The sequence below is a fragment of the Cupressus sempervirens genome, chromosome 10 (assembly GCF_028749045.1).
Source record: "Cupressus sempervirens isolate cs-2001-9-10 chromosome 10, ASM2874904v1, whole genome shotgun sequence".
NCBI lineage: Eukaryota > Viridiplantae > Streptophyta > Pinopsida > Cupressales > Cupressaceae > Cupressus > Cupressus sempervirens.
The window spans coordinates 122,664,104-122,736,192 of NC_143127.1; the positions used below are offsets into that span (position 1 = coordinate 122,664,104).

The following is a 72,089-nucleotide window of genomic DNA, read 5'->3' on the forward strand; positions in this document are numbered from 1 at the left end:
GACCTTAGTGTGTTGAGTGGATGGGTTTTGTGGCTCCGCTTACTACCCATATCATTTGTGCTTGCAAGAAAAGATATGGGTGTCGAGTGAGGAGAGGCGAGGGTTTATGAAGGCGACACTGCAAAAGAGTGTAATAGCTCCAAACAACCCCTGTGACACCAACTTAAGAGGAGAGTTTAGAAGGATGCTAGAGATTCCATAGTGAAAGGAATGTAGCTAGACATTCCATTGATTGAAGAGATGGACACAAGGGAGGGCAGTAAGTGTCACCAAGGAACTAGTCCTCTCAGCATGCCAAGGTCAGTTCAGGATGACAAGACTATTCCAAATTTCACAAGGGAGGACGTGACACAATGGTTTAAGGATTAAGCACAGGTGGTTGGTGGAGGTGGACAGTGTCATCGCCTTGGGCATTTAAAATGTCTCTTTTTTGTGGTTTATGTGGGTTGGGATGCTTTTGTTTTTTGGATGGGGTGTTTTTTTTATAGGTAACATTTTTTTATTTTCATTCATAATAAAGAGGAAAATTACATCAGGAAGCCAAATGCAAAAGTTGGCCAAAAGTATTACAAACATATTTCATCCCTACCCCATAAGAAAATATAGTTGTAAAGTGTTAAAAGGGCATTAACACCCTATCAAAATACCCACGCAACCCAACCCACAAAAGATTACAAAAAAGAACATTTATTTGCCCAAGGCAATGCCACCATCCACCTCCACCATCCATCTGTGCTTAGTTGTTAAAACACTACATCGCTTCCTCCCTCATGAAGTTGGGTATGGTATGGTCGTCCTGCACTGACCTTAGTGTGCCGAGTGGACAGGTTTCGTTGCTCCGCTTACTGCCCATATCACTTGTGCTTGCCTCTTCAACCATGGAGATGTCCAACCACATACCAGGCACTGTGGATTCGTTAGCATTCTTCTACACTTTCCTCTTAATTTGGTGTTGCAACGGCTATCCTATAGTTGTCACACTCTTACGTGGTGTAGCCTTCATAAATTCCCATCTCTCCTCATGCAATACCCAAATCTTCCCCTGCAAGAAAACCACAACCTTCTTCCAACCTTGCTCTGCTTGCAGAATATGTTCACCTTGTGGATTCACTGATGACCAGACCACCAAGGGTTGAACCGAAGTATCCTCTCCCTTAGTTAGTCTCCATGGCTCTTGACCCATCTCCAACCCTTTACCCAAAATGATTCTGTTCACAATTTTGTCCAACCCTTGCAACCATTGTGGGTTGACACATGTCGTCACGACCCTTTGAACCTCCTCCTTGGTCTCTCCTACAATCAATGCCAGTGTAACAAAGAGCGAGACCACATAAAAGTTGGAGCATCTCCTCTAGTAGGAGTCCAAATACTCCACTCCATACATTCACTGAATGCTTGCCAAGAACTCTGCCTCATCAAACATGAAGATGTTATTTAGACATCATGTCATGATCTTTCCTTCATACACTTGCATCTGATTATTCGACTCAAGCACAAAATTGGCCTCTATTTCCTCCTTGCTGTAGAAAATCCTATGAAGTGCCATGCCTTTTCTCGTTGAAAACACATGCTTTGAACAATCTAGAAGCCTTTGCAATGTGAGGTGTCAATAAATAATTGCAAAATCTTGTCACTCATAAGGGATTGATATTCCTTGAGTGCCATTGGGAGTATTAATTCATAATTGTGTTGTAATCCCTTCATTAATCATCAACAATGCTTATTTTTTCCTCTTCATTGTGTTTTCCAATCTTTATTCCAAATCAAGAAGTCTAAGGTCTTCAAATATTTCATTATGAAATCCCAAAGCTGCATTCGCACCCATATTTGCCAGCTTGTTCGCCACCTTATTGGCTTCTCTGTAGACGTGTGAAGCCTTAAAATCCTCAAACTCTGTTAACAGGCTCCTAATCTGCTTAATGTGTTTGTCAAGATGCCATGCTTCCAACTTTCCTTTCTTTATTCCATTAGTGGTTATTTCTGAGTCACCTTCAAGGTACACTCTATGGATACCTAGTTTGACTCCTAAGACTAAAGCCTCTTTAGCCGCTACACATTATGCCACATTATTTATTCCATCCTTAAGTCGTTTGACCCCAAAAGTAAGAATATTGCCCTGATGATCTCTTGCTATACAACCACAGCTAGAGGCCCCAAGATTACCTCAAGTAGCCCCATCAAAGTTAATTTTCACCCATCCTTCCTCTGGTGGTTGCCAAAATACCTTCTCCATTTTTTAGTTAGGATTAACCCTTAAGAGCCCATTAACGAGCTTTTAAATTTGGGGTAATAGGCCATAGTGAATAATATTCTTTAACCCTTGGTTGTAAGAACTACAGGCAAAAAATCCACTATTTCACCAAGAGTTAAAGTCAACAACTCTAAATTAAGAACCACAATAGAAAGTGACCTCGTTGAGACTCGAACTTTGGTTGTAAGCACTATAGATAAGAAGCCCCACCGTTTCACCAAAGACACAAGCCTTTTTAGATGGGGTGCTAATGCCCTTTATTTTGTTGTTTAAACATCTATATATGTTTGTGGGGTAGGGAAGATATATGTTTGTAATGCTTTTGAACAACTTTTGCAAATGGCAAATTCGATGTAATTAACTTTTTAAAAATCAATGAAAAATAAAAATGTTACCTATAAAAAAAAGTTAATTATAATTTAGCTGATAGAGCATTTGTTCGAACTTTTTTCCCAGAAATTGATTTTTTTATGAAAAAGTTGTCAGTTTGGCCAAAAAATTTTAAATCCTTCTCGTTAATTATTTACCGGCTAGTTTTTTAAATCTTACTCCACTTTTACTCTTGTTTTGATTATTATTAATTGTTATCTCCACTTTTAGCTATTATTTTTATTTTTCTATTTATTTAAAAAACAAATTACTTGTGATCTCAAATTAGCTCATGCTTGATCTCCATTTATTTAACTTTTGATTTTTAAATTAATTTAGATTTTAGTTTTAAATTATTTTAATTTATTTTTTTTATATTAGTTTAGTTTTTTATAAATATTGTTTTTAAATTTCTAAAATATATTTAGTCGATAAAATATTTGTTAGAGATGTTGCTATTTTTTTCATATTATTATTTTTATTTTTCTTATTAATTTTTCATAATATATTTTTTATAAAATTTTTAAATTTTTTTTTTTCAAATTTGATAAATTGAATTGAAATAAATAATATTTATTAATCTATTTAAAAGATTTTAGCACATATTATGTTATTTAAATTATTAATAATCTAATTTGTTCACATAATATTATATTTAAAATCTTCACTTTTAACTATTATTTTTCTTTTCCTATTTATTTAAAAAATAATTAATTGTGATCTACCACATTAGCTCATGTTGTAGTTTTTTTTTTAACTTCTAATTTTAAAAATTGATTTAAGTTTTAGTTTTTAAATTATTTTAATTTTATTCTTATATTAGTTTTTTTTTATTTAAATATTAATTTTTAATTTTTATAATTAATTTAGTTAATAGAATATTTGTTAGTTATTTTTTCATATTTTTAATTTTTTTTTCTTATTAATTTTTCATAATAATTTTTTTAGATGATTTTATTTTCATATTTGATAAATTGAATTTAAATAAATAAGATTTATTAATCTATTTAAAAAAAATTATGTTATTTAAATTAAAAATTAGTGAATTAATTTTTTTAAAAATAATTTATTATCGAGCACCTTCTCTTATCGAGCACCTTCTTGTTGCAACTTAATTTACTTAAAAAATAATTCGTTCAACCCTTAAGTGCAAGTGCTAGCAAAAATATAATGTTATTTAAATTAAAAATTAGTTAATTTATTTTAAAAAAAATGTTATTATCGAGCACTTTCTTGTTGCAACTTAATTTACTTAAAAAAAATTTGTTTAACCCTTAAGTGCAAGTGCTAGCAATTAAATGGTCAAATGTAAATACCAGCATAAATTATCTCAATGCAATGTCCCCACATACCAGCTAGGAGTTTATTTAAGCCATTATTATGGCAGGAATACTTATGCATTCATGTAAGTGCTAATATCACATTAACACTAACCAATCAAATCAAAGAATTTAAAAGATTATATGAAATCTCAAATGTTTATATCTTTTTTTAATTTTTCATTATTTTATAAATCATATTTTTCATTCATTCTATCGGTCCATATTATTTTTGGTGGAGGAGAAAATTAATTTTCTTCAACAAAAATACAAAAATTTTCTAACCATTAATGTATGCATTAATTACAACTTTATCTTTTCCACATTTATGACAAGTTGATAAGATTTTTTTTGTTCAATCATTTTATCTTCCACCTCACACAATATGTCTAATCAATATTAATTCTCAATATGTTATATTTTGTATTTGAATTTCTAATTTTTTTAAAACTTTGATTTTTTAATAAAAGTAGTTAAATTATTACTATTATTTTACTTATATAAAAATAAATTAAAAAATATTATTTTTTAATTATATTTTATAATAGTGTTTGTAATATGTATAATTGATAAGTGTTGCAATTTATAAAAGATATCATTTATTATTAGTAATATTTTTTATTTAAACAATTTATCATTTAGTTTAAGTATATTTAAAACTTAGATATATATATATATATAAAATTAATAATTATATTTTACATCAAATAAATATACTAAAGAAAATAACCACAAAAAAGAAATAATTCAATTCTAAAAGGTATATAAATTATTATTAAGTTTTTATAAACTATGTATTAAAATTAAATAGTTATATTCTATTTCTTATTTATTACATCATATTTATTCATCAACATCAAATTTATATGTATTACATCTATTTATTATTTACAAATGTACATATTAAATTGTATAGATATTATTTCATAATTAAAAATTAATTAATTTTATGAAAATTTTGGAAATACAAAACATTAAATAGTGAACCTTTTTTAATTGTGTAAAATTAAACAATTAATTTTACTTATAAAATATTTTTATATTTCAATACATTTCATTTTTCCTTATACAAATGTGAGTTTTAATTCAAAAATTAAATTCTTAGTTTCATTAATTAAAATATAATATATTTTAGTTTTTTATTATAACCATGATTTTATTTTGACTATTTGTTTTATTAAGAAAAATAATTATATTTAAAACTCTTTCTCTCACACACACATGCACAACTTATGTTGGTATCACTCTATCTTACTATTTTATCTCTCTTCATCTTCTTCCTCTATATTATCTATCTTTTTTTCCCCTGCATATATGTTTATGTTGTTATTGTTCTATACTGCTATTTATCTCTATCTAATGATTAAAAATAGTGTGACTTCCATTTGATAGTCAAGATGAAAATAATACATAATTGGAAGAGTTTTTCCAACTACTCATGGTTCTCCAGTAGCATGCATAACATGCTTAAACATATAATGTGATACTCCAAATGCTTCATCACTTCTTCAAGTTCTATAATTCAAATATTGGTATGAATATCTTTTCTCATTGCACATATTTTAAGTTGTCAATGTAGAAGGTGCAAATTTGTCTAAAACATATGTATTAATTGTGGTATAATATTAAGTATTTAGTGCCATATTAGAAACTTTGGCCTCTTATTCTTGAGCTTAAATGCCCAAAGATATAATAATATAGCACGAGAACTATTTAACCTTTCTCTCACTCATCTACACCTCTACAACCATTATGCATTGGCATAAACTACGACGCATTGCGTCTCTTGCAATTAACGGCCATCGTATATAAACCTAGCCCAGAATACCGATTGTTTTGTCCAATAATTGGCGACCTGAATTAAAAATAGGAAGAACCTTTAATTCTTTTTTAACAGGTAGACTCCAAGGATCCCGTGGACAACTCCGACCGCGTCTGACTTAGACTGGGGAAGGGGCCATTTTTCACAATCGTGAAAGAAAGAGGAAGAAACACATAATTTGCGGAGAGATGCATTCTTTTGGATACAGGGCGAATGCCCTGTTAACGTTCGCGGTCACAATTCTGGCGATAATGTGCGTCATGGCCTCCCTTTCCGACAACCTTAACACGCCCAACCCACATGCGCAGATCGATGTATGCTTTCTAACCCTAACTTCCATTGTTTGGACAAAGCCAATCTTCATGTTTTTTTTTCTTTTTTTTCTGGGGTATTTAGTATGTTTTTGCATTGGATTTGAATTTAGATCTGGTAGTGTTGTGTGTGTTTATGGCGCTTTTGTGTTCTGGATTCAACGTTTTCTTTTCGATCTGTGAACTTGGGTGAATTTTAAGGGATGGGACGCAGACGGAGCTTTGCGGTTCAAGGATTTTCTGTTGAAATATAGATGTTCTGAAGAATCTGCCGGCTTTAAATATTCAGGTTTTTTTGGATGACCTGGACATTTTTTTCAATTCAGGTTCTTCAGTTGAGCTTTGCGGATATCTTTCATTTATGAATATTTGGTAATTGTCCAATACAATTTTAAAAATCGTTGCAAGAAATTAGCCAAGTATTGAGAAACCAAATAAAATTACCTTGCTTTGAACCCTTGTGTGAACATGAAAGCAGAACATGTTATAGGTGTGAACACCTTGGCTAAGCTGCAGTGTATTGCACTATTTTTTTTGTTCGAGATGATAGCAAGTTTTTTGATTGCTGTGAATAGGGTTAGAATTTTGTACTTAGGGAAGGATTGTAAATTTTATGATCCAATTTTATTGAGGAATCAAAAGAGAAAGGAAGAGATGAATCATTTTTTTCCCTTGTAATCTTTATCTAACAAATAAAATGTGCAAGAGGCCATGTAGAAAGATGCCAAAACCTTGAATCAAAGAAATATCAATTTACAAGAGAGGAGCCAAAGGATCTTAGTTGGGATCCTCCTTAGGCTTCACAATATAATTAATATTAGTAATATTTTGGCCATTATTCTCATGGCAAAGTCACGAGTGTGCTTGGTAAATCAAATTTCTCATGTCATGCACCAAAGAGTGTAAACAATGATGTATGCTCCCCGTACTACCCACATTGGCATTGATGGGGTTTAGAGTTTTGGCTTGGTCATTCATAGTTCTTTTGTGATGATTACCTTCTATTCACTTCATAAAAAAGCCACTTTTTCAAATATCTAATAAATTGTAATGGGAGAAGTAAGATTTTGCAGATTCATCAGCTCAATCAAAGTCTCTTGAATGTAGTTATTTGAAATTATAAGCGAGAGAGCCATGTTACATATTACTTGTTGATCCCACACTACGAGAACTAGGTCCAAAGGGCCAATTGTTCTATATTTCGTATTTGGTTTTTTGACATGCATGGAACAAGCATTCCTTTGCTTAGATGTTGATATAGATTGATAACTAGATCAAGCAAGATTTTTTTAGAACATCCATATCGTTGATATCTTTCGTATTCGTTATCCTCATGTTTTGGAAATCTCGTAGTTTGCCTTGAAGGAACCATCCAATCGTAAACCCTAAGCAAGAAGACAACCATGATTCAACTTGCTATTGATCTAGATTATTTATATGACCCACTCTTTCAATATTTGCTTCTACTTGATGTCCTTTGTTGAGAAGTGATCCTATAAACCAATGTGATGAGATTTTTACTTAATGACCACTATTAGGATTGTATTGAGTGTAGTTCCAAGTTCCAACCATTATTTTACTTGTGTATATATGCTTGAGTATATGCCAATTTTGCTTTAGACATGTATTAGTTGATGGGTTGGATGTTGCACATTTTCATCAATGAGCTTTAATTCTTAATCTAGCTTTTGTTTGTTAGTTTTGGTTCTAAATCTTTCCACCACAATATTGCTCACAAAATGTTATAAAAATTAAAAAATGTTATTAAATGATGGGTGGGGGCTCAATTTTAGAGAGTCAAAGAATCAATCATACTACAATTGTTTTGTTTGGAAATACAAAACTAAAGGTGCTTACTTTAGATGAAAGGTTCTCTAATTGAGGTTGGATTTTAAGATTGTTAACAACTACGGTGTAGTAGTTGCTCGACCACGATATTTTCTCCTATCTAATGCCCCTATATCCTACAATGGTATAATGAAACATTCTAATACAACCTTTCTCTACATGCACCTTGTCTTAATAATCGAAGTTACATAGTTGTTTAGTACTGGCATCACCCCACTATTCCGTGCATGCAACATGAAGGATAGGGGTGGTAGTTGTATCTTTAGATAGTGGGATGGGGTAATTCCTTGTATTCGTAGGCAACTTTCATTAGCTTAGGGATTTGGTATGATCTTTTCTCTTGGTGGGAAGGTTATGCAGAGCCCTAACTTTGCTATAGTGAGTTGGCACCATTTACGACTTGCTATCAATCATTAGACATTCAGTCCTTCCCTTCATGCTTTGAAATTGTGTCATTATATTATGTGTGTGATTGAAACCATGTGCTTTTTAATTCACGATCCATTCATTAGCATAATACATCTTATCCAAGATCTTGATTTGATCACATTTTGATTATGCTCCTTTCCATCCCACTCATCCCTTAGGCATACTCTTACATGGTTCATTCATTTTATTTTGAGCCTTCCCTAAGCTCTTAAGCACATCCTTATTTACTCTTTATAGGCCCTCCCTAGATGAACTTTTTGTTGAAAGCATTGTAGAGTATTTTTCTAAAGGATTTTCAACCCTTGGTGGTGGGAGAATACTTGGAAGGTATCTTGCACATAATTGAGTAGGGCATTGCTATATGAACAAATAGGTGGCCCTACTTTAACTACAATAATAGTTAGGAGTTAATATCGCATGAACTAGCATGAGATGAACCATGGATGCAATGAGCCTTGACATATTTTTTTTGTGATGACTCTTTTCTAAAATGATTTGCTTCCAAGCATCACTGAAGATGTAAAGAAAATGATGCCTTCGTGACATTTAAATTCTCATGGGGAATGAAGCCTTTACTAAGTAGGTTTGCTGTTAAACAATTCCAATTTAAATTCTCACAATGAATGAAGCCTTTACTAGTAGCTTTGAGGTTAAATAATTTTAATATTTTAGCTTATGGGTTTGTTAATCTTTCTAGATAGTGGAATAATTTGGATCTTGCTTGTTGGAGAATTTCTTTGTAGCCAAGTTTTGAACTTTGGCATTTGATATCCTAGCCCAACATTCGAGTCTCAAGCAATGAAAAGGCTTTGATTTAGAGACATCACTTTTTGTTTAGATGGTTATTTGTTGAGAGTGAATCCCAAATGGAGTATAAGACTTGGAGAACATTGTGGTCCAAACAATGCGCATATACGTCTAAGCTCATAGGCTAGATTGACACATGAATCTATTAGATATGTTGGGCCCAAATGTCGTTAATCGAGTTGCCTATTTAACATTGAGTAGCTAGCATCTGGCTAACCATTGGTTATATATTAATATTCACCATTGACGAGTTGCATTTGTTGTGATGGTTATTGAAAATGTTACATTTTTGTGCACGATTTGTTTTTTGTGTTGAAAAAGATACTTGTTCAACAAAAATTGGCATTATAGTTTTAGTTCCTCTGTTAGCCAATCATATGTATGTCCAAGTGTGTCTCTATTAAGTTAAATATAATGCTTGTTCAAGGTTATATTACATAATGTTTTACACTTGTACCTTTTGACTTATCCTTTAGTTTATGCTCCATTCATTTGTATTGGTTGAAAGTTTGTACTATATACAATTTTGGTATACAAAAATGTCTTTGGATTATAGTTTTAGTTTAATTGAGTCATTAATGGTAATTTACTTAGTTTATGCTTGGTTTTGATTGGTTGAGTTGCTGATTGTGGCTGTTGGTGTTGCAGGTTTTGAATGTGAATTGGTTTCAAAGGCACCCAAATGGGAATGATGAGGTATTGAGCTTATTTAGTTATAATGATCTTAGGTAGTTATAACTTCTTTACAATTCTCTAAAGTAAGTTGCCTCATTTGTGGTTGTAGTTAAATTGTTTGAGCAAGGTTTTAGTAAAATAGTTTGTTTTTTCATATTGTTCGATGTGAATTTCCCCCAATAGATGACATGTTGGATTCTTTGTATGAAAGTAAAAATGAATTTTTTGTTGAAATAAGATGTGTAGGAATGTTCAAATTATGTGGTTTGGTTTTTCCTATATCTACTATAGCATTTGAAGTATCAACCCTTATTCTTTGCATTATTAATACTTATTTTCATTAGCAAATTCCTTGTTCTTGCATTGCCTTTTTGTGTAGGTTTTGCAACTTTTTTGCCATCTTAATTACAACAATTATCTCATTAGGTTTTAGGTAGCCAACCATTAGAATTTATATATACTTGCCACTACTAATTTACATTCTTATTTTCTTCAACTTGATAATTGCTATCATTTGATGATAAACATGATGCTGACTAGGAGGTGGAAGAAATGGGACCTTTCATGTGTTGATGTCATTTGCTTTGCTACTCTAGAAGAGATTCAATAGGACAAATCTATGCTTGCCAATGAATGAAATTTGATTTCTAACTTTTTCTTTTATTAAAAAGGTCATATTAAAATGTTTTGCTTTTGCCTAGTGGTTCATGTTAATTGTTTGGGATATGTACTTGCTGATTCATGTTACAATGATAAAATTGATAGTATGTGGAATAAGATATGCAGTGATCCATAAAAGGATTAGAAATACTTTATGACAACAAGGGCACACCTTAAGATTAGACTTATGACGAGGATGAAGAGGCCCCAAGATAGAGTAAAATACTTGGATGTCAAAGAATAGTTAGATGTTATGGGGCATCTCAAAGTATGTTTTGACAATTGAGAAAATTCAGGAAAACCAATGTTTTTGGTTTTTATTCAAAATTGTTAATTTTACATGGGGATGTAGTGAAGTCATTAGTATGGTATCTCCAAAGAATAGTGTTTCCTTTGTATAGAAAGGAGGAGGTGACTTCTTTGACCTTTACTCTACCCCTAGCACCACTAAACAAGAAATACCTTGGGGTTTCTCCACAGTGAGGAGAGGTCCCTGCGACGTTCCCCCTTGATATGGATGTTGAGGGGATGCTAGAGCATTATAAGGCCCTCAAGAAATCAATGATTTCCTTTAACATCTGAAAAACTTACAATTGTCCTTAATAGTTGGCACTTAGTTAATTTTTTTTTTTTTTTTTTTGAAATTTTGGCCATCAACTCTTATCCTATTCTAACAAGTCTAACCCACATCCTAAACATTCAAAAGATGCTTTAAAAATTACAAACTTTATCATTAGTCTTGTTAGATTCATCAAGTTCATTGTCAGTTCCTTTAAAGAAGGAATATTTAGATAGAAATATTGAAAAAGTATAGACTCGGTTTAGAGAAAGCATAGTTATCACTATGAAAATGGCATGACAATTGAGGTTTTAGTTTGGATAGAAACTCCTACATCCATTTAGTGTGAATATGTGGAGAAGAGTTCAAGTAATTCGAGTTATTGTATTTTGTAGTTCACTTATAAGGGTTAAAGTGGACGTCTAGATAATCATTTAAACTTTAAACTTATCTATCATGTTTATCCTTATAAGTGATATTGATGCTTTATGTAAATAAAGCTAATTTTTGGAGCAAGATAGAAATAATAAAATATACTAATTTTTAGCTAAATTAGTATAAGGATAGGAGCAAGATAGAAATGATAAAACATACTAAATACAATGAATTTACATGCTATTGTGAGTTGTTTCAGTTATGAGGTTGCCTTGTAAGTTTTTTAAAGGAATGAAAGACTGATTTGTAGATGTAAGTATTTATGCGTGCTTTTACTTTTTGAAGGTTTGATTATTATCTAGTTTATGCAATGTTATTACATTAGGACATAATAATTGAGATTGTGAATTTTTACTTATGGTATTAGAGCTCAAGGTTTAAAAATTAGAAGTGCATATTTCTTGGGAATTGTGTAGGAGGGTTTTGTTAAAAATTTGTGTGGCTAGTTAGAGGAAGAAATTATGGTTTTTTCTGAAGTATATTGTGTCTAAGAACAAGGTAAAGTCATGGCCATGGCCATGAGAAATGTGAAATTGGAGTTTGGATGGGATAAAAATTGTGTAGAGTATTTTGGCCTAAAATTCATAATTTATTTTGGAAATTGTGAGACTAAGGAAAGAAAAAATTGCTTCTATTTTTTACTAATATTCTGTAGGATCTTTAAGGGAAATCATGCATTTTTTCTTGTTGTATTGGTTGGTGATGATTGTTAATAGTAAGGCTTTTATTAGATTCATGATGTCATTAGTTTGATAGGCTTAAAAGGTCCTTTGGTGTCATTATTTGTGATGGTTTTGAAGGATCTATTAAGTCATTTTTTGTGACGAGCTTGAAGGACCTATGAAGTCATTTTTTGTGACGAGCTTGAAGGACCTATGATTAGGTTCTAAGCTATTTTGTAGAAATGAAAATCCTGAATTAGGGGTTTGGTAAGCTATTTTATTTTTGTTATGTTGGCGGGCCATGATTGTTAATAGTAAGGTTTTTAGGAGATTCATGATGTCATTCTTTTGATAGGCTTGAAGGCATTCTAATGCCATTGTTAATGATGGGTTTGAAGGGCCTATGAAGTTATTTTTTGTGACGAGCTTGAAGGATCCGTGATTGGGTTTTAAGCTTATTTTGTAGAAATGAAAATCCACAGTTGGGGGTTTGGGAAGCTATGTTTCTTGCTAGATTAAACCTATTACTATGATTTTTGAAGTTGTGATTGGAAAGAAAGTGGTGGCTAGGGGTTTCATACTTGTGGGTAAGGTTTGAGTTAGCTAGGGTTTGCCAAGACAACAAACTAGGGCTCATAGTTTGTAAGATTTATTATGACTTTTTTGGAGCAATTTTTTAAAATTACCAAATATGTGAGTGTGTGAGGGGGAAAATAAATATTTTTAATGACATTATTTAAGGTGGATTGCATTTTGCATTAAATTTTCCGCTGTGAAAAGTCAAGGTGGCTTTGTTGTTGGCGAAATATGATGTTTGGGGTTTTGTATCTATTGAGGTTTCTCCACCTATAGATCCACAAGAAGAAAAAGAGGTTAAAGTCAGGGTGCGATGAAGGATCACAATCAACAAAGCAGACATTTGATGCTAGAGTCATCCTTTTTCAAAAAATGGTATAGAGATGATCAACTTAGATAGTGTTACTTGATTGTTTCATGAAGGTCGTACAACCTCATGTTCAATTTGTAATAATTTGAGAGAAGGTTGAAAATGTAGAGGTAGTCATCTTAGTGTTGAATGGGTTCTCATCTTCTTGACAAGCATTTTTTAAGGCATTTGTACTCAGGAAAATCTTTCTTTGAGAAATTGTGAGAACTCTATCTAGGAGGAATCTAGAATGAGTGAAAAGCTGATTAGAAAGGTGGCGATAGGAATTTAATGCTCAATGGATTGGGAAATAAAGGAAAAGGGAATAAGGGTAAGGAATCAATCCTAGTTATAGCGCTTATTATAGGGTTAATGAAGGCGATCTATGAAAATTAAGGGATCAACAAGTTTGTATTAGGCCAAAGGAATAATCCTAGTTATAACCCTTACTATAGGGTTAATGATGCAAATTAAGGGTGAACTAGTTTAAGCTTGAGTTCCATAAAAATGATAATTTGTATAGGCTATGACACAAGAGGATGGGATATTCATGCCACAAAGCATGATATATTTTGAGGGAGATTGCCCTATGACTTCCAGTGTAAAATATTGAACAACAAGGAACATGTAGAGGATTCACATCTAAATGCATGTCTAGAATCTACTTGATATGCTCTATAATATTGAAGGAGATTCTAGACTTAATGCATTTAGATGTGTATGGACCAATGTCAATAGTATCAATAGTAGACATTTATTATGTTTTCTTCCCCATGACATCTCTTACAAAATTAGGGTATACTTCTTAAATATTGAGGATGAGGTTTTGGTAAGTTGTAGGAGTGCAGTGTTCTAGTGGAAAATCAAATAGGAAAGAAGATCGAGGTTTTAAGATCGAGCAATAGGGTAGAGTATAATTGCAAGGAGTTCAATGGTTTTTGCAACAAAATATGGATAAAGAGGGAATCTACAGTTCTATACAACTCACATAGAATGAGATTGTAGAGTAGAATAAACAATCCGTAATAGGGGGTGCTAGGGCCATGTTTACGACTTGGACTTGCTAATGTTCCTTTATGTAGAAGCATGTCTTACAATATTGTATGTACAAAACAAGTGTCCTCACATGATGTAAAACAAGCATTCAGTGGTGTGAAGCTAGGGGTCGGTCATGTTTGTATCTTTGTGGGTTTCAATGAGACTTCAAAGCTCTACAAGGTATTTGTCCAAAGCAAAGGAAAGTAGTAGTCAAAAGAGATGTAAGATTTGAGGAGGACTTTGCATCTAGAAAAAATTATGAGATCTTTTTTGTTTTTTGTGAAAGAGGATAAGGAGTAGGAATCTTTGAAGGTGAGCTCTTGGGTCTTCGAAGGCACTGATGATTTTCGATTTAGGACTATGACCTTTAGGCGAGGATAGAGAGACATTATCCCTTCCAATTCTATTTGAAGACCGTTGTGGTTCATGCAAACATTGAGGGATGCTCAAGAGAATGTTGAGGCTCCTAAGAACTCATTCACAGAGAGCAAGCCTCTAAAGAAGTTTCCTATCTATGTACATCCTTCTAGTTTTTAAGAAGTAGTAAATTAGCAATTGGTTGTTAGATTGGTGGGAAGGTTGAAAATGTACTAACCATGAGGGCTAGTAGAGGAAGCAGCTTCAATATCTGTATTGAATTTGGGGGTTCTCAGACCTAGGCTCATGGTGTAGATCGTTATGAAGAGAAGGAATTGTGGCCAAATGACTTGCAGATTATGTCAAGTCTTCTATATAAAAGTTAGTAAAATGTTCATTAAGGGAGGGTATTAACATTTTCATATATAGCATAATGGTCATGTAAGTAACTTTATTTTAAGATAGTCAATCTATATTTAGTAACTTTTGGTTCTTTAAGTGGTTTAGTTACTCTAAACTTTCTATTTTGTGTCTAGTTCTTGACCGTCTCGGCTATGGAAATATCTTCTTGTAATTGCTTATTTAAGCTGTATTACTCTCCTTTGTTTATATTGAATATCAATCGATTATCATCTCATGGAATGCCTGCTTTTCTTACTTTTTCTACCTTTGGATATTGCTGAACAATCCTCAAGTATAATAACAAAACAGTTGCTGATATGCTTTTTGACTTTTCAAAGTCGATCTGTTTTTGTGTTCATATGGTTGAACACTTTTTAATGAGTTGCTAAATATCTATGTAGCAGAGATCTAAGTATGTTGCAATAGTAAAACACGTTGATTGAAAGTGGCATAGTTGCATCCTGTTCATATATGTTCTATAGTGTTGGTTCTTTCCGAGACATGCAATGGTCTTTCTACATGCAATACTTTTATTTGTGGTACAGTCGTTTTGTTAATTGTCATCACTGTCACGATCCTCATGAGTTGTTACACAAAACAGTTATCTAGCGTTTGTTACTTTTTCCTTAACATTAACAAGTGGTAATGAATTTACTGCATTGTGCTACTTCCAATGACAAAAGACTTGAGAAAGTGGCCAAAATGTAATGTAAGATGTGCTTTTTATTTAGCTGTTAGTAGTGTTGAGGATTAACTGCATTTTATTTTCCACAATCTATTAGTTGACTTGGAGATTTTTTCCGGCTTTGATTGTGTGTTCATTTTTGCATAAATGTTTCAGATAATACTCTATGATCCATTACCAGGATTAGATAGTGCTAAAAGAGTGATGCATACTCTATGATCCATCATTAGGATGAGAGAGTGCTAGAAGTGTGATACATTCTTCTAGCACTCTTTCATCCTGATGAAGGATCATAGATTATGATTCAAAATATTGATGCAAAATTGCACACACAATCGAAGCCGTAAACAATCTCTAATCAATGTTGAGGATATTGAAAAACTTGCAAGATAGTAAAATTAAATCTTGAATTTGCTAGGTGCTGGTATGTTAAAATCAGACTTCTAAAACTTGAATCAGAGCTCAGAAATAACAAATCTAGGTCTGTAATAGCATGAAATTCTGGCAATTCTGTACCTTACACATATACCATTCTTGATAACTCACTTTCACTTTGCTGTTCATGAGAAAAAGTGACTGATAAATGTGAATCACTGCCTGGTACAGAGCTGTATAGTTCTTAAAAATGATGTAGATTTATGACTCTAACAGAAAAAGCTTTGTAGAAAGGTAAAAATTCATGTCGTGTTGATCTTTGCAATTTTAGGCATTGAATTTGTTGGGAAATCAGAACTTTAGTTTCTGGTAAATGCTATTATCAGTCCTGCTTTGACACACAAACGTGAAGAAGATTGGTTTTTACTAGCACCTATATGCAGCACTGCATCAAAATTGATTAGGAAATCTTCCTCTCTCTGCCCTCTCACTGATTCAAACTGTTCTATAAAGAACCACAAATTAATATTATGAAGCGATAATTTCTAATTTTGGACATTTGACAAAACCTTCCTGCTTATATAGCTTTCTTGCCCAGATCAATTTTCCTCTTCTCTTTATGCTACAAAAAATAATTTGAACCATTAATCATTAAAGGTCTTGCTGATAATTGATGCCATCTGCATTTAATTTGTTGCTCTCTTATTGAGTTTGATGCCCTTGTACTTGAATTTTCAAAACAAGTCTTCTTTGGATGACATTTCCTCCTTAGGCATAGGTGGGTGTAATGTCTCATTCTCGAGCCTCTTATGTTTAAATTTGAAGCTTATTGGATCAAGCTTTATTGCCTTAATTTTGATATCTTGAATTCAATTTGGGGGGTATGATTTGATTTCACGCAGTCTTGTATTAAATCTTGACCCACTTTTGAGTCTCAGAGGCCTGGCATTTGATTTCAACCCATACACATTAATTGGGGTCTAATTTAGTGCCTTACAACATCGAATTGATGGGCTATATGCTTAAATGCAAACCCAGATTTGGGGCTCAAGTTTACATGTTTCCCATTCATAGCCTGATTCAGGCCTTAACCTATTCGGAGTTAGGTCTGATCTCACTAATTTAGCCCACATGTTTCATGAAGGGTCTGTCCTATTGCATATATGCCCAGATATAGGGCTGCATTCATCTATTTCTAGGCCTGGTTTGCGGATTTAGACCCACATGTTACTTCTAAGGGCCCATGCATTTGAAAGTTAGAGGTGCACACTTGATTATAGGTCAGATTTAGGTCCACTCTCATCGGAGCTATGCCTGATCTTAACAGATCAGGCCCACATGTTTCATTAAGGGACTGCATTTGGGCCTTAATTCATCAAATTTAAGATGTAGTTCATGATTTGAGACCCACCACATTACCTTATGGGGTTTGATCTAGATTTCTGGGTCTATACATTTGAATTAAAGGTCTGACCAGGCCTTGTCTTCATCAATTTTGGTCTCAGACTTGGAATTCAAATCCACATATTTGGATATAGAGATGGATTCAGCTAGTCAAAGCCCACACGTTTAGCCATACTGAGGCCACACGCTAAGTATGAAGCCAATTTGGACTCAAATGTTGTAATGAAAGACTGATAGCCTCACTTAAAGGTTACACGCTACAGATATGGGTCCTCTCTTAGGGCTTTGGGGCTGGATGTTCAAGTTTAGAGCCACATGTTTCCTTAATGAGACCACATGTTTCCTTAATATGGCCATACATTACTCTTTATAGGGCTTGATTCATCAAGTTTATGCCCAAATTTAATTAGTCAAAACCTACATATTTCATTGTAGGCCTACTCTTTTGAAACCTGGACCCATATGTTTGGCTTTGGACCCTGCTCACATGTTGATCTTTAAGGGGCAACAAACTCGAGGTTGGGCCAATACTTATGCAAAATAGGGGTCACGTGTTGCTTACCGAGGCTGCTTGAACCTTACAGAGGGGCGGAGGGGCCTCATTATTGGTTGTAAATCCTTCATACCTTTTTCTAACATTGCTTCTCACCTCATTGAATCAAAACCTTTCATTTAGATCGAACCCTTGGCCCCACTAGCCAATAAATGTAATTCACTCCATTAGCACTTAAGTAAATTGATTTCACCCTTTTATCTATCAAGTTGCCACTTAAGGGAGTGGACTCCACCTTTTTATCTTGCAAGTTGCCACTTAAGGGCGTGGATTCCATGTTTTTATTTGTCAGGTTACCACTTAAGGGAGTGGATTCCACCTTTTTATCTGTCAAGCTATGACTTTAGGTGGTGGATTCCACCTTTTTATTTGACAAACATAAATAAATAACACTTCAACCTTTGTTTTCCCTTATGGTGATTTAACATGGACAAATTTACAAGGCCAAATTATATATTAGTTTTGACATTTGAAGGTTGCTACTTAAGGAAGCAGATTCCACCTTTTTATTTGGCAGGCTGCCACTTAAGGTAGTGGATTCCACCTTTGTATCTGACAGGGCGGAATGACCTGGAACAACCTTCATATCTAATGAAGTGATTTAAAACAAAGTCCTGCTCCTTTTTCAACACAAATGCCAAGCTTGACTCAACATTTGACTCCTAACCTCTAGCTCTTACACTAGCCATTTTTTGCCATTTTTCAAATTTTAAATACTTCAGCTCAAGAGACTTGCAAAATTTCAAACTGCTGCCAATCTGCTCTACCAATAGAAGCAAAAACAGGGGGTTCCCATTTGCATTGGAGGGATGTTGTGAAAACCATACAGCACGTCTCTAACATAAATTGACCCACTTTAAAAACAGGGGTGTCCTGAAAACTCGGTAACTATGAAATGCGTACTCTGACTTTGCCATGTTAATGTTATGGTAGCTGTAGGAGATATCATATGTAATTTTGATGATGTCATCAATGTTTGATGCGTCAAATGCTCACACATCTGTTGGTAATTGAAAAGCCACTTGCATTCGTTACTGTTGAAGTCACCAAATGAAAAGAATTGGAGTCATTTTCTTGTGCAGTGGTTAATATACAAACAAAAAGATTGACAGTTGTTTGTGAAAGATGTATCACCAATTCTTGTAATTGTTTGTCCTATTGGTCTTTCTATAAAATTGTTATCTTTTCCCTTAGTGTATATGGAAGTTACAACAAGTTTAAGACTTATTTGTTCAAGGGAAATATAGTAGTGTTTCTGTGTATGTGGCCAAGTATATTGAGTGCTATTTATACGTGCTCGTTGAAAATGTGTTTTTGAGTGTGTAGTTAATGAGAATTTCTATGTTGTGACTGGTTTTTTCCTTGAGGAGGGTGGTTTTCCCAAGGTAAGTACCAAGTCTTATTGTTTCTTTTTTGATATTTTGGTGTTCATCTTCATTTCTGGTTAAAACATTAACATGTTATTAGAGCGGGGTGGATTACATCAAATAAGGGAGTTTCTCTTGTTTGTATGTGTTGGTTATCATGATGATATTCTTTTGTGTTTGGATATCATCGTCCGGGTAGAATAATACCATCTATGAATGATTGATGTTACATTTTGTTCAAGAAGGCTTGCTCAATTTCCACCCATTATTTTTGTTCTAATATTTTAGCTAATTTCACTAGAATCAGAAACTGTAGCTTTGAGAATCAAGAATTCAATCCAGTTATCGTACAACTCAAAAGAGAGAAAAAGAAGGGCATAGAAAGGCCGATAAAAATAGTAGAGGAGTGGCTATGATCTTCACAACTTAATCACATTCTATGTTGTGGAGGAGTAAATTGAAAAGTCTACACCGAGGGAGGATGGGACTGATTTGGAAACAACATTTTGTATGGACTACTGTGGTTTGATATAAGAGAGTGGCATTCTCTTTATCTATGGAGGATTCACTAGATTCTAAATGTCTTTCATCAAATTAAGTGTGAAAGGAAGACTTATTGCTTAAACTGCCCGACCCTCATTCTAGGTTGTACCGTTGCTACCAACATTTGTGTCACTTATTTTCTTCGCTTCATTAGGGAGATTTTAAAGAGGTAATAACACTCTCTGTAAATTGTCACCGACCATTGTAATAGTAGTTGGTGTTGAAGTGTTGTTTGGTTATTGGAAGCAATATTAACACTTGAGCCTTATTTTCGGAAGACAAAAGGATTGTGTATATGTTGGGGTATCTCTATTTTGGTTACAATGTATTTTTCTTCAGGGGGAGTTGGATGATCTCTTCTTGTATTCTTTGCGCTTTTAAGAGTTTCCCGTGCTTGGTGGCATAGATCTATCATTATTTTCAGATTTTATTGAAATTTGCCAAGTGTGGGAGTATAATGGTAACAACACAACTTTTAAGACAAAGTGTAGTAGTAACAACAAGAGGATCTGCCTTCAACTCTTGATGTGGTGTCGATTGTCTTGAGTTCAAGACAAGCGCATGTGGCAGGGCTGTGAGCGCTTCGGTGCAAAGGGAGATGATACTCGAGGTTTTCTTGGTCAAAGTTGAAGTTGTCAGGGAAGACTCTTTGCTCTCTAATTCTTGAGAGGACTTGCCCAATTTCAAGTATTACCTAGATGGTGTTATTCTTTTACTACAATAAGGAGATAAGTATTTTTTGATTATGAATTTTATGTAGTTAATTCATGCAATAATATAGGGAAGAGTGAATCATATATGCTTTCAGCCTTTAATTTGTATATTTCTCTCCCGGACATAGTTTAAGTTTATTACTAATCTCTCAAAAACACTTCCAGTGTAGATCATGAAGCAACAAGATGATGAGAGATGTTAAGATTATAGGTATAGTCGGATTGATTTAATCTTAAGATGCAATGCTGATATATATATATCATATTATATATAATATTATAATTATACTTTATATATATATATATATATATATATACAATATTATACATATATATTATATGTAATACATATGTTATATTGTGATTTATAAAGTTAATATATATTAACTAATTATGATTAATCATAAAGACATGTCTCTTCATGAGACATGTCTCCTACTCTTATATTTATAAGAGTTTGGGATCTGCATTTGGAAAATATCAATTATAACGCAATATTATTACATTTGTAGAGATCCAAACCTTTAACATGGTATCAGAGCCATGGTTCTTGCAGATTGCAAATGTTGTAGACTAGTGAGGAGCTCGTGTCAAGGTTTATAAATTACAGTGAGTTAAATCCGTATTCAGCAGGCAAAGATGGTCTATTGTGTAGGTTTGTTGTATACGATCTCCAAAATTAAAGAGTGAAACAATCGCCGTGATGATCTTGTGGTCTGTACTTGCGATATATGTCAACAGGTTAAATGGGCAATGGATATAGATAACTGTCCTTGTATGTCAGGGAGTTGCGTAGATCATTTGTGCCAAGTTGAATTGCTAGAAGTGGGAAACTCCTGCCGCAAGTGCATATGGCTTCTACGATGTGAGAGACTGCAGAAAAGATTTTAAACATAAAGTGACACTCCCATTCTTTGGACCCCAGTGAACAAGAAGAGGAATAAATAAATTACAGAGGACATGACAGAAGGTACACAGGAGCACATATCAATTGAAATAAGGAAGATGATAACAAATTATAAAGGGGTGATTAGTTGGATCAATGAAATAAAGGGTGACAGGTGATAACTTGATCGATAGGAGGAAGAAAGAGTAGACGTGATCTGCAAAAGAGGACTCATAGCTATATGTTCAATTTTATATATATTGATACACATGAAGATTATTTTAAGACCATATAATGGATTAGTGGGCAAGGAGAGCCAAATACCAAATAAAGATAGTTGGGATATATGATTGGCGTGAGAGGATATAGAAAGCGATGCAAACCTTATACACCATCAACATCCATCCTTCTATGAATAATTTCTCACCGAAGCCTTGTGGTTGGTTGTATGTCTTTTGCATAAGGAGAGTCCTACGCTCAGTGAGTCCACTTGATATATTTGATTGCATAGTGCAATTCATAACTGAGAGAAAAAAAGGATGTTAGCACTTGGAGAGAATCTACCCAGTGCCATATAAATCCTGTTAGTTCTCATATAACCAAGTCAGGAACTAATTAATTTGAACCAGTCCATTACATGGGAATTAACATCCAACGGGTTTGATGCAATTATTGTCTCATTTTGAGATTATGTGAGAATACCATAAATGCCGAGTTCACCCTCAACGCTATGGTGACAGGGAGCTACATACCTTCCATCAGTTATTATTATTTGAGACTCAAAACATATAACTGAATCTAATACAGATTTATATTTTTGAAAGTCGTCTACACAATGTTAATAGAGTTATGATATGTGAATATAAGTTCAACTTGAGATTCAAAAGAATTATATTACCTTGTGAAAATAATAAAATTGACGGTTGTTGGTGATTAATCATTGACAATAACTCTTCATTCTTTGGAAATGATTATTGAAGCCCGAGATAACTAGGAAGCATTATGACAATATTTGGTATTATTTTTTGGCCAAGTGTTGAAATTGATGGAGTTTTCATTACAAGGAAACGTCAACTTAAACTTCCCTTGCGAGTCTGATGGCAGCCAACTATCCTTAAAACTATTGTTCCTAGAAAATATTGTTTTGCTGGCTAAATCGGCCTTTACAAGTAGAAATCCTGCTTTTGGTCAACAAGTACGGCCTTCATAAATCAGCTCTCCACCCACAACTCACAGGCCTTCACAGTACTCACAATAATTTTTTGAGAATTGGCAGAGAGGTCATCTACCCGTGAAATGAGTCTCAACACAACCATATTTGGTTGGGGCATCATCGGATTTATTGATTAAACAACAATTTTGATAAACGAAACAATCAAAGAGAAAGGAACATAAAATCAAATTGATTCTGAAACAACATATCACCAAGACACCTGAAATCAGAGAGCTCATTCGACAGCATGGAATACAAAATACCCAAAGGTTCATTGAAAATAATATAGAAAGGAAAGTGAATACCATAATCAAAGGAGTGACGTGGAACCTATAATATATCAATATGCCACCCTCAACATATCACATGTAGTATGGATCATCGACAACATTAAAGGTAGGTACTAAAGTATGATTATTATTAACATTCATTTTATAAATATATGAAAGTATATATATATATATATATATATATATATATATATATAGTCGTGTATAGAATGTTTCAAATATGAAGGTTGTGTATAATAATAGTTGATATCTTGTGAAATCAATGTTCTTATAATTAAAATATAATTATCGAAAATAATTATTAAAAAAAGAATTTGTTTATTATATAAGAGTTATTTGCCTTGATCTGTTTCTTTGAGTATGCTTTTTGCAAGAAGAGCGAGATTGAGATTTAGAGGGAGCCTATCATTCATTAGAGGCAACCTTAAAAGAGAGGGAGCATATAGAGTAGATGATTTAGTCAACCTTTAGTGATCTTGATCATATTAATTCAGGTGTAAACCACGTTGTAATGGATTCACTAATGATAGAAATTTGGAATACACAGATTGCAAGATGTGCATAATATAGGTTTAGTCAAAACATCAGACAAATACTTTTGCATGAACAAAGAAAATTTGAGTTGTTGTGAGACGTTAATGAGGCTGTTACGAAATCATTTGAACCATCTGTGAGTCTCTCTTTGATGAATGAAACTCGACATATGATTTGTAGATTCATACATGTGGCACAATTATACTCTATCAAGATATTGGCATATTGTGGACGAGTTTGAGAAAATGGAAGGACATGTTTGCTTTTACTGATAAACTAAATGAATGTTTGGACCTTTAGTAGACAAAAAGAGCAAGGTGGAACTTAGAAAGGAGTTGTCATAGCTGATATAAAATTGTTCAACAATATAAGAATGAGTGGAAATTTTACATTGTGGGGGGGATAATAGTCAATGCTCCATTCCCACTTGAACCTTATTTAGAGGGGAGATGTTACATTCTCAAATAATCTAAAAAGACAATTTCTGAATCTTCATGTGCAGATAAGTATTCTTATCTTTTACATTTATTTGTAATTCTATACATACTATAAGGGTTATTTGCCTTGATCTTTTCCTTTATGGTTGAGGATTTTCTTACAGGAAAAGAAAGTTGGTATTTTACACATGCTACCAGATATTGTGCAGACTCAACCTACTGATAGTAGCTCCAAAGACCTTGATGATCAAGATGGATATAATGAGGCTCTTGAAGCAAACATCTTTGATGATTAAGATTATGAGATTCTTCTACAACTAAGGAGCTTAGAAGATTGATTCTCAAAGGGAGTCTAGAAATACATGTGTGTAACTGCATGATTTTGATGGGCCTACTCTTGAGTGCATCATGAGGAAGTATTAACTTATCACTAGAAAATCAAAAGATTGATATTAGATTCAAAGTGAGTTCGACAGGTATCCTTGGGTGAAGAGAGCTTCTGAGGAAGTAACTAGAGGACCTGACTTCCCAGGATCGATGTCTAGAGGGAGAATTTTGAGATGCAATCCTTTGTAAATGATATTTTCTCTATGAGAAGTTTGAAGTACAATTTATTGTAATGCATTCTTCTGTATGAGATAGAATTGAAGTGAAAGCCTTTGTACCACCCTTTGACATGGTTCATGGTGGTTACAATTTCGCATATGATATGTAATGAAAGGTGATGATCTTATAAATTGTAAAACTGTTATCATGATAGACTTCATTAAGTTGTCCAAAGTGCTGGAAGTCATTTTAATGAACTGAAGGTAACTATTGTAAGGTGGCGACTTTATCAATAGTTGATCTATCTCCTAACACCCAAATGTGTTGGAACAAGTATTATCATTGTTCTTCGGGTTGGATTTTGTTGGACACCTTGATAACCATCATGGTCTTTGGGTTGGATTTTGCCAGACACCATGAAAATCAATTGTTATGGTTCTTCAGGTCGGATTTTGCCAGACACCATGAAAATCAATGGTTATGGTTCTTTGGGCTGGACTTTTCCGAACACCATAACTTGATATATCACACTCAAAGTGGTGTTTAATCTTGTATTATGTCTTCTTCAATTCCCTCCTTGTTAAAGAGGGAGTGTTGAGAAATTTAGCCTCATAGTGAATTGAAGCAAATTCCATGTGTAATATATGTTAATATATATGTGTGTGTTGATGGATTTATGTTGGTTTCCGTAAATATCACATTGAGATGATATATCTCCATATGCTTGAGAGCATATTGTGTTCCATAACAAATCCTCCCTAGCTAAGAGGGAGTGTTAAGATTATAGCTATAGTCAGATTGATTTAATCTTAAGATGCAATATATATATATATATATATATATATATATATATATATATATATATATATATATATATATATATATAATTATACTGCATATAAATAATATATATATATATATATATATTATATTATACATATATATTATATGTAATATATATGTTATGTTGTGATTTATAAAGTTAACATAGATTAACTAATTATGATTAATCATAAGGACATGTCTCTTCATGAGACATGTCAACTACTCATATTTATAAGAGTTTGGTATTTGCATTTGGAAAATACCAATTAGAACAACAATATTATTACATTTGTAGAGATCCAAACCTTTAACAAAATATAGGAGTAGGAGACATGAAGAGACATGTCTCTATGATTAATCATGATTAGTTGATATATATTAACTTTATAAATCAGTATAATATGCAATATGTATATGTATATATATATATATATATATATATATATATATATATATATATATATATATATGTATATATATGTGATATATGATATATATATCAACATTGCATGTTAAGATTAAATCAATCCGATTGTAGCTATAATCTTAACACTCCCTCTTAGCTGGGGAGGATTTGTTAAGGAACACAATATGCTCTCAAGCATATGGAGATATATCATCTCAATGTGATATTTATGGATATCGACATAAATCCATCAACATACACATATATATTAACATATGGAATTTGGTTCAATTCACTATGAGGTTGAATTTCTCAACAAGAGATTGCATAAAGAAGTTGAGAAAGATGAAGATACTAATAGTGAAGTCCCCATCATTGTGATCAGCTACTTCTAAGAGGAGGATATCTCAAATAGAGGTAGCTTGAGTAGCATAGGGAGTGTGCCAATTTCATTGGTTGACGATCAACAAATTCGTGCAAAAGTGTGACTGCTAAAACTCCTTGTTTGGTCAACATTGGAATCAACTTTATTTTGTTATGATAGTCAAAGTGGTGATAATGCTGCCATGCTGAGAGGGAGTCTCTATTCAAAGGGAGTTTGATTGCCCATTATAAGCAAAATTGGACGAGGAGCTTAGAAGGTTGATATTAGATTGGAGGGAGTCAGACTTGGACGAGGAGGTTAGAAGATTGATATCAGTCTTAGAGAGAGCCACAATATCATGAAGATTTACTCATGAGTTTTTTCCCACGAGGAAAGAGTTCGAGGTTTAACCCCCTTTTTATTGAGTTCTTCGAGTTCGAGGTGAGATCTCTTGTTAATGAGCTCTTCTTTGTGAGGAAGAAGTTCGAGGTGCAATCCTTTGGTAATGTATTCTTCTTTGCAAAAGAAGTTTGAGGTGCAAACCCTTGTTAATGAGTTCTTCTTTGTGTGGAAGAAGTTCGAGGTTCAATCCCTTGTCAATGAGTTCTTCTCTGTGAGGGAGAAGTTTGAGGTGTAATCCTTTGTTAATGCATTCTTCTTTGTGAAAGAAGTTTGAGGTGCAAACCCTTGTTAATGCATTCTTCTTTGGTAGAGAAGTTTGAGGTAAAATCCCTTGTTTCACCCTCTGGGAGTAGCCTTAGTGGATGTCATGTGAGAGACCCCATGACTTAGTTCTCTATTCTCTCACCCTTTGGGAGTAGCCATGGTGATTGTCATGTTTGGAAAAATCCATGATGAGATTTTGTTATTGACACTTTTTAATTGCAGCTCCATTGTGTTTGTCATATCGAGAGACTTCATGACATGAAATCTGTAAATGATATCTCCTTTGCTAAGAGAGAGTGTTAATGTCATGGTAATGGAAGGAGATATCATATGTACCTGCAATGATGTTATTAGCATTTGATGCTTCATATGCTCACGTAACTGTTCGTAATTGAAAAGCCACTTTCATTCATAGCTGTTGCAGTCACCAAATGAAAGATTTGAAGAGTCCTTTTTTTTGTTCGTGGTTCATATGCAAACAGAAAGATGGACAGTTGTTTGCAGAAGATTTATCATCAGTACTTGTAACCGTCTGCCCCCACTGGTCTTTCTATAAAACCGGTGTCATTTCCCTTGGTGTATATAGAAGTATTACAGCAAGTTTAAGACTATTTCGTTCAAGGGAAATCTAATAGTGTTTCTTTGTATGTGGCCAAGTATATTGAGTATCATCTGTAGGTGCTCCTTGAAAATGTGTTTTTGAGTGTGCAAATAAAGATTCAAAATCTGTATCTGGTTTATTATTATTTCATTAAAGGAAAATTTCTTTAGTGTGACTGGGTTTTTCCCTTGAGTATGAGGGTGTTCCCAAGATAAGTTCTAATTCTTATAGTTTCTTTTCTGATGTTTTGCTGTTCATCTTCATTTCTGCTTAAAACATTGACTCTTGTGTGAACTCACAATCTAAATATTTAACACAAACATTACATGTTAAGGTTCTACATTGTATGTAGTCATGCTTTATCCATGTTCTATTATGAATGTTTAAAATTTCCCTATATGTAAAATTTTCCTTTTTTTATAGCTGTCCCCACCATCTCCTAAAATGATTAAAATAATTGGTCCTGGAAACCTCTGTTTTTTGCACCACTCAGAAGCTACAGGTAACACAGGATTATAGTAGTCTCTGTGTGATAATTGAAATGAAAATCCCAATCAAAAACTGCATATTTTTCTGCTTTATTTGTTAAATAATTACGTTTTTTTTTGATATGTTGCCAAAGCCTGCTTTACAGCTTTTTAAATTCCCTTAAAATATTATCTATTAGACAATTCAGTTATGATATTGGCTTTTCCCAAACTGCACATGATTACATGGGATCTAAGTATTCTCTTACTACTGTGCAGGTTAGTTTGACTTTGAATATTTCTGCAGATTTGCAGTCGTTGTTTACATGGAACACAAAACAGGTGAATTCCTCATGTATTTTAAATCTTATATACTGCTGTCTTTTAGGTTGGTGTGTATTTTTGGCTTTTTGGCAGTTATCTTGCTTTTTAACTACTTTTTCCCACTATCAGTTTTCCCTTTTCTGGTGGCACATTGAGTGAAAAGGTAAGACAATCATGTTATGTGTGGATATGCATATAATATGGCCTACATATATGCCAATATATGGGCATTGTGATCTGTTTTGCTTTTTGACACAAATCAGTTTCTGTTGTAATTAGTTTAACAATACATATTGCCGAAATTGCTGTATCTTAAACATTAAACATTGATTGAACATTAATACCATAATTAAACATAATAGGCATATCCCCCTTTTAGCTATATCAAAATTCCATAATTAAACATTAATACAACAGAAACACATTTGCGCCACATAGCTGACCACTTCGAAATTCCCATATAAAAGTTATGTCTTAGATTTTTTTTTTTTCAATAGAGTGTACATCCATATTTGTCTGGAAAGTAAAGGAATTGATGGCATCTCTGGTTTAGTAGCTTTGGCTAATTATCCAAATTTATTTTCCATTTTTCTACTGATTGAGAAAAATTGACTTTCTTAAAGTCCATTTTCTCAAGCATCTGGGGCTTCTCAAGAAAATATTTAGTGTGTTTATGTGTATCCAGTTACATGGAATCAAGTTTGGGAATATGATGAAAAAAATATTGTTGTGCATTGGTCCAGCTTGTACCATTACGAGAAGAATTTGACAATCACATTTCTGTTCAAGGATATTCCATTCTAGTTGCTGGTGCCACTAGATTTTGTTTAAAAGTCCAAGTGCAAACAATGTTATTTTTCATCACCAGTTTAGTATTTTTGATTTGTAAATTGCAAGTGTTAAATATGATTTGGAAAGATTGGTATCTTGTTAGATTATACACTGTTAAATAATTATTTAATAATTGTTTTTGTTTCAAAGAGAAATTTTACTACTTTTTGGCTTTTACAATAAGTTTTGCTCTATTGTAGGTCTTTGTCTTCGTGGCAGCTGAATATGAGACGGACAAGAATACGTTGAATCAGGTATAGTGATGAATTGCTAATCTACACATTTGTATGTTGCGGACAGTAATCACGGGGTATGCAGCCTTTTGGAGGTTAGGGTAAATATTATATTAAAGTTGATATCGTTTAGGGTCCATTTGGTTCATGAAATTTACAAAAACGGGATTTCTACAAACCTTGGTTTAGCCAAATCAAGGTTTTGCAAATCTTCATTTTGATTTTTGGGATTTTACTTAACCGCTTGTTTCACTCGGAAGATGCGTGTGAAGACACATTTTTATGCGTTAAGCTTGGAGTTGAAGGGAAATTTCAAAAAGTAGTCCTATCTATTATTTTTTCACTTCTTAAAAAACATAACCAAGTTTTGATTTTCAATTCCTACTTGCTAGTAGGAAGTTGGAAAACCTGGATTTGAGGCAAAATTGAAGTCCGGTATGCTAATTCCATTTTGCCAATTTTGAAACAAACACAAAAAATTTCAAATCCGGATTTTGAAAAAACCAATTCCTGTCATCTTCCAGGAACCAAATGGACCCTTAGTCTTGAGATCTATTTCATGTATTAAAAGTCCACTGTATGCCTGCAACAGTCATTGACATCATTTGCAATCATGCTTGTAGCTGTGGTTCCTATGCATGTTAGATAATTTCTGCCTTTATTTTTTTTGATTGCTGGAAGAGGGCCTGTGTCTGTGTTTACGATTAGCTTTATTATTACTTAATGGCTGTGTTTAATAGGAATTGAAATGTTGAGCAAATTGCATGACAGCATGTACATATTACACTATTTTAAACATATGGATAGGTATTGAATAACATGTGATATTATATTGTTCATTGGCATCAATTACAACAGCTTTCAGTGGCTTTTATAAAGTCTTTTCAGTTTTCAACTTCTTTTGAAATCATGAACCGAATAACTCTTTATGGGAAATTATTTCTGTGCAACCTATCACTATAAAGGCTATTTATTACTAAGCTTCTTTATCAAAAATATAAGTCAGAATCTTATAATAGATAAGTTAGAGTTTTCCAATCTGCAGTCAAGGTCTTAAAATTATCTAAAAGATGAAACTAGAATCAGTAAACATTTTGGCATTTAAAGACACAAATCCCAGATGTGTACCCACGGGAATTGTTTGAGGATCTCATTCTGGTATGTTTCGTACCAGAAATTGCCTGGAAAAGTTCCACGATTCATCAACTTAAATTAATAATCAACTTAACAGCCACGAGTTCAATTGACTACAATTACACATCCACACAAGGGAGAACAACAGATTTATGTGGAAACCCTTTTGGGAGAAACTGTGGCAAAATGTCTACTTAGATCTATTGTCCTAGTTCAGCCTCACTGATTGAAACAAAATGTTCATACAATGTTTTCAGGTACCAACCCATTGGAATCACAACTTACAATTTGCAAGCACCAACCTATTTCCAAGTGAGCACTAACTCAGCAAGAGGCGCCAATTTCTTTGACTAGAGACACCAGCCTCTTCGGTGCAAATAATTCACCTTCAAAAAGTTCTTGTATGAACAAATGATGAACATGGCTTTGCTTTAATTAGTTCTGGTCTGTCCAATTTAATTATAACGTTCCCTTTCTGAAATAGTATCTTATAATAAATAATAATATTAAAATAAATAGAGAGAATAATTTAAAAAAAAATAATATATAATTTAATTACAAGATTATCTATCTGCAGAAAGATCAGGAAGTCAAAATCAATATGGACAGAGTCGATGCCATTTTCTGGCCTAGGAAGTACTGAGGCGGGCTGCTAATAGTTGAAATATCTGTTACATGAGGTTGACGTTTGATACAAAATAGACTATGGCAATATTGTTGGTTACTATCATTCAGTCAGAGTAACTTTAGGACATGGTCAAGGAAACTATATTGAGGGTCAAAGAGGCGGTGCTTCCTTCAAGTGACAAATAGATGGTTTTTACAAGATGATTGATATCATTATGTCAATAGCGATTGTCGAAGGGGTGTAAACTATTTGATCACAAGCAGCGAGTAATGGTTGCTATGAACATATGATTTAAGGAAAAGGAAGAATAGCAAGCAGTGATGACTAGTTAAAGACCATTCTTGATGGAAGGGTATGATTATTAATTTCTTGCAACTATTAACTATGGCATGCCTCAGGAAAGGAGACACTAATAAGTCATGATTATTGGCCTTGTGTCTCACGGTCCTTAAGATATAAGAGGGCACTCTCCATCATGGATTGAGGAATGGAAAGAGGAATTACAGATAAGATTTGTTGGATCATGACAAGAATCAGTTCCTATTTATCTGTCAGCAAGTTATGGTAGCAGCAAACTGGTATGCTGTAATACGGCTATAGACCAATATTAATTTATATAATATTACATGTGAGTACTTTTAAGAGTAAAGGACGGATATATGGTCCACTATATGTACTGTAGTTTATAGTCATGACTGTATTTTATAGTCATGAAATCAGAAAATTATTTGCAGATTCATATCAGGTATGTAATGTTGTTTTTTTGTTTATGCATACATATTCATTATTAAATATAATCCATTTATAGTTGGCGCATGTCTTGCCCATTCCTTAATCACTTATACCCAAAAGAGAATAGGCTGGTTTTGTTATGGACAGGCAGAGTAAAACCACACAAGGTAGGGGAATCCCAAGATGGGGCAAGGACATGTATCACAGAAACCTTGAGGGAGAAGTCCCATGATGGGTATGAATATGTGTCCTAAGAAACCTTGATGGAGCCTACTTGTAGACTGGTGTCCAAGCACCCTAAGGACAAGTAAATGTTAGCCATTGATCAAAGATGTTTGCAGGAAAAATTAATGAAGCTGTGTGCATCAATCATACTTGAATGGATCAATGCACAAAGCTTTGAGGATTTGCTATTTGTGTTGTGATCTTTTCGTACATCACACCATTGCAAATGGGGACTCTTTTTGCTTTTCATTTGTGCTGACTTTTAGTATTTTGGCAATTGAGTGTTAGTTTGAGCTTCTAAGTTTTAGTTTTACCTTGAGGTGTGGTCATACATTAATGTCATAGGATCAGGTCTGGACCAAAGACTGGGATGGCTGCTAGGAAAGCTAAAATGAAGAAGATGCTCAAAGGATACTATTTTGAGTCTTAGATGTCTTCTAAATGGAGAAAGTTGGAGATACCAATTCCAAACACCGAAACATGAAAGGTCAAGCAAATGATGTATGTAACCCGAAATCAAACGTGTTCACCGTTGGCAGCCAACATGATGAAGAATGGGATATATTATGTAACAATATTTCCAACATCATTACAATGCAACAAATTTAAATGTTTAATGTGCAAGACACTACAATCCTCAATCAAGGACGATCAAGACACCTCAGGGGATGATACTTAACATTCCTCATCGAAGATACAATAAAGGAATCATTTGGAATCCCCAACTATCAAGGGTTGTAGACTAAAAAGTAAAGAAGAAGCTCAAGCTATGTTTGAAAAGAGATCGGATACATGTATAACCCTCATCAACAATGAATGGGTTCTTGAATTGAGGTGACATCATTCCAAGCTACTTAAAACACTCACAATTACAAATATCAAAGAACCTAACGACATGATATTTGTATTGAACAAGATCATGAGAGCTTCTTGAGGAACAATATTTGAAACATGGATGTTGTACTTCATAGTGGAGGTATTAATTGGATCAGTAATGATAATTGGGCAAAGATATAAATTGATAACTTAGACATCAATAGAGAAACTTGGAAAGAACAACGGCCTTCTCCATGAGTTCCTAGTGGTTTATATGTTGGCAAGAAATATCAAATACATAGGATTGATTTGCAGGGTTACAAAAAGGTGGATAATACATTTTTTATGTATCTCATTTGTTTCAAGGGAACTTGAATGGGTGATGTTTCTATTCGTTAAATATGGTATAAGAGAGAACAAGACATGCACATTCTAGAAAATGATTCGTTGGATGACTAGGCATCATCTAATTTTCCTTTCGGTTCTTTTTCTTCAAAATCAACTTCATGGAGATTATTTCATTGTTGCTACATTGTTTTTAATGATTTGTAACGAAGCTCGATTTTGGGATGATCTTGGCCATTGATTTTAAATCAATTTGGGCCTTACTATTGATAACAATTATTCAATTGTATATTGTCATTGATGTTAAACAATTGTTACACTCTAACAGAGCACTGCTAGTAGTAATTGAGCTTAGAAGACTCTAGTATCAATTGAGCAATAGTTCAAAAAAAGCCAAGTTTAGTGATCAAGTGTAAATCGAGCTAGGTCGGTCATTGAAGGATTCACGTGTTAACCGAGTCAGGTCGGTTACCAAAGGGGTTCAGTGTAAGCTGAGTTAGGTCAATTACCGTGGAACTTAGTGGTAACTGAGGGACCTAGTTTCAGTATTAGTTGACCTACAACACCAATTTTGTTTATTATTTGGTTTATGCAAGCTGACTTAGTGGGTGTTAATTGTTTATTTGTAAAGGTATTCAAGTCGACTTGACATTGGGTTTGATATATACAAAAGGTCAAGTTGTGGATTGAATAATGGAAGGTGTGGAAGAAGATAAGATGCGAATAAAGAAGGATATTTAATAAAGAGCAGAACATCCAAAGCGCTGCAAAGATTATTTTGATCAGGGAGGATCCAGAGGATAAGCTAGAAGAGCGAACGGAATCTTCAAATCAGTTGCTTCATTAATCACATCAATCATTGTTACTCTTTAACAATTGTAGCAGTGAAGAAATCTCTTAACAGAGTTGACTTAACAGTCATTTTGTAAATCCTCTAACAAAGTGGCATTTCTAGATTAAGTGTCTTAACAAGGTGATTCAAATCCTTTAACAGGGTCACACCTAACAGGGTGTTTTGTAACCTTTAACGGGGTTGGCTCCTAATAGGGCTCACTTCAAAAGAATGAAAAGTTTTAACTAGTTGCATTGGTGGTTTTCCCAAATTGGGTTTCCACATTAAATCTTGGTGTTTCTTGTGTTCATGTTATTTGCTTATTGCTTTATCTTTCTGCAACTAAGTTACTAAAGGTTAATACACATTAATATCTCAAGATTGCTTTGTTAACCAAGTTACAGTGCATATCTAGTTCTAACCGAGCTATGCAAGGATTTGAGTTAATTAAGAGGCTAGATTTTACATCTAAGGGATTTGGAATTGTTTTAGTGGTAACTGATTCACCCCTCCCCTCTCAGTTACTCCTCTTATATTTCCAACACTTACATCGTATGGAAACTACTGTAGAAATCCTCCCGCTCTCATTTGTGAAGTGTGTTTTTTGGAGAATTGTCTCTTTGATGCCGCCAAAATTGAAATGAATCGTTGAAGTTGGGTGATGTTGTGAAAATTATGAAGTATTTGGGTGCTTCTATGATTTTTTAAACGTAATTTAGAATTTTCTTTAAGTACTTTAGTTGGGTGACAGAAATCTTGAATGATGCTGATTCCAAATTGCTTTGTGCGGTCAATTGAAATTTTAATAAAAGCTTAACTTCAACTGATACGTGTTCATTGTTATGCAACCTATTGATGGTGTTGTGGTTAGTAATGATTTGAACATTTTTTGTTTATCTTAGAAGATTGCACTAGCTTAGTGAAAGTTGATGAAAAAGCTAAGCCTAATACAATTCATAAAGACATTCACTATCTCTTGCATTCTAGGATTAGAATAGGATTTCTAAACCCTTAACCTTTTGCACTTTATTTTAGAATCTTGTGAGAATTAGTATCAAACACTTGCATTGCCAAATCATTTGCAAAGAAAAGTTGATATCCTATTGAATGAATAGTGTAAGTTCCCATGTGGATACCAACAAATTGCATCACCAAAATTGAGTTATTTCCAACACCAAAGTTGCGATTACAAGTTGTAAGCTTGAGGCTTGCTTTAATTCATCACACAAGATCACAATTTAGCAGTACTACTAAAGATTCCTTGTTCAAGAGAGGGTTAGATCCTTGTTATTTCATCTTGGGATGCTAGGTGTTTCATCTTGCAGGTTGAGGTGGCCACAAAACTAACACTAACACGTTGAGTAGTCATTGGCCTATTAGAAGTAGTCAAACATAGATTTCATTGGTCATGGCTCACAAAGCAAGCGACATTAAAAATTTGAGTTGGTCTAACATTATGTCCAAGTTGGTTTGATGACCATTTGTCAATCAAGTGTTGCATCATGACCAAGACTTAGGTCGTCAATTGATCTCTTGTGCCTCAAATTAAGTTTCTATGTAACATCATCTCATGTGGCATCATATCACATCACTAGGGTTCCATCCCTTTCTTGGTCCTATGTAACCTTGATACTTGACAATTAACCGCAATAGTGCTCTTTTGACAAAAGTTGACCGTTGTACCTTTGCACTAATGCACAACTAAACATAGCAAAAATGTTGGATAGATGATTCCTACTGAGCTCCAAAAGTCTACGATCTTGCATTGACAAGAGAACAAGTGGCACAATTGTGTGGCCTTGAGACATTGACAATCTTGACAAGATTATAGTTGGCTAACATGCTATTATGATGCTTGTCACATTGGTGCAATAGTGTGACATGGAGGTGGTCCATCAAAATACAACTTGTGTAAAGCTTTTCGAGTGCTCTACAAATGAAAATGTGACATTTGGTGTCGAAATAAATGATAGTGAGGACCACACCAGAAAAGCCTCACCGTACTTAGGAAATTAAATTCAACTGGTTCAAATGGTAAGGCTAGGAGGGTGACTTTGGTAAGCACACTAAAAGGTTTAAGGTACATTTAAGCTATTGAACACAGGCCAAAGCAAAGCAACTACAAGAGTAGCTAAGGACTTAACAAGCTTGGGGTTTTGACTTTAGGGCAAAATGAAAACTTTACCAAGCTAGCTTAAACCATAAACACCATATAATAGAGCTTCTAGAGGCCAATCTAGAGATATTTTAACTTAAATTGCCCATTCATTATGCTCATTGACATCAATGACAATATTTCAAATTATCAGAGACAAACCATTTGCAACATTTTTGGACAGCACCAATGTTTGACGACACTAATGCCAATCTTTGACATCAATGACAATGTTAGCAACAACCTTGAACCTCTTACCTACTATGACCAACCATTTTCAATAAATACTTGAAGCAAACATTAAATGTAATGTTGAAGTACCGAAATCGTGCACATGCCAAGTTTGCCTTATGTTGCAACTTGCCATTCCATATAGTACCTTCCAATGAAGGGTTACACATTGAGTGTGTTACAAGGGTCAAAAGTGCTAGAATTGTGGCTGCACATCATTCCTAATCCTTGTATCTTTGGCCCAACGGAAGAAGAGCCTTACATATATCCTTGTGGCCTGGTAGAACTAAAAATTCAGCTGCAGATTGCAAATTGCCTTCGCTATTCTATTTTTATCCTGCTTTTCTTTGGTCATATGTTGCAGAGGATTTCTTTCACCTCCTTAACCTCCACACTAGTTACTGGATACGGTGTTACATCTCAACAAGGGATCTGTGCCAGGCAATAGTCGATCACTTTAGATAAAATCATGAGTTTTTCTAATTCAATCACCATAAGTTATAAAAAACCCGTTGGGTTTTTTGGCTTGCAGTCACTCATGAGTTTTGCATGTAGCTGTTTATCTTTGCAGCTATGATCCTAACCATTATATATTTTAAACTGCTAAGTATACTATTGATTTAATATAATATCCGAGCATTCTCTCTCATTACAATCACCTTTTCATGAAGTTGAAACTATATGTATAGTTGCATAGGTTTTCAATAGCATGATAACCTTTATTTCATACCTTGATTATACGCATCAATTATCTGAATCGCAATATGCTCAGAAACCTTCTGGGCTATGGTTTACAGCTTACAAGTGATCCTCACAAGTCAAAAATTACACACCGTCAAGGAACTCACCAAGGTTGCTCTGTTTTACAATAGTTCAAGACAATGTTTTTCTATGCCTACAACATTTTCTGATAGAAATTTGTAGAGGCTGCAATGTAAGAAAAGTCTTTTAAGGGCCTTTTTAAAATAAAAATAAATAGCTGTCTCCAACTCAAAGCTGAAGGGTGTGCATTCCCTTGCCATATACTAGGTTTTAGCCATACATTTATTTATTTGTTTGCTTACAGGACCTTATTGATATAGATCAATAGCTGTCACTATTTTTGGGTCGTGGCCTTGTATACATTCTTATCATTGCATTACGGCTCCATTATATATCTCAGGATTGGGACAGGGAATATTGTATTACAGGTCCGACAAAATTGGCCAACAATCAATAAGCTTTACTACAGAAAAGGAAAATCATGTCTGTATGTTTGGGTGTGCAAAAACTACTCATCCATGTAGCTCCCATAGTGTACCTGCTTGAATTGCTGTGTACTAATCTTTACTTTTCTTGTTTGAATGCATCTTTTAGGATAGAGAAACCAAATTGTAATGTATATTTCCATGTTAATTATTCGAAGGTCTTCATGACAAACAGGCTGTGTCAGGTTATTAAAATGAGATGAAATGCTACAACTCATGCTCTAATAAAGCCTATGAACTATATGATCCTCTATTCTTGAGTAATCAGTAAGTATAAATCATACACCCCTAGGTGGATGTTTATCAAGTGATGTTTCATATGAATCGATAGAAGTTACTTTCTGATGTTGGCAGTTACATGAATAACTAAATTCTATTTATATGATCTGGAAGTTACTTTGTTGGCAATTACTATTGACATAGTTTTTTTCGTATTTGCAAGTGAACTTTTTTGAAGTTAAAGAAGCCACCTTGGGAAAACTTCTCTAAAATATATTTACCTAAACTTTGTGAATATGATTAAAACAGGTTTCACTATGGGATGGGATCATACCCTTAAAGGAGAATGCTAAGTTCTGGATTCATACAACAAATAAATATGCCTTCGTGGATCAGGTTTGCTTTTGGAATGCTTTCTTTTGTTGTTGCCGTTGTTAATTATCTGTTCACCATATAGCATTTGCAATGAATAGACAATCAATGAAAGGCAGGGTTCATTGAAATGTAATCTATTCTTAATGAGAGGCACTAATCATGAGCAGGCTGGGTGTTGTGTAATACAAACATCTTGCCCCACAGAAAGATATTTCTGCTTTTGAATTCGTAGGCTGGGTATATCCACCACTTATTTCTGTCTAATTTGAATTCTTGATGTGTATTGGATATCCACAATGTGTATAGTGAGAACCTATTTTGAACAGAAGAATCTACTGAATACTTGTTTCTCTGCATGCAATTGATTGAATCATTTTGCTGATCAGCTGCTTTCTTTTCTTTTTATGAATCTTGTAATTAATTGTGTTTTGCAATTGTTGTTTACAGGGGAGCAATCTACGTGGCAAAGAGTTCAATTTGACAATGCACTGGCATGTTATGCCAAAGACAGGTTATATGTTTGCTGACAAAAAAGTTATCTCAGGGTTCCGCTTACCAGAGGAATACAGATAGCATATGTGTTAAACAGATTCCAGCGGTTAAGATGCTAACATTATGGCGTACCCTACGATAAATTTTGAGGAAAGTCTCTATACTTCAGCTTCTGTAACTGTAATCTTTACGAACAATGATAAGACTCAAGATTATGTAAGCCAGTAGATTATGAAACTGGCTGGAACGGTTGCTAGGATTGGGGGTGGGTACATTTGTCTGCCGAGGCAAACCAATTAGATGAATAGCTGTTCAATTTTGGTAAAGATACATTTGCTTTATTGAGGTCAGGGACATAATATTACATATTTATTTCTAAATGACTGATTATATTTTATTGTCATCCTTCATGGAAGTTTTGTGGATTATAGAAAGGTTTGATATGATGAGATATAAACTTATTTGGTTAGTTTATTCATTATATTTCCTTATAATTATTAACATTATCAAAGCAAAAATTTCTGTGAATCTACCTTAGATAGATTGCTGTTCAGTGGTATGCTATAGGAACCGTATTTGTGGTCTGGTGTGCATATATATTCTGACGCCACAGGGTTCCTATCCGAGTTTTTCAAGTTGGAAACAGTGTCTTATATGAACGAAGCATTATGCTACTCTCTGAGATATTATGTCCTCGACAACAGAAACTGGATGTGCAAAACAATGCTTGGCATGTTAATGATTCCTGTCTGCAGTGATCACATCCTTAAAGTAGATAAGACATACCTGCGCTATGGTGGCCAGACTAAACAGCAGCACAGATATTGAGGTAGAAACGTAAAATTCAACTTCGCTTTGGAAGAGACTTTATTTCTCATTGTTTCTTTTCATATTCGGAAAATTGCATCGCAAAGATGACTTGCACAAGGATGCAGAATGCTACTCTGTGACTTTAAAAGAAAAAATTCTCTGTCTAACCCCAAATTAATGGGGGTGAAAAAGAGCAGAGGCATGATCTTCTATCATGATGGACGTGGAAGGCAGATAATTGCAATTCCTATAGACAATTCTGTTGGTGAAAAACTGTTGGCGTAGTTGGAAATCCATTTGGTTGATGTTTGGGATTATCTTATTATCAGATGGGCTGTACTGTTTACTGGTCCGATTAGTTTTGCTGGGCTGTCATTCAGTGTTGCATTACAGTTGATGAGATATTTAGATGAGAACATAGTTGATATGTTTTTTGGTTCTTTTCGCTTTTTCGGGGAACATTTAATGAGTTTATGCGGTTAACCAATTTCTATGTATAAAGGAACTGCTTCTTTCTGGGGATGAGTTAAAGGCTCATAATCTCTGACAAATTTCAGGTTATAGCATGAAATTAAATAGATCCTACATTTGAAAGAAACGATTACAAGATTCGGACAAGATCCAAATATTTCAATGAAGTTGCGGTTATAGAAAACTAAAATACAAAGAGAAGAGGGTCACCACGCTACCTTAAAAGAACTTTTAATTTCGAAGGAATGAAGCAACACCTCACTTTCTAAAACGAGGGGATTGCAAATCTAAAGGAAGAGGGGAAGCAATTTTATCACAAAGGCGTCATAAATGCGGAGGACTGTTTTTTTTTTTTGAAATGACTGGTTGAAAAATTGAAGAAAAATGATTAAAAAACTTTGCTTTCCATTTTTCCTTATTTTACTTCCTCCATCGTTTTGAATTGGATTCCGATAAGTAATTGAAGGTTTTGTTACGGCTGTGTTATCTTCCCACAGGTGGCCCCTACAGATTTTAGTTTACAGCATGTTAGGGGAAAGCGACTTGTAGTTGAGCAGGTTCAACAGTGGATCACTTTACACACTTTTTTTATTATGAATTGTATTTAAATAATCCATATGTAAATCAAAAGAAATTCAAATGTTGATAAAAATAGACCAATATTCAACACATAAGAATTTATAAATATTATAGTAAAAATAAATTTAATAAATTCATGGTCAAGTGAAATAATTTTTTTTTGGTCTCAAATAAAGTATCATAGCTATCTATTATATGGCACCAAAAAAATAATATGTCTACTTAATAAATTAAGATATTTACTTAAATAAATATTGATATCTTAGTGTTCAAATGCTGTTCTTATGTGTCCAATTATTGGGGTAGCATTTCTTATGTATGGAGTAATTCATATTAACAATTTGTCTTATTACAAATATAAAAGGTGAATATTAATGAGTGTTTCATATTGTCATATGAAATGTGGGATTGTTAAACAATTTTAGTGTTCAATTAATTGGTCACTTTGTGTTGGATATAAGTAGTATTTTATATAATAATGTGTTAATTTGACAACAAAAAATAATTTTACTAAGTAGTGTGCTATTTTACTAAGTAGTGTGCTATTGGAGCTTCAAACCTTAGTTGTAAGTAGTTAAATGTCTATTTTACATTAAAAAAAATGATGCTCTTGCGATATACAATGCAACAACTAAATGTTGACAACATTAGCCCTCATGACTACTGGTCCCTCTCCCATATCATCATCTATCTTCCCCCGTTACATAGGCCCTCTTGTACCACCTACATCATCACTTCAAGATTGAAAGATCATATGATTTTATCTCTAAAAAGTTAATTATCAATCTACCCCACGGCAAACTATGTCATCTCTCCTATCTCTTCGCCTTCCCTCTTCTCTGTGTTGCAAAGATAATATGATCTTATTGGGAACAAATCATGATTATCTTCCTAATTCAATGGCTTAGTTTTAGTCATATTTGGATCCCTATAAGTGGATTTGGAACTCTTATCTATTGAGACTTTTGTTGTACAATAACATTATTTGCTAAATGGCCTACCAGTTGACCTCATGCATTTTTTGATAGAGGTCATCCACAAACAAGTTTTAGGTACTTGATACGGGCCCACACATGCCTACAACCTCTTTGGCTAAGAGCCAAGGACTAAGGAGCATCCACGTTGCCAAATTCACCCGGGGCACGATGCTAGCTTCATCCCTTATGATGTCTTCGAACCTTGCACTCAACAAGACTTGATCTGTGGTGGGCTCTTTGTGAGCCATTCAACTTCACTAGTAGACCAAGGGCCCATTGACGACCTCATACATTGGGCAATATATGTAAAATAATAATAAGTCCCCCATCACTTCCTCCAATTAGCCTTCCATAGAGTCTCGGATGTATTGAGTGCACAATAATGTGCTGTTATGTTATGTCCCACTTTATTTCTTAGCTCTACATCCCATATTGTGAAAAACTTCTCCACATCAATATATTCTAAAAAAATATTTTAATCTTTATAAATATTATTGAAAATAATAATTTTATGACATTAGTTTCTTTCTTTTAATGAACTAGAACATATAAGAATTCAATTCCTCATTGTTGATAGCATAATCTTCGAAAAGTTTTCCTTTGGTTAGTCACTTTTATAGAGATAACCTTGAAGTGATTCCTTTAAATTCCTTATTTGTTTTGATCAAGTAAAAATAGGTTTTCCCGATCCCTTGTACAAAGGGATAAGAAAGATATAACAATGAGAATCTTAAAACAACTATGGAGAACCACCTGACAAAATAGAGGGACACACTAATGTTCCCAACAAGAGGGCAAACAACCCAAGTCAAACATAGAACATCAAGATTTACATTTTGGTCCCTTCTTTTGAGAACGCAAAGCTATATTAAATTTCTTATTTTTTAGATTGAATTATGAATATGAGTTTTCATATTTGTATAGAGTGATGATTGTGTTGTTGACATTTTAGATCATTGCCTATTCTAGCATTTGATTCTATTTTCCTCTTTATATTCCATCCATAGGTAACTCACAAAGGTATAGATTCTTCTTCCCAAACTTTGTACTTTTGTCATGCTTGATGAAGATGATAGCCAATCCTACTTGTATCATGTATGCTTTATAAAAAACAAATTTTGCGATCTCTAAGGAGTCTTCATTCCAATGCGCCTATGCTACAATAGTGACTTAGAGTGGATTCCATGGTAAATATCATTCCCTCTGTTTCATTGATCTTATAGACGACTCCATGGTTGATTATTGTTCTATCTGATCAGTCTATCCTTCTCCTCTTGAATTAGTGATCGAGTTGGCTTTCCTTCACCTTATATTTGATATTTATGGTTTATATATATATATATATATATATATATATATATATATATATATATATGATTTGTTTGACTTATTCTCCTTCCCTTGTTGCTTCTTTGTTCATTGTCATCAATGTTTTATTCCTCCTGTTTATGTGTTGCCTTCTCCCTTTCTTATCAATGTGTTTTTTGTTTTATAACCTCCCTAATATTTCCTCCTTTTTTAAAAATAATTTTTTCAGTTCCATGAGATTAGTGGTTGAGTGATTGCTGAGTGCAATATATCTCTAGGCGATGATTAGATTGTTGAAGTTAATGTTCTAATAGTAGTAAATAAATAAATGTTGCACACGTGGCAAACCTTGTTTGAGTTGTTGGAAACATAAGTTCAGTTAAGGTGAGTCAAAGAGTTTTACTTTGAATCAATATCTAATAGTAGATATATTGAGTTAGGTGTCCATAAGTTTCAATTAGTTGTCAAGTTTATGTGTGTGTTGTGAATCATGAAGTAATTTGTTGTCAATCTAATTAGCAGTCATTTAGGAATGTTGATGGGCCAAGCTAGTGTATAAAATTGCATCTATTATTTAATAAAATTAAGTTGGTAGTTTTTTCTTTCTTTGTTTTGTTTCTGTTATTCTATTTTTCTAATTTGGTATCAGAGCCATCTCATTTCAAAAGAAGTTCCTACTGTGAGAATGTAAGTTTGGCACTACTACAGATTTTATTATTGTGCAACATTAAAAGGTATCTTCATATTTTTATTTCAAAAATTATGAAAATGGATACACCTCTAGAAAAATATAATGATCAAGATTTTCATACATGGAAAGTGAAAATGCAAATGCAAATAATGAATAAAATTTTGTGGGGCATAGTTAATGGCACTGAAATAGTACCCACAGATGCTAAAAAGAAGATTGATTTGGAAAGCAGAAATGAGAAAGCTGAGTCTATTATTGGTCTTACTCTTTCAAATTCAGAACTACATCATGTTGATTTAGAGAACTCATCTAAACAAATTTGGGATGGACTAAGTAAGTTCTTTGGAGAAAAAGCAACAAATGCAAGATTTTCTTTAAAGTTGCAGCTATATAGTTTTAAAATGTCAGATGAAATTACTATGTCTAAGCACATTATTACTCTGAGATCTCCAATCAAACAATTAGCTTAAGTTGGTGTTATAATTGATAAAGATGATGCTAAAGCTATCTTGCTAAATTGTTTGCCTTCGAAATATAGCAATGCTATTTTTACTCTCAGTCAAATGTTTTTACAAACTTTAGATGATATGATTTTAGCGAAAATAGTCAACTCATTAATGCACTATACTTAAAGATAAGATAAGATAAGATAAATTTATTAATGTCCAACAAGAGATCACAAGGGTCTATGGGACTAAAAAGATTACAAGATAAAAGATCGCTAACTACAAGAGCACCAAATGGTGCCAAGGAAATAAGCAAATAGGAAAAACAAGAGAAACAAAAAGAAACAAGGAGCACAGGAATGGGGAAAGGACTAAGGGTCCTTCCTTGATAAGAAGAAGCTAAGCATCGAAGGGTACAAACTAGGGTGAGCAGGTGCCCTAAACTGCTGCCGAGAAAAGTTGGGAGGGTGTCTCTAACAAGTATAACAACAACAGGGTCTCACAGATCTGGAGTGGTTGGCGATGGTGGCCCTGGAAGGCCGCTTTGTCCCACAAGCAGGGGATGAGGGAGAGAAGAAAACAATGATAAGAAGTGATAAGTCATAAAGAACAATACGGGAAAGAGAATGTATGGTAAGAATGAAGCTGAATGTTTCTATTGTAAAAAGGTAAGATGTGTATCACAATCAATTATAAAATTCATGCAAATGATGCTCTCAATGGTAAAATTAAAGAATCAACAAATATAGTGGTTCATGCTAAATCACCTGATGTTGTTACTGGTGATGACATCATTGAAAGTGAAGAACTAATTTTATTTTGATGAAGTCTATGTTTTGAAAATAGGAAAGGATGTAGTAGAGGATGAAGAGCACATGATTATACCAAGCGTGGGGTGGGGGGTGAATCAACATAATAAGAAATTTGCTTATTTAAAACTTTTATTCAAACAATTAACTTCAAATGCTGAAATGAACAATTATGCATATGTACACATTAACATAATGATTTACGTGGAAACCCAATTGGGAGAAAAGCACGACAAATAAATACTTTTTTATATAAACGTGACCTTTTACAATGTTTTGTAGGCTACGACCTACTATAAGCTATGACCTCTATGTTTATGAGCACCGACTCAGTGGAAGCTCCACCTCCCACTCTTCACAAGCACTAACCTACTGGAAACACCAACTCCCTCTGTTTGTCTTTGTGAGCACCAACTCACTTCACACAAACTTCCTTTCCACCTCGTCGATGTTGCTTACTCAAGTGACGATGAATGTTTGACATACCTTTAATATCTTTCTTTCACATATATGCATATCTTCACAAATCCTTTTATTCTATATCTTTCATATTTGATCTATATCCTTTCCCTTTAATATATATAGATAATTTTTTCTATCTATATATTATTTCAATGGCTCACATATATTATTATTTATATTTGAACCCCTCCTTATTCTGCTATTACTTTATTTCACACAATTATTATATATATATGAAATTTGAATATGAAAATATATAGTTTCCTTATTATTCCTTTATACTTCTCCCACGTCTGCCTTATTTCAAATACTCTGCTCTTCAACTTCACATTTTCTCACTCCTCTGGCAATTTTCTTTGTTAATAATCCACTGGTGTGACTTTTTAAATTGAAATGTCTTAGGTTTCATCCATTATTTATTTACACAAACATGAAATGTTATCTTTCACACACGTCATATGTTTCCTTAATCCTTTTTACTTGTGAAGTTTAATTAGTGTTTATAATTGCCGTAACCTTCGTAGCTCAATTTTAGAAAACGTACACAGATATAGAACTGATGGTTTTTTATTATTATTATTTTATATTTTATTTTGCCTGATGTGCTGTGTATACTACAGATCAATTTCTCAACGCTATGGATTGAGCAGGTTAGTCAGTTTTTGTCCTCACATAAAACTGAGTTGTCGATTGGATTGCCTCACGTCAGATACTTGACATAATTGGTGTTTATCGGGTCTTCAAATTTAATCATCATTCGGTTCTGAGTATAATCATCATTCGGTTCTGAGTATAGTCACAATATTTATTTCTTTGGTTGCCGTGATACACTGTTTGAGGAGATACATCTCGTTATGATATTGCTATCAGGATTTTAACACTGTGATTTTGAGTCAAACTCATTGACCTATGTTTCACGAGTAGTGATTCAACATGAATCCATCTCTCATGAGAATAAATAGAACACTTAGCACTCATTGGATCGAGGTGATGCTCATAGGGGTGAAGCACTGGGACTTCCCGAGAGGTCACCCATCTCGGGATACATCTCTTTTTGAATATGCCATTGTTCAATCCAACAGTTATGACAGGCCGGGCTTAACCAACACACTCATCAGTACTTCGGTGGCTGGTGTGGGGCCCAACAATAATCCATTGGCATAATGGCTGTCGTTTGGTGATGACTACAAGTTCAAAATTTTGAACTTCTCTGCCGCTCACTGACGAAAAGTTTAAGCGCTGCAGGAGATAACGTGCAACTATGGAAATGCTTTGGTAGACATTTAGGGATGCGACTATTCTCCATTTGTATAGTTGACCAATTTTCAAAAAATTGAAAACATCATGGATTTTTTTGAAAATTTCAACGTTTGAGCTTCATGATTTGCATATTTTGTAGTCAAAAACAACAAAAAAGAGAGAAAAAAATCACTACGCTTTCTTGAATCTGGGAAAAAATAAAATTTGACTTTGTTTTGTCTTTAGTACATTTTGGATGGAGATTAGCTTGTCCCGACATTTAGTATGGTATGGTTGAATACACAGAATTTTCAAGCAAATGTAATTTCCACACCCATAAGCTCTTCATAGCGTCTTTACTGCCTTTGCCAAAACAAGAGCTATGGAGGAGAACCTACTATCAAATGGCCTGGTAGACATGTTTGCGAAATTTGGGTGTTGACTGTTTGAGAATTTGCCTTAAAGAAATTAGGGCTCATGGAATTCCAAGCAGGATTGGGAGATTTGAACAAAATGGATTCGCAATTTCAATAATACCATATGAATCATGGACTACTTTGAGAAGACATAACTATTCATAGCAACCTTCATAATAATTTTATAAACTAGCAATCACATGTTTTTGTGCATGCAACGATCGTGTCGATAGGAGATGCAATTTTTTAAAATGTAAAATAAGTATTAAAATAAATAAAAATAAAAATCTAAAGTTCAAACAATTTCACACATTTATAATAGGTCAAAAAAATAAAGTCTAATTCTTAAAATTTATTTGATTTAATTTACTTTTAAATTATTAATTAGAAAATAGTGTGAAACTATGATAAAATAAAACATCTACATAAATTTAATAATTATAATTAGAATACTAATCATATTAATATATTCTAATGCCATTTTAATGAAAATAAGACATAAAAAAAGGTTGCCATAGGTGTACAAAACTTTGTCTCCTCTCCAAATCCTGTGGCCAAAACTAATTTAGCCATAGGCCGAAAGATGTATGAAATGATGCTCCTCAAAACAAAAAAGTCTCAAATAATATTTGCAAAATTACCATGAGATTATCTTCAGTTTTCTAAAACTAAATGAACATCTTAAGTGAGATTATCCTCAATTTTGTAAAATTAAAGGTGGAGTTCTACGGTACCGTAAGAATTGCACGAATATGCATGATGATCATAAAGCATGTTGGAAATGTATACACAGATAACTACAGTTCAAGTATATTTACCAGCTGAGAAAATAAGACATCGGAAAATAAAAATTTATTGAAATTACTGACAATTTTTTCGATAAAATTTTTAATTCCAGGAGCAAAGCTCCCAAAAATAGCCTATCAGCTAAATTAATCAAGGAGAAAAATGAAGTACAGTTATTTAATCTCTATAATACATAATACATAATACATAATGATAATGAATATTATTATTATTATTATGGTTGTATTGGCATTTTGCATTACTAAGATGAGGACGTGATCATTTATATAAAAGAAAATTAAGGTCATTTAATTTTTTTATGTTCATTTAAAATAAAATAAGGATAATTATAGTTCTAGTATGCAAGAGAATATATTAGTGAACTATCTCTTCTAATGTGTTTGTTCGAGAATTTTATGTGATGAGAAATTAATATGAACATCATCTTAGGTAATATAAGACTATTTAATTGGTAAGCTTATTATCTTATGAGATTGAAATGGGGAAGTTTTATATTAAAATCTATTTAGTCTTGTTACTAGCATTTAAGACACTCTTACTTTTGAGGAGACAATCTTGTTAGTTTTCATTGTTGAATTTTAATTGATGCTTAGCAATTAGGTGGAAACCTTCAAAATTTAGTACTTGATTTATTCCTAAGAAAGATTATGGTTATTAGTTTTTTAAAATTACAATAACCTTAATAGAAATATTTAGGCACACATGAACTTCCTATAAGGTTTACATTATCCTAAATAAATCCTAAATATTTATGGGTACCATGAACTACTAAGAGTATCCTTTGGTGTATTTTAATTCATTGTAATGATATAGTGATTATACATAAAAATAAAACAAGTGAGAATCTATCCTGACTGTGATGATAACCTAACATGATTGTTATCTTAAATAGAAAGAGTAGCACTACTACTAGTTACAATGGAAAAATCAGAAACCATGTTGATAATGAGTGTTTAACTAATAAAGGGGACCAACTGGAGTAGCAACGTGGCGGGGAAGCTGAATTGTGATGTTAGCCATCATAATCTCCACTAGAGGAGTGACAAGGTACTTGATACCTCAAGTTTTGTTATGTTGACAATTGGCTAATGAAGATATGTAATTGTTGTCATTTATGGCAACACATGATGTACATGCTTATAGGGAACCTCAGAAATAAAGATACTTAGCTTTTGGTACATAGAAAATTGTTCAAGTATGAATTTGGTTTACAATAGTGTTTTGTTTTTTATGTAACTTGTTGTTGACGTCATATTATGACTAGAGAAGTTAGATGGAGATAGTATACATGTTTATGATGACATGTATAACCTCGAAAGTCAGTACAGATTGTATGGAAAAGAGATATGCATGTTTCGCTAGCGAAAGAGGACAACGAAATTGAAGGAAAGGAATTATTTTGTTTACAAAATAATTACTTTACCAGTTAGGGCTGACATCCTAGATGTTTGCTCTAAGTTGGAAAAATATATTACGGTCTTAGCTGACCTAGCAACAATTTGTGAAAAGGCATGGTGTTTATGCAAAGGACATTTTGCAAATTCAAATGAAGAAGTTGTGATATGTTGTGTTGAGCAATTGTGTGCAAACTTTTGTGAGAGCGATATATGTAAAGTTTTGTAAAGCCATTTTTATGATTCGAGATCGTGCTGAAGATCAGAGATCAGTTAAGAAAGAAGTTACAGAACCTATATTCTAGAAGTCTAATTACTTGTTTGGGAAGCGAACTCTTCTTGTAAGTGGAAGTGCATGTTTGGGCAGTGGGCTCATCTTGCATCTATTGTACTACAACTCCTAATAGGGTTGGAATCTCCTAACAGGGATTCAAAGTCTCATAACAGAGATTCTCTATACTAAATTTGCTCATTGATTCCTAATAGGGTCCATCCTCTAACAAGGAACTTATATGTCAGTATATCATCTAGTGGATATCATCCCCACCGAGGTTTACCCTTGGCTAGGGTTTCCCTAGTTAACACAATATGGTGTTATGAGTTATCTTTGTGCATGGTTACTATTACTGTTCAACATTACTTGTTTACTTTGTTATGTATGGCTCAAAGTAATTAATAATATCCATTTGGCGACTAAAGTTTGTAGATTACTAATTCACCCCCCCTCTCAGTAATTCCTATTTCTAACATGTTACTAGTGGGTAGAGAAACTGTTACCACAACATCTACAGGGTAGAGTGCAATTGATAGAAGTGGAGTCCAGTAACACTCTAGCAATTATACACAGGATATTACCCCAATGTTGTAGAAGATCTTAAAGGTGGGCCACCTTGAGTACCACCTTGTTTTCTTTAACCTATATCTCCATAATCATATTATTCCATATGCAAGTTTTAGTATACATTGAATTAATTTTATCCATAAATCTACAAATGGAAAGAATGACATTTGTATGAGAGTGAATAAAATCTCCATCCTAAAAGCATGCCATATTTGGGAGAATTTGAAGGGGATTCTTGGTGAATCACCCAACAAAACCATATACAAAGAAAAAGGTTCAAGTCTAAACGACCCTAAAAAAATATTAATCTAGCTCCAATAGTGTTAAGCTCACTGACAAAACCAGAAAATATGAAGAAAGCTTTTTGGGTACCCATAGAAAGGACATCTGGGGTCCGAGAGTCCCAAATGCTTGAGCCGAGAACCCAAGGGCAAGCCCTATAAGAGTACAAACTAAGAAAAGTGTGCAATCTTTGGTACAGTAATGACAAACCAACTAGTAAGAAAAAGAAGTCTCAAGATTTTTGGGAAGACTGCAAATGCCTATTTCATTGGTTGAGAATGGTGACCATAGGAAATTGTAGCACCAACCAAAGATACTCAAGAATGTCATACACTATCTTTACTATCTTGATCAATAACATGTAAAATATAGAATCATAGTTTGTCTATCTTATTGCTAAAACATATGAACTTATGTTGACATCAATGACAAAATCTATGTGTCAACAACCATCTAACAATAATTCCAACTCAATAATGTCACTCATTATCCAATAATTATTTTAGAGAATATTAGAAGGTTTGAAAAACCTCATAAGTATGATCTTCTAGCTAATATTATTAGGGACTATAAACCTAATATTTATTAATTCAAGAGACTAAATTGCAATAAGATAGGTTAATGAAAATAAAGTATTTTAATGACAATGCTATCCTTTTTAACAATGTTGATGGGGCATCATGGGTGGGGTAAGTGCACCAAGTTGTGGTGCCAAAAGGGGGGTATAAGTGGACACCTTTTTTCTAAAATCAACAATTTCTGAACTTCAACAAGAATTTCAAGATAGTTACGCTCAAAATTTTAAGATATGACAAAAAAAAAAGTAGTAGTCCTTTGAATCTAGTTTCTAAACTACTAATTTTTTCCAAAATGATTTGGTTTTAGGTCCTAAAAAAGGGGGGCCACAGAAAGTGGTATTGCTTATTCCAGAAAAACATAACACAATACAAAGTGTGGCCACCCTAAAATTTTAACTTTTTTTTTGAAATTATTTAATCACTCTAGTCAAAAGTTACTTAACACTATGTAGTTTATCCCAAAATTTTCGAGTGATTTTATAATGTGTATTTTTTTTAATGAATTTTTTAACTAGACAGATTCAAAAAACTTGAAATATTTGTGTGCTCCCCCTAGAAATGATTGAAAACTGATCTAAAATCAAAACTTCTTTTTGTCAAAGTGTGTAGAATGGAGTCTAGTTTCTAAAAAACTAAGTTGTTGCAAAATTCGATGAACGAGCTAAAATCTATAGCCCAATTAGTGCATGTTGGTTTTTGACAAAAAATGGACATATATTCAAAAGAAATTATAGATGAAAGGCTTGAAATAGTTCAAATTTAAAATAAATTATATGGTTTTATAGCTAACAAAGAGACCTACAATGTCATATAACTTGATCTTATCGATGCTCAACCATGAGGAATCTTGAAGCAGAGCACACAAGAAAAATCAATCACTTTTTGTATGTTTGCAGCAAAACAAGTCTCAGATCAGTTTATAGACTCCAAACCTTTGGGTTGGATCTCCAAGGCAAAACCAAGCCTTAGGTTTAGTTTAATGCAAAGCTTTGAATAGCGCATGTGTTCTATAGAGCACATGCACTATTTAAAGCTTTTTGAATTTGGGTGTCAATAGTGCATGTGCGCTATAGTGTGCACACACAATTGAGACCTCAATAGTGCATAGAGAGGGAAGAAGAGACACAAAGAAATAGCAAGAGAGGGGGGGGGATGGTTGTGTGTGTGTGAGAGAGAGAGAGAGAGATAGAGAGAGAAAGTAGGGGATGGGAGAGGGGAGAGAGAGAGAGTAGGGGATGGGAGAGAGAGGAAGTGGGAGAGAGTAGGGGTGGTAGAAAGAGTATGGGATGGGAGAGAGAGGAAGTGTGAGAAAGAGTAGGGGTGGAAAAGAGAGAGTAGGGGATGGGAGAGAGAGATTGAGAGTAGGGGATGAGAGAGAGAGGAAGTGTGAGAGAGTGAGTAGGGGTGGCAGAGAGAGTACAGGATGGGAGAGAGAGATTGAGAGTAGGGGATGGGAGAGAGAGGAAGTGTGACAGAGTGAGTAGGGGTGGTAGGGAGTACATGATGGCAGAGAGAGATTGAGAGTAGGGGATGGCAGAGAGAAAGTAGGCAGTGGGAGAGGGAGCGAGAGAGGGAGAGAGAAAGAGGAGGATGGGAGTGAGAGAGAGAGAGTAGGGCATGGGAGAGTGTGTGAGAGTGTGAGAGAGAGTAGGGGTGATAGAGAGAGAAAGTAGGGGATGGGAGAGGGGAGAGAGAGAGAGTAGGGTATGGGGGAGAGAGAGTCGAGAGGGAGAGAGTGAGAGAGAGACTGTAGGTGATGGAAGAGGGAGTGGGAGAGGGAGAGAGAGGGGGGGATGGGAGTGTGTGTGTGTGAGATCTAGAGAGTAGGGGATGAGAGAGGAGAGAGAGGGGGGATGGGAGTGTGTGGTGTGTGTGAAAGAGAGAGAGTAGAAGATGAGAGAGGGGAGAGAGAGAGAGTAGGGGATGTGAGAGAGAGAGAAGGCAGTGGGAGAGGGAATGGGAGAGGGAGAGAGAGGGGGGAATGGGAATGTGTAAGAGAGAGAGTAGGGGATGGGAGAGAGAGGAAGTGTGAGAGAAAGTAGGGGTGGCAGAGAGAGAGTACAAGATGGGAGAGAGAGATTGAGAATAGGGGATGGAGAGAGAGAGAGAGTACATGATGGGAGAGAGAGATTGCAAGTAGGGGTTGGAGAGAGAGAGATTGAGAGTAGGGGATGGGGGAGAGAGAGAGTAGGTATTGGGAGACAAATTGGATGAGGGAGAGCGAGAGAGAGGAGGATGGGAGTGCATGTGTGTGAAAGAGAGAGAGTAGGAATGGGAGAGGGGGGAGAGAGAGAGTAGCTTGAGAGAGAGTAGGGGATGGGAGAGAGAGAGTAGGTGGTGGGAGAGGGAATGGGAGAGGGAGAGAGAGGGGGGATGGAAATGTGTGTAAGAGAAAGAGAGTAGGGGATGGGAGAGAGTGTGAAAATGTGAGAGAGAGTAGGGGGTGGCAGAGAGAGAGTAGAGAGGGAGAGAGTGAGAGAGAGAGAGAGTGAGAGTGAGAGAGAGAGTAGGTAGTGGGGGAGGTAGTGGGAGAGGGAGAGCGAGTGAGAGACAGAGTAGGGGATGGGAGAGGAGAGAGAGGGGGGATGGGTGTGTGTGTGAAAAAGAGAGAGTATGGAATGGGAGAGGGGAGAGAGAGTAGAAAGGGAGAGAGTGAGAGAGAGAGACAATAGGTAGTGGGAGAGGGAGTGGGAAGGAGAGAGAGGGGGGATGGGAGTGTGTGTAAGAGAGAGAGTAGGGGATGGGAGAGAGTGAGAGAGAGAGATAGTAGGTGGTGTGAGAGGGAGTGGGAGGGAGAGAGAGGGGGGATGGGAGTGTGTGTGAGAGATCTAGAGAGTAGGGGATGGGAGAGGAGAGAGAGAGGGAGATGGGAGTGTGTATTTGTGAAAGAGAGAGTTTAGGGGATGGAAGAGGGGAGAGATAGAGTAGGGGATGGGAGAAGAGAGAGTAGGCGGTGGGAGAGGGAGTGGGAGTGGGAGAGAGAGAGGGGGAATGAGAATGTGTGCAAGAGAGATAGAGTAGGGGATGGGAGAGAGTGTGAGAGTGTGAGAGAGATTAGGGGGTGGTAGAGAGAGCTCGTATGAGATGGGAAAGAGAGAGTGAGAGTAGGGGATGGGAGAGAGTGTGAGAGTGAGAGTAGGGGATGGGAGAGAGAGAGTAGAGAGGGAGAGAGAGTACTTGAGAGAGAGATAGTAGGCAGCGGGAGAGGGAGTGGGAGAGGGAGAGAGAGAGGGGGGATGGGAGTGTGTGTGTCTGTGAAAGAGAAAGAGTAGGGGATGGGAGAGGGGAGAGAGAGAGAGTAGGGGATGGGGGAGAGAGAGTAGGTGGTGGGGGAGGGAGAGAGAGGGGGAATAGGAATGTGTGTAAGAGAGAGAGAGTAGGGGATGGGAGAGAGTGTGAGAGAGAGTTGGGGATGGGAGAGGGAGAGTAAGAGTAGGGGATGGGAGAGAGAGAGTACAGAGGGAGAGAGAGAGTGAGATAGAGAGATAGTAGGTGGTGGGAGAGGGAGTGGGAGAGGGAGAGATAGGGGGGATGAGAGTGTGTGTGAGAGATCTAGAGAGTAGGGGATGGGTGAGGAGAGAGAGAGGGGGGATGGGAGTGTGTATCTGTAAAAGAGAGAGTTTAAGGGATGGGAGAAGGGAGAGAGAGAGAGAGAGAGAGAGAGAGAGAGAGAGAGAGAGAGAGAGAGAGTAGTTGATGGGAGAGAGAGAGTAGATGGTGGGAGAGGGAGTGGGAGAGGGAGAGAAAGGGGGTGATGGGAATGTGTGTAAGAGAGAGTAGGAGATGGGAGAGAGTGTGAGAGAGAGTAGGAGGTGGCAGAGAGAGAGAATGAGATAGGAGAGTGAGAGAGTGAGAGTAGGGGGTGGGAGAGAGTGAGAGAGAGAGTAGGGGGATGGGAGAGAGAGTGAGAGTAGGGGATGGGAGAGAGAGAGAGTGAGAGAGAGATAGTAGGTAGTGGGAGAGGGAGTGGGAGAGGGAGAGAGAGGGGGGATGTGAGTGTGTGTAAGAGAGAAAGTAGGGGATGGGAGAGAGTGTGAGAGAGTGAGAGAGAGTGAGAGAGAGTAGGGGGTGACAGAGAGAGAGAGAATGAGATGGGAGAGAGAGAGTGAGAGTAGGGGATGGGAGAGAGTGAGAGAGAGAGAGTAGGGGGATGGGAGAGAGAGTGAGAGTAGGGGATAGGAGAGAGAGTAGAGAGGGAGAGAGAGAGAGTGAGAGAGAGAGATAGTAGGAAATGGGAGAGGGAGAGAGAGGGGGATGGGAGTGTGTGTGAGAGATCTGGAGAGTAGGGGATGGGAGAGGAGAGAGGGTGTGAGAGAGTAGGTAGTGGGAGAGGGAGAGGGAGAGGCAGAGTAGGGGATGGGAGAGGGGAGAGAGTAGGGAGAGAGAGTAGGGGATGGGAGAGGGGAGAGAGAGTAGGGAGAGGGAGAGAGGGAGAGAGGGAGAGAGAGAGACTACGAGATGGGAGAGAGAGTAGCCTGAGAGAGAGAGGAGGGGGATGGGAGTGTGTGAGACAGAGAGAGTAGGGGATGGGAGAGGAGAGAGGGTGAGAGAGAGGGTAGGGGATGGAAAAGGAGAGAGAGAGAGAGAGAGAGAGAGAGAGAGAGAGAGAGAGAGAGAGAGAGAGAGAGAGAGAGAGTAGGGTAATGGAAGAGGAGAGAGTGTGAGAGAGTAGGGAATGGGAGAGAGAGTAGGTGATGGGAGAGGGAGTAGGAGAGGGAAAGTGAGAGAGAGAGTAGGGGATGGGAGAGGAGAGAGAGAGCAGGGGATGGTGGGATAGGGAGAGATGTGTTTTGACATAGTGCATACACACTATAGTGCACACGCACTTTATAGTGTGTACACACTATGTCAAATCACCCAAAAATGATCACAAAGAAAGTTTGGGTCCCATTTCATCCATTCTCTACTTTTTGTTTGTTGTGTATTCTATTGTTCTGACAGAAAACACGGGTTTCAAGCCATTAGAAGTTAGCAAACACTATTTGAAGACTTTTTGAAGCTAGCAAACACCAAATTCAATCATTGGATACGCTATTTGAAGGCTTTTTGAATATTCTTTCTATAGAAAAGGTTAGTGCAATCCTTTTTAAATATTGTTTGTTGATATATAGATACAAATTTGATTATAATTTGACATGTTGTTTAATATATAGTGAATTCATTAAAATTTGTATGTTTGAATGAAATGTTATTTTGAAATGGTTAAAATTTTGGCAAGTTGTTTGATATATATTGTGTATTCATTGAAATAATTATAATTTTTATATGTATTTGAATGATTTGTAATTTACACATTGTAAGTAATTTAGATGTTTGAATAATTTGGCATGTAGAAATCATCATCATGCCAAGGAAGAAACCAAAAACTCAAACAAATGAAGAAAGGGAGAGAGATTTGGCAATTAAAAGAGATAAAATGAAACTACTACATGAACAAAGAAAATTGCAAAGCAATAATGAAGAATTGACTTTCAAAAAGGATCAAGAACCATAGATACAAAGAAACAAAGAGGAAGAATTGGAAAGACAAAGAGAATGAATGAGACTGTTATGCTCAAGAAGACAATTGAATTGTGAAGCTACACCATCTTCCAATGTTGGAGTCATATCATCCTTTCATGTTAAAGAGACTAATTTGTAGATTCGACGATGTACACACTCCATCATGTCATGTTGAAGGCACAACATCAACATATCAAGTAGGTGATATTCCATCTTTTGCATCTTATTGCCAAGGCACATCATCTTCGGTTCAAGGTACACAATACACTTAACCTTATGTTGATGTTCAAAATGTTGAGGGAATGGAAGAGATTATAACACCTTCTAGAATTCATTTTAGAAGACCAAAATATTTGATTGATATTGATACTAATATTTTGAAATCAATGCTAGACAAGATTAGCAAGCGTACTTGTCAAAGAAAAGTTAATCGTATATGGAGATTATTTTTTAAAGAATTAAATATTATAGGTCAATGCCAATTATTTGTTGAAATGATGAGGAATTTGAAATTTAGGCCTATCATGAAGATTCTTGGGCTAAGAACGATGGACGATTCAAATGAAAAAAATATTGTAAAGAATCTAATGAGTGCTTATGACAAAGTGGGTTCTAAATCATGCACCAAAGATAGTAATACCATAAGACAAGTACTTACATCAACAATAGTAAGTACCCAAATGAAGAAAGCTCGACTCATGAGAAAGACAAGAAAAATATTGAAAATTGGTAGATGTACTCTAAGGAGAGCCATGGTAAGGCATGAGAGATTGGAAGATCCAATAAAAAATGAGTTATGGACGTTTAGCGGTAGACTATCGCAAAAGGATAAATAAATTAGTGAAGCTTTGAAATCATTGATCGAAGATTTTTAGAAAAATAACACACGTGTTTCCCCTAATCAAAGAGATGTTGTAAGAAGGAGTATTGGTAGCCAAAATTGTGACACACAAGCGAAACATTTTTTGGACTTAACTCAGACACCATTTTTTGCAAAATTTATTGGTATGTATCCTCAAATTCGAATAAGTCAAAGATTTTTTGAGATGGGTAAACCTTTTTATGTGAAGATAAATCACACAGGCACAACTTTTTGTTGTAGGATACATATTAAATTTTCTAATCATTTTGATGTTTTTAGACATATATGCGTGTTTTTGCATTCTAAGTTTGTTTTACAAGATTGTGACATGAATGAGCCACCAAGATCTTCAAGAGAATTCATATCCAACATTTTATGTGAAATAAGGGATGACCAACAATTTTACAAGACATCATGCTTGGATGGTACATGCATATTTTGTGGTTCTTTGCAACTTTTATCAACTTGTCAACATATGGATGGTACACATGCAATTGGAAATGAAATAGTAGATTACGAAAAATTTGAGACAGTGACATATGCTCTAAAAGATGGGAAATAGGGTAAAAGATGTGATTTAGTCATTGAAAAGATTCTAGTGTATGAGTTCATGAAGATTTTTTTTGAAAAGATTATTTACGAGTATGCAAGGCATACACATAGAGTTCGATGGCTGGATTTGCAATTCAAGTTGTGCAAAGATATGTTTCCACTGGATACCATTGTTTCAGTTGTAGACTTCGTAGAGAACTACACACTACAACCACAAAATGAGGTGCAAGAAAAGTATTATACTTCTCAACAGGTTTCCATATTTGTTCACATATCATTCATGCATTCACCTACAAGTACAGAGGATGACAAGAATATTTTGAGGGAGTACCATTTTTACATCAACAATGATTGATGGCATTCTACGAAGTTTGTACATGATTGTTTTCAACTATTTTATGGAGATTTGGCTAATAGGGGCATAATATATCATCAACACATTATTTTGTTAGACAATTGTACATCTCAATTCAAGAATGCATGGATGTTCTATTGGTTGAGCAGGATGCACAGGTTGTATAGAATTCAATATATGTGGAATTTCACAAAGGCTAGTCATAGAAAATGAGAGCATGATGGTGTAGACACATGCATCAAAAGAGCCTTAGTTCATGAAGAACTAAAGTACAAAGATGGAGCAATATTGACAGATGCAAAATCCATCATCCAGTGGTGTAATGCTACAATGGGTCCAGGTAAGGAAGGTGAGTCTACTATTAATAGATTTTTTTGGTTGATAGATAATACTAACATTGCACCATATGAGGATTGTTGCACACTAATAGGATCCAGTGAGTTGCACTCTTTTAGAAGCTCTGATGCAGGTTCATGGAATATCCACACACGAAAAATGGCATGCTATTGTCCATCATGTGCAGAGAAAAATTGGGATGACTGCAAGTCAACTGAATGGGTGGACAAATGGGATATACAAGTTTTGGACCCAATTGACACCTATCATCCCCCAAAAGCACTGAAAATGGTAGAGATGGATTCGTCTATTGACTTTGACCGCTTGTCTGATCTAGTGCAACCTTGTAATATATATATCTTTGTAATTTTAATATGTAACTTTATAACTTTTACCTAAGTATTTTCTGAATTAATGACCACATTTTGTACATTTTTCATTGTAGGCCATGTTTTTGCTGTTATTGCACCTGAAGGCAATGAAGAAGGGACAAACTATTATTTGTCTCGTTGTGTCCAAGCCAAACAAAAAATGGATTACTTGGTTATATGTGGTGAAGGTTTAAAGTACCATGTCGGTGTAGTGGTTGTAACTAGTACATGATTTAGATAATATTCTATGAAGAACCCTAACTTGTGGTTATTTTAGGATTGAAAAACAGAGAGGAAGATTCTTCATTATACAAACCTTGTTGTCACAACAAATATCCACTTGATAAAATATGGTGGAAAACCACATTATAAGATTCTTTTAAAAGTTCGCAAGTTAGACCATGAGGCAATACTTGAGACATTAAAATGTAGAGCAGATCCAGTTAGCTCACTAGATTGAATAGGAAGAGAGGGAGAGAGCGAAAGAGTAATCAACTGGATCCAAATACAATGTTGCAACCTCTTCCCCAAGACTGTCCACATGACAAGATGGGTAATTTTATTATGTGTAAGTGATGAGATAAGTTTAAATCACATATTTTATGTTTTGGTTTATTTAGAATCTAGATACAATATTTGAATTTATATTAGATTCTTTAATAGTACCCATTTTTAGAATAGTCATTTGAATAACTGAAAGTTTAGAATTTGTTGTTTAGATCAAAATGTAATGAAAGAACATGAAAATTTTTAGAATGTGATTGCTTTGTGATGTAAAGTCATTATTGTGTGCATGTAACTAGAAACTTCAAAGTGACAAAAGCAAGGATACAATGGGAGAAGTTTCCAAGACTCATCAAGCCATTCAGTAAGCCACTTGATCATTGCTAGAAGCTCAAACAAATAATTCTTTGCATTTGGAACATTCTTACCAATAATGATATTATGACTAATATGCTTTTATCTTTTATTTGTTTTGTACAGGTTTTGGAGTCAAATCCTTTAAGGATGACCATAGGTTGTTATGTTTGTTCACTCTTAGTTTGAAGATTGCAAGGTTGTGATTGTGTGGAAGAATCCACACCCTTAAGGATAATCACAGGTGTTTCATCAATGTTTGATTTGTAGCCTTCCTTTTTTCCTTTAGACGTAATCATGTTTATGTTCTCACTATTGGCTCAATCATATGTAATTGATCTTTGGATCCTATTTTTCTTCCCAGAACTTTCTTCTTGTTCATGCTTGGGTACCTGGGTTCATTGAAAACCTTATGATCAGTATTAGTCATGATTCCATCCATCCCAAATTTCTTGTCATCAATGAGATCTTTAATGAGGTATTTAAGTTTCATATAATTTGATGCAGAGTGCAACAATGGAAGCACAACCTTAAGACCCAACCCCAAAACCAACACTCAAGATGTTCAAAGGATTGAACAATTGGTTTGTTTCACTTCAACAAGTGTATACCTCTTCAAGGAGCCTCTGTGAGGGTTTTAAAACTCACCATACACAAGTATGACACAAAGCAATTTGACCCAAATCAAGCCTTTAAGGACAAGTTCCTTTCATTTGGGTAAAATGGGGATTTTATGGTTCTAGGTCTCACAACTTCCAACAAAGGCTAGAAACTACTTATTCACAACCCAACTAAGCAAAATCCACCACTGGTTGCACTCCAACAACCCACAACACAAATTGAAAGGAAGGACCTAGAATTCTATTAGGTCTCCAATCCTTGATTTTTGCCACTAACTTCAAAACTTCCCAAAAGACTTAAGCAACAAATCACACTTTCAAAAATACCCTTTTTCAAGTTCTCTCAAACCCCAAATTTATAGAGATTGACTCCACTCCAGCATATCATAACCCTGACTAAGTCCACATGCCTAATTAACTAGGTTAGGCTTGGGTTTCAAAGCAAGAGGTTAGGAATGGGTGCATAGAACCAAAAATCCACTTCCAGGGTGTTTTACTAACTCAAAAAAGGATAATTTTTTTGATCACCAAGTCCTTAAAGTCTCTCCATCTCTTTATCTAATCTGGTCTCCTTAAAACTAGTCAAATACATGGTGATATTTGACCTAGGGCTTCCTCCCAAAATTCAATGCATTCAATTCCTATTCCAAAAATACAAAATCTTATAGTACACATCCCTAACTTGCCTCATACAAGTGGAGAAGAAATACCACCGATGGATTAGCAAGTTAGGGCCATTTGAATGCCAAAACCCTAAAATTGAGGGTTTCTCAAACCAACAAGCTTATAAATTCAATTACTTTTGAAAGAAAAAGAATAAAACTTCAAAACACTACCAAAAGCCTTCAGACACTTAGCATCAACTTTCAGATCAGAAAGGTCATCATCCAACCCTTATTCTTCTGTATTGTACTTGCAAAATGTTAAGAAATTACACTGAAATAGGTATATTTTATTGATTTGAAAGCAAGTTTACAATTAGATCTTCCCTCTTTATCCATTTTTAAATGTATCAAGCCTAAATAGGATATTTCCAACCATTCCACTCAACCATAAAATGGTTTGAGCAATTGAGACTCCTAAACTATAAAGTTGCTTAGCAAATTGTAAAAGATGCTGACAACTTTTAAGCAACTTTTGCCGCTATCGCAAGAAATATTGCATTTAAACTTGATTAACACTTAGAAACCTTGTTAGGCTTCCAAACCCCTAAGACACACCTAGAAAAACATGAAATGACTAACATATCATCAATTAGGACCAAATGATGCCCAAGGTTTATAAACACACCAAGGGGTCTTGTGTCCTTAACAAAATGGATGGATCATAGGGAGATCATGAGATCTATCCCCTAGCCTTATTACAAACATATTGATGAATTAAAGTTAGGTACTCTACACCATAATTTTTAGTCTTATGACCCTTATTCCTATCATAGATGCAATAGTGATTGCCATTCCAAAGTTTAGGCTTAACCTTGGGTTCATAAGGTTTATAGTTATATGGTAGTGTAATGATCTTATTCGATATCAAAGTATTCATCACTAGTTCAAGTGAGTCTCCTAGAGGTGTACAGGTGTGCTTAGATTTGAAAACCCATGATGGTTTACCTCTACTAGAGTTATTAGATTTGTTTGAGTCAATATTCAAGTAGAGAAGCATATTGTTTTGTAGTTTGAATGTCATTGGTCATTAGTCAAGTTGATGTCATTGGTTAGGTTGATAACATTAGGATCCTTCCTCATTTCTTTCATTTGTTTCATAATAACTTCTAAAGGTGAAGGTTCCTCCTTTTGAATCAAATTGTCAACATAGAAGTTGTGTGAAAATTTTACTCCTTGAGAGAATAAGTGCATGAAACATTTATCTTTTTCTCATATCTAGTTGTAACTGGCATGAAAGAAGATACAATAATTCAACAGGATAACTATAATAGACTTTATTTTAAAACTAGGTTAGTAATATTTCCACTTTTTCAAAGTGATGAAGTAAAAAGAGAAAAAATGCATATAATGTTGTCCTCTTGCATAAAGTGCTGTCCTCTTGCATTTTTCTCTAGATTTTTTCATAATATCAAAAAAATAAATTGAAGATTAGGATACCCATTTTGCTCCTCTATAACATATCAAAAGATGAGGTATGGTTGTTTTGGATCAAGTCTCTACTGTTATACTATGGGCCACTTTTTAGGCATAAAAATGAGCAATATAGGTGATTTTTCAAGGAAAAAAGGATTTTTATGTTTCTTAGAAGATTATAAAGGTCCTTAGGGTCATTAGGTTAAGTTTAGGCATCTAAGAGGTAAGATGTCAAAAATTGCAAAAAAATGCAAAAGTTGTCAAAGCAAAATTGCAAAAATGCTGACAACTTTGTAGGAGTTTGGGAATTGGTGAAGGGCTGAGCATTTGGAAATAAGTATTTTAGTGTTGTGGAACCTTTTCCAAGTCGTAGAAGTGGAATAAAGTGAAAAATGTAAAAATTGCACTTTTTGTGCAAAGTTGCATTGTTGAAAGTTGTAAAAGTTGCTCAAATTTGCAACTAAGTGGAAAAAGGGTCGTGGGATCGTACTGTCTATTCCGTTAGCTTTGGGTGGCCAGGTAAACCCTATCCCCAAGCTCATCCCATCTCATTGAGTGCTCGAACGTTCTCGGGCACACCAAACTGAAATGTCCCTAAGGGTCACTAAATGCCATAGGACAACAATCTTTGACGGGGCATATCGTAGAGCTCGTGTAAGGTATGGATGCAATTCTAGTTCCTATAGGATTGTGTTATAGAGACCCACAATAATCTCTCTCACTTTTTGGAGATCTTATTCTATTTTGATTTTGAGATGCCATCTCGGGTGATGCTAAAACTTGTAGTGTTGGCCAGTACAAAGTTGCCAACTGCCAAATCTCTCTCACCTTTCGTCGTGGGATCAAACTGTCTATTATGTTAGCTTTAGGTGGCCAAGTAAACCCTATCCCCAACCTCATCCCATCCAGTTGAGCACTCGAACGTTTTTGAGCACGTTGAACCGAAACATCCCTAAGGGTCACTAAATGCCACAAGGCAATGATCTTTGATAAGGCATATCTCAAAGCTCGTGTGAGGTATGGATGCAATTCTAGTTCCTATAGGACTATGTTGTGAAGACCTACAATAACCTCTCTCACTTTTTGGAGATCTTAGTCCATTTTGATTTTGTGACGCCATCTCGGGTGATGCTGAAACTTGTAGTGTTGGCCAGTACAAAATTGCCAATTGCCAAATCTCTCTCACCTTTCGTCCTAAGATCAAACTGTCTATTTTGTTAGCTCTAGGTGGTCGGGAAAATCCTATCCCCAATCTTGTCTTGTCCCATTGAGCGCTCGAATGTTCTTAGGCACATTGAACCAAAACGTCCCTCAGGGTCACTAAATGCCATAGGGTAGTGATCTTTGACAAGGCATATCTCGGAGCTCGTGCGAGGCATGGATGCAATTCTAGTTCCTATAGGACTGTGTTCTAGAGACCTACAATAAACTCACTTTTTGGAGATCTTACTTCGTTTTGATTTTGCGACAAAATCTTGGGTGATGCTGAAACTTGTAGTGTTGGCCAGTACAAAGTTGCCAACTGCAAAATCTCTCTTACCTTTCGTCCTGGGATCAAACTATCTATTCTGTTAGCTCTAGGTGGTCAAGTAAACCCTATCCCCAACCTCTTCCCATCTTGTTGAGAACTCAAACGTTCTCGGCCATGCCGAACCAAAATGTCCCTAAGGGTCACTAAATGCCATAGGGCAGTGATATTTGATAGGGTATATCTCAGAGCTTGTGTGAGGTATGGATGCAATTCCAATTCCTATAGGACCGTGTTGCAGAGACCTACAATAACCTCTCTCACTTTTTGAAGATCTTACTTTGTTTTGATTTTTCAATGCCACCTCGGGTGATGCTGAAACTTGTAGTTTTGGCCAGTACAAAGTTGCCAACTGCCAAATCTCTCTCACCTTTCATCCTGGGATCAAACTATTTGTTTCGTTAGCTCTAAGTGGCTAGGTAAACACTAGCCCCAACCTCATCCCATCCCATTGAGCACTCAAACATTCTTATGCATGTCGAACTGTAATGTCCCTAAGAAAGACAATGACACATTAAGGGGCTTATAAGAGTTCACAAGTTTCTATTTATCTCCGCCACATTAAAAATATCATGGAGAAAACATGGTGTGATGTGTAGAAGGAGAAGATTCTAAAGGGCTCATAACTTTTCGTCCTCGTCATAACTCATGATCTTAAGGGTTTATTAGAGGTAGGCTTAATATGACACATATTCTAATGTGCCATAGGTTTATAAGATTGTGTCAAAACTATCAAAGGAATGATACAGATCACTATTTTGCATCATTATGAGGGTTTCTCAAGGATTTTATCTGATGTAATGTCATATTTGTGAATAGCGAAGAATACATTCACTATCTCTTGCATTATCATTCAAAAATACCAATCACATTAACATGCTCCTAAATGATAGATTTGTAAACTGTGATGTTTTTTAGTTCATTGTCTTATATTGAATAATGGTTTGGATCCTTTAAAGAAGTGTGCTCTTGATAGTTGCAGGTACATGACCCTCACCAATGTATGATAGTTTTGTGTGAGGCAATAAAAAAAGAAGTCAAAGTAAATAGATATATAAAGTACGAAAGTATATGGTGTAGGAGCACCCTTCCAAGGCTCCCACCATTTCATTTTGGTGTGATAAAATTCTCTTAAGAAGTATGTGAATACAATAAGAGCATATCGCTCATGCTTGTGTGTTCAAGCTAGGATAGGTTTTGAAGTTTCCTCCTTCGTCTTTGTTGGGAATGGTATCTTGACCTTCAGTAGGAATCATTCTAAGTTCTTTATGTTTCTATGTTGGTGAAAGGTTGAGTTAGGATTTTCTATTACATTTTGGGCATATGTATGCATTAGATGATCTCACAAGGTGGATTATTTTCTTAAAAGGCCAAAATGCTTAGACAATACAATATTTTGTAAAAGTTGTCACCATATGCTATAGATGGAATTAAGAGCTTGAAGGTCTTAGATGAGGCAAGTTGATGAAATTTTTAACTCCTAAGGATGTTTGGGGAAGGCCCAGTAATGATCTGTAAATGTGGAAACAAGTAATGTTACTTGGGCAATAAAAATTGCAGCAACTTTTAAAAGTTGCTCAACAACTTTGTCCTTTGTTAAAGAAAAGGTTTAATTTGTAAAATGTATTAACATAAAGCCTTGAACCTATTAAAACAAAAAAAGGGAGGTTATTTTAGGCTTGTAAAACCCTAAAAAAAATGTGGTTATTGGCTTGATACTGCTACTGTACGGATTCCACAATCTATTCATGTTTTTTTCAGCAATAATACTGATTTTTGCCTTGTTTTGAAGAAATTTTACATTGTGACTATGATTTGGTTGGATGATATAGTTTCTATATTTTATATTCTTCATTATTCATGCATTAGATCAGATCAGTAATAAAGTTTTATAAGGTTTTGTAAATTTCTTTAAAGTTTATTGTTTGCTGTCCAATTTTGAGTTCTCAACAAGGAACGAGCTATAACTCTTGTTTCCACCGTGGGATTTCCATGGCCTTTTGGATTCCAAGACTGCAAACTATAATGTGTAACATATTGCAAGAAAGGTCCTAGAAAATGTGTGCAAACATTTGTTTGACAAAGCCCTAGGTGAGCTAGGCAATGCACGACTAGGAGCAATCAACAAAGAAGTAGTTCTTAGGAGCAAAGTACAAAGATTCAAGACTTTACCTTTGGAGGGATTCAAAAGGGATATAATAAGGTTATTTATTGAAGAGGATAAGTTTCTATGGATTGAATAAGGTCTTCAAAAGTTTAGGACAACAGGAAACCCTCAAAACCCTCAAAACCCTCATTTTTTTGCATTATTGTTGTATGACTTTTGGTGGCCTAAAAGATCAAAAATATTAAAAAGCTCAAAAATATTTGAGTATGGACTGTGTGGAACAAATGTTCTTAAGGCCAGGTCTAATGAATCCCTAAGGGTAATAACTTATTAGCCTTATAAATTCGGGTGGAGGCCTAATTAAGGGCTCTTCTAGTAGCCTTTTTGTGAAGAAACCAAGAAATCAGGTATGAACCCATTGTTACCATCCATTCAAGAATAATAAAAGTGTTCCAATAGCACCTTAAAACTCATTAAAACCTTGGTTGGACTAGGGATTATTGTGGAACCCTGGTATACCTACATATGTATTTTGGAAGAATTACACTCCTAGGAGGATAAGTGAGTCATGGAGCAATTTTTGATCATTTCACCTGGTGGGAAGCTCAGGGAAGCTCAGAGGATGTTGGACTAAGTTGTAGGAAATCCTATAGACCAAGTTAGGTGTTAGGAGAACACCAAGATCCTAGTGTGGATCAATGGCATAGATTGGGTAGTCTACCCTAAACTTTCCCCCTCAGAAAGTATATTTTAGAATGACAATAAGTGAATAGACTCTACATAATGCATTGAGGATAGTTTTCCAAAGAGAGAGCCAAGAAACTCATACGATATATGAAAATAAAGAGTAGATAATGGTAAATAAATATCAAAGTAGAGAACATTTTTTGAATATGATAGGGAATGACTATGTTTTTGTGTTAGATTCCAAGTAATGATTAGTTGGGATGTACATCATAGACTAAGGGAGATGATATTCATGAAGGGTTTCAGATAAAAGGCTACTATAATTGTCAAAACAACATTAATGATAATCAATGCATAAGGTAAAGGCATTACAAAGGAATGAGATCAAAGGAAAATATTCAAGGTAACAATAGTGAGTGTGATGAACAACTTTTTAAACCTTTGTAGTAGTGTAACTATCAACATCTCTAGAAAAACTCTTAAATCTTTATCAAAATGCTAATTTCCATGAAAAAAATGACATGGTATTAAACTTAATATTTGTGTTCATTTCTAGGGCTTTGTGGTAGGGTTAAAGAAAGTGAAATTGTTTCCTATGTAGATGGAATAAGTAAAAGAATGTCAAGTGGCAAAGTATGATCATGAAAATATTTAAAATCATTTTGACTTTTCTTTCAACTAAGCATAACAATAGTGCTCAGTCCAAATAAGTGAAAAAGTACATGTGAGAAGCCTATGTAGTAGTTATGTGCAAATGAAATAGAGGTGTCCAATTGAGATCAATGATTGATTAAAGTAAAATGAAAAACCTCTTAAAAGCTAGTTTACTACTGTATCACATAGATTATAGTCATATGGTAAAAATCATGGAGAACCTTTCTAGTAGAGGTATATAAGAACTAATTTAATGATCATATGATAGCAAATTTAACAAAAATAAGACATAGTGAGACAACAATCTTAATAAATCTAGTAATAATGTGTAATAGAATAGAAGACATTTAGTACTATTTATAGTAGGAGTAATAAATTAAAATGTTTCAAGGATCTTTTAACAAAACACCTAGTTTTGTACGTGCAAGATGACTCACAATCAAATACTACTGAGTTGTAAAGTTGTTAGCTAGTTCATAAAGGGATGACCACGAAGGAACAATCACAGTTCTAAAGCTATGAAGAGGAGCTCCAAATGCCATTTAGGTGGTGGTAGGTTGGTAGTTTGAGGAAACTTATTATCTACTCCTATTTTTTAAATGTTGAACTCTATTAGAATAAATTTTCAAGTTTCACCTAGCATGAACTGAGAATTCAACAAAGGCTTTCAAATATTTTTGCGTACATGTCAATGCACTAGTGATATATGGTGATTTTGAGGCTACATTATATCAATATATTATTATATTGTTATGATGAATGGTGATCTAATGATTAAGAACCTAACAAATCTAGAGGTCCAAAGATGTGCAATTTTCATAGCATTAAGGATAAGACATTGAAATAGTGAGGTTTTCCCTTTGGAGAATGTGACAATTATAACATTGTGGCAATAGTAGTGTTAAAGAAGATGACAATAGGCGCTCCAAAATTCATGACCTAAATGAGTAAAGGGATTCCAAAAGATGTATTATATTATGCAAGTAAGGGCCTTGAAAGTGAGTGCAAAGAATTCTTTGACCAAGCCCTAGGTGAGCTAGGCAATGCCTGGCTAGGGACTACCAACAAAGAAAGAGCTCTCGAGAGCAAAGATTGAAGAATGAAGAATTTCCCTTATGAGGGATTAAAGAGGGGTCTGAGGAGGTTCTAACTTGTGGATGAGGAGTCCTAATGAAGTGTGGAAGGTGTCTTAAAAGTGGGGACAAGAGGCAACCAAGAAAGCCCTACCAAACCCTCAATTTTTCTATTTTTGTTGTATGACCTGTACGCACCCTAAGACCCTAGAAATCCTTGACCATGGGTCCTATGTATCAGTTTTTATTAAGGCCAAAGGTTTTGAAACTCTAAGACAAAGGATCTATTGGCCTTATAAATTCGGGTGGAGGCCTAATTAGGGGCTCTCCTTGTAGCCCTTTTGTGAAGAAATCTTGAAATTAGGTACAAACCCATTGTTGTTATCCATTCAAACATAGTAGAAGTGTTCCAATAAAACCTTAGGACATAATATAAACCTTGGTTGGACTGGGGAGTGCTATGGTACTTTACTAGACCTATAAAACCTTTGGAGGGATACTGTTCCTAGAAGAGTAAGGGAGTGATGCTGCAAGTTTGGATCATTTAACCTAGTGAGGAGGTTGGGCAAGGTCAGTGGATGTTCTAAGTAGAAAGAGATCCTATAGATCACATAGGTGTATAGAAAACACCAAGATCCACATATAATATATAAGGTTGCACGGGGATGGGGTTACTTGTGGTACTTAGGGTATGAGTATGGGTACGGGTACGGGTACAAATATTTTTTATACTAGGGGATGAGGGTACTTGGGTATGTAAAACTTTATTTTTAATTATACTTGTATATTTATAAAAAAACTAAATTTATGAGTCATGACAATGATTTTTCAAATCAAGAACAATGATAAAGTTTGCAAATGTAATGTATTGTTTTAAGTTTCAGATTTTTTATATGTTTGTAATAATAATTTATGATAAATGTTTAGATGCATAACATAGAGGTAGGCTTTAAACATGAAAAAAAGATCATAAATCATATGACAATGACATATTGCAAATGATAAATTTTTGGCTTTAACACTGATAAAGTTTATTGCTGATCAATATTGTATCAAAAATTCAAACTGATTAGGTATTGAATGAAGCTTGATAAACAAATAATAGAGAAGGAAAAATTTAAACATGAAAAAGATCATAAATCATATGACGATGACATATTGGAAATGATAAATTTATGCTTAAATAGTGATAAAGTTTATTGTTAATCAATATTCAATCAAGTTTCGAACTAATTAGGTATTGAATTAAGCTTGATAAGCAACAAGCTGATACATAAACAAAAAAATGAAAAAAAATAAATTTCAAAATCTCAATCAAGGTCCTTAGCTATGATTCTCTCCACCGAGTACTTGATACTTGGGTACGTGGGTACGAGTACCAGGGGTGTGGGTACAAGTACCCATGCAACCTCATAATATTTTATGATAACCAATAATGTCATACATGAACGAACATATAATATATTATGATGACCAATAATGTCATACATGAACGAACATATAATATATTATGTTAACCAATAATTTCATACATGAAGGAACATATAATATATTATGATAACCAATGATGTCATACATGAACAAACATATAATATAAAATGATAACCAATAATGTCATACATTAAAAAACACATAATATATTATGATAACCAATAATGTCGTACATGAACAAACATATCATATATTAAACAATAATTTCATAAGTCTAATAATGTCATGCATCAAATAAATTTCATACATCAAATATAAAATGTCATATATATCAAATGTATATCGAATATGTCCACTGACATAAAATCCAACACATATGTCCACTGATGCCTATACATGTATGTCTATCAGCTATATCTTCTCCTTCCCATGAGGGGAAGGAAAAAAATCTCTAGAGGTCTCCAGTCGTCATGTGGAGGGAGACGGTGACGATTATGGGATCTTCCTCACATGCTCGCTCATCCTCTTGTTGAGGCTCTTCTCTAACTCGAGCTGATACAAAAAAAGTAGATATGAATCAATAATTATTGTACATTGAAATCAAATATATGTACACACAAAATTAATTATTTTCTCACCATGATCATATAGTCGCTCTGCAAGTCCACCTCGAAGGCTCGTGGATGAACGGGTGTGACAAGACCCTACAACAATTCAATCAATATAATCACTTATAAATAAAATTAGGAATTTCGATACTAACTATTATAAACAATAACTAAAACCAAGAAAATTCTTTCATACCTCAGTCAATGGCTATGAACTAGCCATAGCTGCAGCCACTCCATGATTGAAAGACTACCAAAGATGAGGAGCAGTCTCAGATGTCAAGAGCTGCATGTCATACAATAAACATTACATGTAACATAAAACATGAAACAAATGTACCTCTACAAATCTTGTATCACGTCTAAGCTTAGAGTCCGTAGAGAATATCGATGGTCTTGTAGAGAACTGATGCACATGGACAAATTTTTTTGTCAATCCTTCATATGATTACTTAATAAATATATGTATTAATTTAAATGATTCAATCGATACATACCTCTTGACTCATTCACAGGACAAAAAATGGGGTCGGGGGATTGCTACTAGGGTTGCCAACACTCTGACCTTGAATTTTGAACAATGTCAATACATGCTAATTAATTAGTCATTCATAATACATATGAAATGTGATCAAGTTAGTTTATTACAATTGTAATTTACCTGTGTGTCAATGCCAAATGTCTCATTTAGGAACTGATCAGTCACTAGCCCATCATCCACACCATCTTTAGCATGATTGCCAAATGTGCATAAGGATCCACATGATGTGCACATGTGACCGTGACGTGCAAAAGGCTCCTCCTCAACTAATGGACTCGTGCAATGAATGAGGGTCTATGTCAAAGCACTAATAGTCCCTAGAGTGCTAGCCTCTACACGTTCCTTCACAACTAAAGGAATAGTCACATGCTCACCCTATGGCTTGACCATAGGTGCCCTAACTACATTAGGGTCACGACGTGCCCTTGGCCTCTCAAATATTGACCCCCCACCTCTACCTTGAGAGTCTAATATATCAAAATAATTGGGGATCTCCCCAAGGACAAACTCACAATACAATTTCCTTAAGAAATACATTGGGACCTCATGATTATTGCAAGGAGGGGCATCAAAAACCATCCACCATCTATCCAAAAAATTATTTCTAATACCATCGTGTATGCACCAATGGATGGGGAACCATTTAGTAGTCTCTCTAACAGTATCTTGTTCACCAGGCTTTCTAAATAATGCACAAATCCTACCTTTTGGTATATCTTTTTTTTTAACATCTTGATATGATAATTTATTTGCATAATATCTTTTTTTTTCATCCCTCTTAACCCACCAAAAATCTAACTAACCACTAATAGAAGCTATGTGGGTCTTAATGGACTCAAGGGAGGATGCCAATTTAGCTCTCATTGGATTGGTTTGTCCACAAGCTTCTAACCTAACAATGAGTGCTTCTAATTCATTTTTTCCTCTTTCTATTTCATTTATTATGTTTTCTTGTGTGTCAGGAGGAGGTCTTGCAATTGGTTCAAGTTGCAAAATTTGTTGTTCTTGTTGTGGAGGATTTTGATTCTCATCTTGTTGAGGGTTTTGGTTTTGATCTTCTTGGGGATTTTCTGATTCATTATTCACATTTCCTAATAAGAAATTATTTAAAATCTAAATAAATAAATAAATTTAAAGAAAAATTGAAAAAAACATACAAAACAATATAAAAAATAGATAAAACAATGCAAAAAGAAGGTTAGACAACATATGGCATGCTTGTGATCTCAAACTTCGATGGTGAGGAGGCATAT

The 72,089-nt window shown here is 34.8% G+C and overlaps 1 protein-coding gene across 1 annotated transcript; it reads left to right on the plus strand.

The window, feature by feature from the left end:
• Window positions 1-5,777: 5,777 nt before the first annotated feature.
• On the plus strand, window positions 5,778-38,966 carry LOC149532904 (Signal peptidase subunit). Its single transcript, XM_089807834.1, has 6 exons — window positions 5,778-6,075; window positions 9,805-9,852; window positions 28,024-28,086; window positions 29,100-29,153; window positions 38,006-38,092; window positions 38,519-38,966. The coding sequence occupies exons 1-6, from the start codon at window positions 5,950-5,952 to the stop codon at window positions 38,642-38,644; spliced, it is 504 nt and encodes a 167-aa protein (XP_089663960.1). The 5' UTR covers window positions 5,778-5,949; the 3' UTR covers window positions 38,645-38,966.
• Window positions 38,967-72,089: the final 33,123 nt, after the last annotated feature.

Coding starts and splice junctions, on each gene's coding strand:
- LOC149532904 (XM_089807834.1), top strand. CDS start 5,950: ATGCATTCTTTTGGATACAGGGCGAATGCCCTGTTAACGTTCGCGGTC. Junction 6,076..9,804: donor ACCCACATGCGCAGATCGAT/GTATGCTTTCTA, acceptor TTGGTGTTGCAG/GTTTTGAATGTGAATTGGTT. Junction 38,093..38,518: donor AATATGCCTTCGTGGATCAG/GTTTGCTTTTGG, acceptor TGTTGTTTACAG/GGGAGCAATCTACGTGGCAA.